Source organism: Phoenix dactylifera, chromosome 3 (genome assembly GCF_051530095.1).
Source record: "Phoenix dactylifera cultivar Ajwa chromosome 3, Ajwa_hap1_PhDact_Kaust_v1.1, whole genome shotgun sequence".
Taxonomy (NCBI): Eukaryota; Viridiplantae; Streptophyta; class Magnoliopsida; order Arecales; family Arecaceae; genus Phoenix; species Phoenix dactylifera.
The window spans coordinates 30344937-30416172 of NC_143192.1; the positions used below are offsets into that span (position 1 = coordinate 30344937).

General features: G+C 44.5%; 1 protein-coding gene and 1 non-coding gene across 2 annotated transcripts; both read right to left on the reverse strand.

Annotated features, from left to right (window-relative positions):
* Positions 1–2061: 2061 nt before the first annotated feature.
* EXPA13 (expansin A13) lies at positions 2062–6447 on the reverse strand. The gene is made up of 3 exons (XM_008776781.6): positions 5970–6447; positions 5525–5840; positions 2062–2512 (listed from the first exon to the last, which is right to left on the reverse strand). Exons 1-3 carry the CDS (start codon positions 6160–6162, stop codon positions 2203–2205), a joined length of 819 nt encoding a protein of 272 aa, XP_008775003.1. The 5' UTR covers positions 6163–6447; the 3' UTR covers positions 2062–2202.
* A 13700-nt stretch (positions 6448–20147) lies between these two features.
* On the reverse strand, positions 20148–20254 carry LOC120107695 (small nucleolar RNA R71). The gene has a single exon (XR_005509374.3). It is a non-coding gene; the product is annotated as a small nucleolar RNA R71 (small nucleolar RNA).
* Positions 20255–71236: the final 50982 nt, after the last annotated feature.

Here is a 71236-nt window from a genome sequence, read left to right on the forward strand (position 1 = left end):
CTGTAATCTGCTAGATTATAGTAAAGTCTCAAGCTTGGCTTGAAGAGTGGATGTAGGTGCTGAGAGTGCACCGAACCACTATAAATCTCTGTGTTTGTGTGTGGCTTCTCTCTCTCTACCGCATTCTTCTTACTGTTTTTATCACCTTACTTATTGCATTATTTGTGCTGCTTTAATTCCGCTGCTAGATCTCTGAGTTTGCAAAAGTATTTTAGTGGTTTCATAAGTCATTTAGTTTATTATTTTTTAAAAGACCCAATTCACCCCCCTTTGGGCTGCACCTCTGGACAACAAGTGGTATCAGAGCCTGGTACTCATTGCCACTTATTGATCTAACAATTAAGAGTTAAAGGTCATGGCAGCCTCTTTGGGATCTTCTATTGCCGAAGGGCAATCTACTAACAGACTACCTCTTTTTAATGGAACAAACTTTACTTATTGGAAAGCACGTATGCGTATTTTCATTCAAGCACTTGACTATGATTTATGGACTGTTATTGTCAATGGATCTCATACACCAACTAAGATTATTGATGGCATCACCTTATTCAAACCTGAAATTGAATGGGATGACCATGATAAAAGGATGGCTTAGCTGAATGCAAACGCCATGAATATTCTTTACTGTTCTTTAGATGCAAATGAATTTAATCATATATCTATTTGCATGACTGCTAAAGAAATCTGGGATAGGCTGGAAGTTACTCATGAAGGCACTAACCAGGTTAAAGAACCTAAAATCAGTATGCTTGTGCATAAGTATGAACTATTTAAAATGGAAAATAGTGATTCTATAACTGAAATGTTTACTAGATTCACTGATATTATAAACGGCTTGAAAAGCTTTGGTAGATCTAATTCTAACAGTGATCTTGTTCGAAAAATCCTTAGGTCTCTTCCTAAAGTATGGGAAGCAAAGGTCACTACCATCCAAGAAGCCAAAGATCTTAACTCTCTCTTACTGGAAGAACTAATGGGTTTTTTAATGACTCATGAGCTTTCAATAAGACAGAACCTTGAAGAATACAGTGCAAACATTAATATAAATGCAACTATGTATTCATACTAATTTATCAAACAAGAGCATCCTATTTCTTGCTATTCATATTATTCCATTGTGCAGCTTGTTAGACCATTCACATGTCCATCAATACTTGTGCCCTTTCATCTGATTTACCCAAATACTGAAATAATGATTAAATTAAAAATTCTAGTATCATTTTCATTTTTGACATAAATGATCTTTAAAAAAATCATTAATGTTGATTTTAGTATTGTGTAGTGGTAATCTTTTGGGTAGGAATGTTTTCATAGCAGGGCTAATATATCCGCAACAAAAGACAATTTAGAAGGTATGTATGCATGTAAATGGTAAGCTCTTAAGGATATACATGTGGGGGAAAGAAAAAAGATAAGACTATATATGCAAATAGATTTCTAGATGTCTGTATATTTTCATCTTTTGCAAAATGATAATAAATAATCCATGTAATTATTTCTTTGAAACCAATAAAATATGTGGAATCAATTATTACGTGTGAAATTAAGATATTGATGATGAATGAGTGATAGATTATCTTTCAAGTTAGCTTGTTCGTCATATCGTAGCTACAGAGCAGGCACTGACATCCAGTGGAAGGATTGGTTAGTTCCCCCCCTTCGAGTGGAGTGATCGTTTAGACTCATTATTTTGCATAATTGGATGATAGGGTCCACTGATTGGACAATAAAACCATCCCTGTTGGATGGCATTTTGCATCATTCGTCCAGCCTTATAAAATAGGAGATCCAGGAGATCATCATGCTATGACACCAAAATCAAACGCAGAAGTTTTCCTAATAACGAAAAAATACCATGTTTGAACAATGGAGTTCGGATGAACCAAAAAGAGTGACATCCTTGGACCTTAGCGGGTAGACAAAGGAAGTAAAGTAATTCCCACGTTAAAAGCAGCACCACCCATGCATCCACCATCAGGATTTGAAAAAGAGGGAGGGGAAAAAAGGTTGGGCCGGGAACTTTCACAAGCACCCAATCACCATCCGGACGAAGACAGAATATAAACTTTCCTCCACCCATTTTCTTTGGGCTTTTGGGGTTAATTTCCTGCTTTCATGGACACAATTTGCATGATAATAATACACAAATAGTAGCAAGCAACAAAATTGTTGTAAGCATAAAAGGGAGGGTAGTAATTATAATTAGAAGGGGAATTGTTTGCCAACATAGGTCTGGCCAAAGGCCCAGTCCTTGGGAGCGACGTTGTAGGAGGTGAGAGTGACGCTGTCGCTGGTGGTGAGCTCGAACGAGAGGGCCTGCCCCTTGAGGTCGGCGCTGATGTGCCAGTTCTGACCCCAGTTCCGGAACATGGGCAGCCATCCAATCATCGTCCCTTTCACCTTCACCGCCGTCACGTCTCCAGCACCGGCCACATTGCTGATCAGCACGTTGATGAAGAACCCCCGACCCTCCATCGCGAATCGGACGCCTCCTTCCCTGATGCACTTGACCCTGTAGTAACCCATTTTAGACTCATAAATAGAATTTTTTTTAAGGAAAAAATCAGGAGGGGATAATTGTACGCCTTGACTTCTGGATGCGAAGTTCGCATGTCAATCGGAAAGCTTTTTTTTTTTTTTTTTTTTTTTTATAATCACGGCTGTCCAAGACACGAGGGTCATGATTGGACGAACCTCACACGGCCATCACAGGTTCAGTTGATGAACCACTCCTCAGGTTCCCGAGCCGTCGCAATCCCAACCTGCCTTGGCAAGAGTCTATATCCCAGACGGACAAGGTCGAAATCGTGGATCCAATACTTTGCCACCAACGAATCAAAGCTAATGCCAGCAGGGTCCGAGCCCTCATTAAAAAATTCCATCCCCGATGGTGGAGTTAAAAAAGGTTCATCTTGAGAACCACTAGTTATGGTAAGTCCGCTAACATTATTAACTTCAACTAACTTTACCACCAGAAGTTATTCCCTACATTGTTTGCACCCACATAGCTTTGCACGCAACTAATCACAACTGCTCATTCCTATAGTAATGCACCGAGATATGCTTGATGAACGAGCACTGTGATTAATGAATAAGGCCCATGAATGGGTCTGATAGAAGCTAAAGCCAGTACGGCCATATAGTGCATGTAGTATAGAAAATAATTTCTCTTTTGCTAGAAGAGAAGGAAAAAAAAAGGACAAATTATACCCTGCACCATGTTAGCAGTGTGCCACATTAATGTGATTTTGCCACGTGGCCAGATGCACTGCGTAGTGAGCATGGAGAGGAAGTGGATTGCGCCTCTAGCGATCAGCTCCACCATCTCCCTCCAAATCCTGATAACTCTCTCCTACCCCAATGCCCTGCTCCCCCTCTTCCTCCTCCGTTCCTCCTTCCTCTCCTCCCCCTCAACCTCCAACCCCTTCGCTACATTCTACATGCAGCTTCGTCGAGTCCAAGCTCCGAACCTCCCCCAATCCTCCGTCCTCACCCCGTCGCCTTGCCTCACCTTCCTCGATTGCAGTTCCATTGGCAACGACCCCTCCCTTAAGTGCGCTTTGCGCTGCCTCACCTTCCTCGTCTCCGATTCCATTGGCAACGACCCCTCCCTCAAGTGCGCCCTCCTTGCGAGACCATTCCACCAACCGCTATGTCCTCCACTTCGACCTCGAGGCCCCCTTGCCAAGCGCTAAGACCTTAACTTCATTGCTTGCCACCTGAATTTTTCCGCCTTCGGCAATGTTAAGATGATCACAAAAGCCTATTTTATCACCTAGCTCAACCTTACCATGGTCGCTAACACCCTCCATACCACCACCATCCTCCTAAAAGAGGAGGGCGATTGGGACTAGCTCATCAATCTCAGTGGAGAAGGTAGAGGCAGCTAGGGTTTTCCCATTAGAGAAAAGAAAGCAGGCAGAGCGCTCGTCTCTCTTCTCCTTTTAACTTATATTGACGTAATGCATCTAACTATAAAGCAAAATTCTATTAGCGTGCTGGTGCATGGCCAATTTGGTGCACCTGCTGTAGGGCATAAGTTCTTAGAAAAGAGAGAAAGTGATATGGCTCGAATTTACTATCCCTAAGATGTTGCCTAACAGCTCAACCCATCAAATAGACAACAACACGTGTCTAGAAAAAATCAATTACCAATCAAATATCCAAACAATCAGCATGATTGATTACAACTCAGTACAATCTTAACGTACCCAAAAAGGAATATCGTAACAAACCAGCAAATAAGAAAAAATCCAATCACCATGCATCTAAAAAGAAATATCCTAACTGCTCCAATCAGCAGAGATAAAAATATTGCATCTGAAAAGAAATATCCTAACTGTCCGATCAGCAAAGATGGAAAGAGCTGAACTAGTCATCTGCGAATTGTGTGATCCTAACCATACAGATTCGCACCCTTTTCTCTATAAATACTAAACACAGGGACCCTTCATGTGTGAAAAAAAATTGAATATCATACTCTCATATTTATATCTCTCTTTCAACATTTTTATTCTCTCAAAACTCTACCTGATTTAAGCATCGAAGAATTTCAAACCGAACACATTCCAACGACCTCCTCATTTCCTATAGTTATAGATTAGTATCGTTTTTTATGCTATGCTCCTCTAATCTAACCGAGCAGAGTAGCTCATCCATCAGCTCATTCGTTTGTCGGATCGGATTTTAAGCGGCAACAAAAACCTCCAGAAGCTTGCCTGTGACTTCCCGTTTAACGGTAGGTAAACAGAACCCAATAGAGGTTTGATGGGCGACAATGGGCTGCCTTGCTCAACAGGTCAGCTGTCTTCCACTGGTTGGACAACCAGCAAACAGCTACACCAGAGGTCTGCAATGATTAATGAGTGCCCTATCCCCAGGCCCGGCAACAAGCAATTCTAATCCTAAGCCCACGAGTTCTGAGGAGCCACAAATTCCTGTGGTGGTGGGGCCTTCCAATTCAACCAATTAGGAGAGGACTAATCAGCAGACAGCATGTGTGCTATCGGACGCGAGACAGCTGAGCTGCATCCAACAATGTAACGAAGACGTCAAATCCTGCGGTGTTTCTACGAAGGCCGTGGTCCAGCTAAAACATCACTCCAAGCGATACATCTCTCCGTTTATATTTTCAAAATATCTAATGTTTAAAAGTACTAATAAGTCAGAGTTACTTTAGCAGTTCTCCTTTTTTTTCGTAAAGAATAATTTTTTTGCTTTAGAGATTTGTACCGTGGAGATTTGAACTTAATTCACCATCCTTCACCCTAATAGTCGTTTCTATGAGCGCATCCGGAACTGAGACTTATTACTATCTATACTCTCGGACTAGCAAAATGGCCGTTTCTGAGCCTTCCACCGTCCACCCATGCCGAGTCTCCACCCTAAAAACGCCCTTCCTATTTACCAAGATAACAAATTCACCCTCCGGTCGAATCGAATTCGAATCGGTAATCGAATTTGGAGCATAACTAAAAAAAATTAGCAGAAAGAGGAGAAAATGAGGTGGTTGCCGGCGACTTACCGGCGATATTGGATGGGCATGACGCCGGCCTTCCAGATGGCGATCTTCTCGAAGGCCTCGATGGGCATGAGGAAGTGATGGTTGGGGGGGTTGCAGATCCCGCCGGCGTCGGAGGGAAGGCCGTAGTTGGGGGCGCAGAAGTTGGTCGCCGTCACCACGATGGACGTCCCCGGGAGGCAATACCGCAGCTCCTCCACGCACCGCACCTCGTAGCACCCTCCGCACGCCTCCCCCTTGGCGAACAAAGCCTCGCCCAGCCCCGCCGTCGCCATCCCGTACCCGCTCTTCCCCAGATCCCCATATCCACAAGCACCTCCTGTGAAACACACATTCAGAAAGGAAAAGAAAACAAAAAAAAAATTGAAATGAGGGCGAGATTTATTCGATCGATCGGAACTTTGTTTGTAGATCTAGGGCATCGGAATTGTGGGATTTGGGGACGGACCGACGGTGTCGCGGGGGTCGAAGGCGGCGTAGTAGGAAGCGTGGGCGGATCGCCACTCTGTCAGGGCCGACGACGCGTAGGAGGAAGGGCTCCGGTGGGCTCCGGCGGGCGCTAACGCCTGCAATACTAGGAGTTGGAAGAATATAAAGGGGAATGGATGAGCGGGATTTCTTGATGATGCTATTGCCGGCATCTTGGGGTGATATCTCTCCCCTTCGGTTGGGGGAAGGAAGGCGTTTGAAGCGGAGCTGCTCAGTGAGTAGAAGAATGGAGAAGAGTGAACGAAAGAGATGCAGAAATTTGGCAAGTTTTCTTACCTTTACCTTTGTGTCGGATATTGGGGCTGGACTCCAAATCCTACAGGGCTCCCACGGTCCCGTGTAGAAGACTCTCATGCGAACGAGTCGTGGTCTCTTACTTGTCGGTGAGTCAGCGCCTGCGTTTCATTGTGGTGTGCTCGCCGCCTCGAAAGTATCATACTTACCCCTAGATGGAAGACGATTTATTGGGTAGTTTTCTAAATTAAAATACGAATTGCCGCGAATCAGTGGATTTCATTAACAGATTATTGAACGACGGAAGAATCAAATGGGAGAAGAAATTGGTCAATATACCACTTCCATGATATGGTCCAATCCGGGAGGTGCACAATTTAAATTATTTTGACTACTAAATGTAGGGATGGAAAGAATCCAAGAACAAAATTCACATATTAAAAAGTCAAGTCGTATTCAAATTTTCGAAGGCTATAACTTTATATAGATATCCGATTGATATGACTTTTTTTTTGAAATTAGGTAGTTTTCTGAGATCCAAAGAGTAGTGAGGTTTACAGGCCTGTGCCGGATTGTATGGAAGATTTTTTGGGATTATTGCTCTATGTCTGGTCAACGGGTCAATTCATCCAAGTCAGCAGTTTGCTTTAGCCCGAAGACCAAACCGGATGTGAAGACCTTCATTCTGGAGATTTTGGGGGTGGGAGAGCAGGAGGGTATGTTGAGGTATTTGGGAGTGCCGATCTCAGGGCAGCGTCTACGTAGCAGTGATTGCTCTTCCCTGGAGATCAGTATCAGGCACAGGTTGGAGGGGTGGCAGATACATTCACTTTCTATGATGGGCAGGATTATCTTGGTACGGTCAGTTCTCTCCTCGATCCCGATTTACCTATTATCTACCTCTTTTATTCCGGTGGCTACAGTGAGGAATATTGAGCAGATCTTCAGAAACTTTATTTGGGGGAGGAACGGAGGCGGAAGGGGCATCCATCTCATGGCATGGGAGGTGGTATGTCAGCCAACGAGATTTGGTGGTTTGGGGTTGCAGTCCTTGTTGGCGAGACGGGAGGTCTTAGCGGCACGGCACGCCGCTAGAGTTGTGCTAGAGCCTGATAGCATGTGGGCCTCATTGATGAGGGCCAAGTATGGTGGTCTGGTGCCTGGGGCCCGTACGGGGCGTCGCCACTCACCGATCTGGAGGGAGATTTGCGCTAGAGCAGAGTTGGTGCTTCCTGCGATTAGATGGGCTATTGGTGATGGGCGATCCGTTGATGTGTTAGAGGATCGTTGGGTGACGGAGCAGCCTATGAGTAGACTACCGGTCATGGTGGATTCGTCGAGGTTAGTCGGTCTCAGGGTCAGAGATTTGATGGAGCCCGGAGGGGGGCGCTGGAGGGTTGAGCTGATTAGAGAGGCTTTTGGGGAGCAGTTGGCAGAGATGATCTTGGCTCTATCTATTCCTGCTCAGGAGGGGTCGGATAGACTAGTCTGGATGCCGACAGGGCGATCGCAGGTGCGAGCCAGGGATATTTCCATGTTGTTGAGCCGAGAGCCAGCCCGACAGATAGATGGAGGATGGATCTGGAGGATGCGGATTCACCCGCATGTTGCGCTCTTCATATGGAAGGTGGCATGGGGTTGCCTACCGACCAGGAGTGTGTTAGCACGGCATGGGGTGAGGATTACTCAGTGTTGTGAGGAGTGCACGGAGACTGTGGAGACGATTGATCATGTGATCCTGCAGTGCCCCAGAGCTAGGGGAATCTGGAGCCGATCACCATCTTTGCTGCCATACTCAGTCGAGTCGACACAGGATTGGATTCATTGGCTGAGAGTTTTCATGCGGAGGCCTAGTACTGTTGAGGCCGGGATCCAGTGGGCTTATTTGGCCCATTCTATTTGGTTGGACAGGAATGCTGGTATCTTTGAGGGTAGACGGTTACCCCCGAGGGTGGTGGTGGACAGAGCTATGCGGCTTGCCAGAGAGGCTACCACTACTATCGTTAGGTCTCCTTCTGAGATGGCCAGGGACACCTGGGGTACTCTTTCCGCTGTCACAGCGCCCAGGTTCGCCCTAGTTTCTTGGGTACCCCCACCCCTTGGTCATCTCAAAGTGAATTTTGATGGTAGTATGTCGGTGGACGGGGTGTTTGGAGGAGTTGGTTTTATCATCAGAGACCATCTGGGTGGTCTGATAGCTGCTGGTGGCCGCTGTGCGCCGGGACTCACCGTTGTCGGTGCGGAGCTGCGGGCAGCCTGGGAGGGGATATCCTATGCGAGGCGAGTACTTCGTGCTGAGCATATATGCCTTGAGGGGGACTCCTCTGTGGTGATAGAGTGGATTCGGGGAGTGGACACATATGGTGATGGGCACCCTCTGATTAGTGAGATTCGGAGATTGGCGCAGGAGGCGAGTGATTTCCGGGCGTTACATGTTTTCCGAGAGGCAAACAGTGCAGCAGACTGGGTTGCCTCTTTTGTTGCCCGGCATTCTGGAGAGGTCACTTGGACATCTATAGGAGATATTCCTCCTTCCCTGTATGCTTTACTTTCCTTTGATATGGCTGGATGTACTCAAGTTAGAGCTATATGAAATGCCGTTTTTATCAAAAAAAAAAAGAGAGTAGTTCCTTTAATTTTATTTTTTGGGGCTTAAAATAAGCTGGTTAAATTAAAAGTTTTTTTTAGGTAAAACTTTGATTTGGCGTAACTTTCTATCCGAGATGAATCAGGCGGAGCGATAAAAGATAAAATTGATTTAGAAGTTGAGATCTACTTTCTCAAAAATTTTATTTTTCTTAGAATACTTCTAAATTTTAGCTTTTTCATATTTTTTTATATTAATCATTTTTTTTAGGATACTTAGACCTACTTAAGAGAGGAATTCAACTAAAATAGTGAAAGAGAGGACTTTACTAATATTATAAATAGGGTCACGAAATTCAGACTACCACGAAACTGGATTCGTTGGATTCGGAACGAAAAATGCTTCTAGATGATACTTTTCCACTTTGAACGAACTTCTGTAGAGTTTCCGAAATGCCCCTCAACGTGAGAACGCGTGGAACAGCGTTACAGCCACGTTTTCTAACCATACATCTTTCAGTTATGAAAATGTGTCCCTTGCCTTCTGGAGACATATGCCACGTACCTCCATTAGTGGCACACATTTTCATGCATCCCAATTTTCCAGATTCAGTCCATGTTTCGAGATAAAACCACAACACTGAATCAGACTCGTTGCAGCAGCTTTCCTCCTAATGATGAGCCAGCATGTATTCTTGCCATACATGCCTTGGAGCACGTGCCCCCCGCCCCATGCTCTTGGGTAGTACTCAGACCTCTAACCTATCCAGCGATTCGATCTGGTTTATACCTTGACCCGCGTCTGGTCCAGCCCCGATTTGAGGAGTCGTGACAAGAAGAAGGAGAAGAAGGAGGAGGAGGAGAAGACGAATAAGATGGAGAAGAAGAAGAAGGAACAGACCAGAGAGAAGGAGGAGGAGAGGGAGAAGGAGGAGGAGGAGGGGCAGAAGAAGAAGAAGAAGAAGGAGAAGAAGAAGATGGATGAGGAGGTGCAGGAGGAGGAGGGAAGAAAGAGAAGAAGAAGAAGAAGAGGTAGGAGAAGAAAAACAAGAAGCGAAGAAGAAGAAGAAGAGAAATAACAAGGGGAAGAAGATGGAGGAGAAGAAGATGATGAAGATGGTGGAGAAGAAGAAGAAGAGCAAGAAGAAGAACAAGAAGAGGGAGAAGAAGTTGGAGAAGAAGAAGAGGAAAGAGAAGAGGGAGAAGAAGAATGAGAAGAATGAGAAGAAGAAGAAGAGGAACAAGAAGAAGGAGAAGAAGAAGAAAAAGAAGGAGAAGAAGAAGAAGGAGAAGAACAAGAAGATGTTGGAGAAGAAGGGGAAGAAGAAAAACAAGAAGTCGAAGAAGAAGGAGAAGAGAAATAACAAGGGGAAGAAGATGGAGGAGAAGAAGAAGACGAAGATGGTGGAGAAGAAGAAGAAGAGCAAGAAGAAGAAGAAGAAGAAGAGGGAGAAGAAGTTGGAGAAGAAGAAGTGGAAGGAGAAGAGGGAGAAGAAGAAGAAGAAGAATGAGAAGAGTGAGAAGAAGAAGAAAAAGAAGGAGAAGAAGAAGAAAGAGAAGGAGAAGAAGATGAGGATGATGAGGAAGGATGAGAGGAAGAAGAAGATGATGAAGGAGAAGAATAAGAAGATTAGGATAGCAGAAGTAGGAGAAGAAGGAGAAGAAGAAGAAGAAGGAGAAGAAGATGAAGAGGAGGAAGAAGTTGTACAAGAAGAAGAAGAAGGAGAAGAAGAAAAAGATGATGATGATGGAGGAGAAGAAGAAGATGGAGAAGAAGAAGAAGGAACGGACCGGGGTGAAGGAGGAGGAGGAGGAGGAGAAGAAGCAGAAGAAGAAGAAGGAAAAGGAGGAGAAGAAGAAAAAGAAGGAGAAGAAGAAGGAGGAGGAGGAGAAGAGGGAGAAGAAGAAGAAGCATGAGGAGGTGGAGTAGGAGGAGGTGAAGAAAGAGAAGAAGAAGAAGAAGAGGGAGAAGAAGAAGAAGGAAAAGGAGGAGAAGAAGAAAAAGAAGGAGAAGAAGAAGGAGGGGGAGGAGAAGAGGGAGAGAAGAAGAAGCATCAGGAGGTGGAGTAGGAGGAGGTGAAGAAAGAGAAGAAGAAGAAGAGGGAAAAGAAGAAGAAGGAGAGGAAGAAGAGGAAGGAGGAGAAGAAGAAGATGTGGAAGAAGGAAAAGAAAAAAAGTGTGGAAGGAGAAGGAGAAGAAAAAGAATAAGTGGAAGGAGAAGAGAGAGAAGAAGTGGAAGAAGAAGGAGAAGAAGAAGGAAGAAGAAAAACAAGAAGTGGAAGAAGATGGGGATGCGAGAGAAGGAGCAGACTAGGGAGAAGGATGAGGAGGATGAGGAGGAGGAGGAGGTGAAGAAGAAGAGTAAGAAGAAGAAGAAGGAGAAGACGGAGAAGAAGGAGAAGAAGAGAAGAATAAGGAGTAGTAGTAGTAGTAGTAGAAAAAGAAGAGGTAGGGGAAGATGAAGGAGAAGAAGATGATGATGAAGGAGAAGAAAACCAAGAAGTCGAAGAAGGGGAAGAGAATGAACAAGGGGAAGAAGATGGAGGAGAAGAAGAAGATGAAGTGGGTGGCGAAGAAGAAGAAGAGCAAGAGAAGAGGGAGAAGAAGAAGAAGAAGGAGAAGAAGAAGGGGAGGAAGGAGAAGAGGGAGAAGTAGAAGTAGAAGAATGAGAATAATGAGAAGTGGAAGAAGAGGAATGAGAAGAAGGTGAAGAGGAAGAAAAAGGAGGACAAGAAGAAGTAGAAGTAGTAGAAGCTGAAGATGATGACGAAGGATGAGAAGAAGAAGAAGACGATGAAGGAGAAGAAAAGAAGAAGATTAAGACAGGAGAAGTAGAAGAAGAAGGAGAAGAAGGAGAAGAAGATGAAGAAGAGGTTGGAGTATTACAAGAAGAAGATGATGATGATGATGATGATGGAGGAGATGAAGAAGGAGAAGAAGAAGAAAAAGAAGAAGTTGGAGAAGCAGGAGAAGAAAAACAAGTAGTGGAAGAAGAAAGAGAAGAAAAAGAACAAGAGGAAGAAGGAGGAGGAGGCAAAGAAGAAGAAGAAGAAGATGGGGAAGAAGGAGAGGAAGGAGAAGATGAGGAATAGGAAGAAGTGGGAGGAGAGGAGGAGGTGAAAGAACAAGAAGAAGAAGAGGAAGAGGAAGTAGATGGAGAAGAAGAAGTAGAAGAAAAAGAATAGGAAAAAGAAGAAGAAGGAGAAGAGGGAGAATAAGAAGAAGTGGGAGAAGACGGAAAGGAAGAAGAAGGAGAAGAAAAAAAAGAAGTGGAAGAATTAGAGGAAAAGGAACAAGAGGAAGAAGAAGGAGAAGAAGAAGAGGAAGAAGAAGGAGAAGAAGAAGAGGAAGGAGGAGGAGGAGGAGGAGGAGGAGGAGGAGGAGAAGAAGAGGTAGGAGAAGAAGAAGAAGAAGATGATGATGAAGGTAAAGAAGAAGAAGAAGAAGAAGAAGGAGAAGAATAAGAAGAAGTCGGAGAAGAAGGGGAAGAGAAAAAAAGAAGTCGAAGAAGAAGGAGAAGAGAAAGAACAAGGGGAAGAAGATGGAGGAGAAGAAGAAGAAGCACAAGAAGAAGAAGAAGAAGAGCGAGAAGAAGGAGAAGAAGAAGAGGAAGGAGAAGTGGGTGAAGTAGAAGGAGAAGAAGAAGAGGAAGGAGAAGAGGGAGAAGAAGAAGACGAAGAATGAGAAGAATAATAAGAAGAAGAGGAATGAGAAGAAGGAGAAGAAGAAAGGGAAGGAGAAGAAGAAAAAGAATGTCATGTACGAAGGGATTTTAGAGCGAATCCCAACAACGTGCGGCTCGATCTACCGAAGATAACCGATCAGCCTTCCTGGCGTAGGAACCTAGTCTCTATGACTTAGGTCATGCCTAACAATAATAATGCAGCGAAGCATGACACCAGAAAATACCACGAAGGAGAGAGAGAGAGAAATACAGGGGAAGAGAACTTTATTGAATAACCACTCAACTGATTACAATAAGCTCTTCTGGTCTCTCGAGCTCTACCAGATACCAATCCCTCCCTTTTGAGGGTCTTTTTATAGAGGAGCAACTTCGAATTACAAGTCCCTTACGAACTCCACTTCCCATGTACAAGATAAGGTTGAATCCTAGATAAGATAGAAAAATCCCCATTCCAGCATGATTCTGTGCAATCAGATGAAACGGTCAAATTCGTGCCCCAACCAAACTCGAACTACCACGAAACTGGATTCGTTGGATTCGGAACGAAAAATCCTTCTAGATGATACTTTTCCACTTTGAACGGACTTTTGTAGAGTTTCCAAAATGCCCCTCAACGTGAGAACGCGTGGAACAGCGTTACAGCCACATTTTCTAACCACACATCTTTCAGTTATGAAAACGTGTCCCTTGCCTTTTGGAGACTTATGCCACGTACCTCCATTAGTGGCACACATTTCCATGCATCCCAATTTTTCGGATTCAGTCCATGCTTCGAGATAAAACCACAACACTGAATCAGACTCGTTGCAGTAGCTTTCCTCCTAATAATGAGCCAGCATGTATTCTTGCCAATACACACCTTGGAGCACGTGCCCTTAGCCCCATGCTCTTGGGTAGTACTCCTAGATCTTGCTGTCACGTACGAAAGGATTTCAGAGCGAATCCCAACACCGAGTGGCTTGGTCTACCAAAGATAACCGATCAGCCTTTCTGGCATGGGTACCTAGTCTCTATGACTTAGGTCACGCCTAACAACAATAATGCAGCGAAGCACAACACCAGAAAATACCACGAAGGAGAAGGAGAAGTATAGGGAAAGAGAACTTTATTGAATAACCACTCAACTGATTGCAATAAGCTCTCCTGGCCTCTCCAGCTCTACCGGATACCAATCCCTCCCCTTTGAGGGTCCTCTTATAGAGGAACAACCTCCAGTTACAAGTCCCTCCCGAACTCAACTTCCCATGCACAAGATAAGGATGAATTCTAGAAAAGATAGGAAAACTTCGATTCCCGCAGGATTCTGCGCAATCAGATAAAACAGCCAAGTTCATGCCCCAAACGAGCTTGGATTACCATGAAACTGGATTCGTTGGATTCGAGACGAAAAATTCTTTCAGATGGCACCTTTCCCACCTTAAACGGACTTCTGTAGAGTTTCCAAAATGCCCGTCAAAGTGAAGGCGCGTGGAAATAGCGTTACAGCCACGTCTTCTAACCATACATATTTTTAGTTATAAAAAGGTGTTAAAACGTGTCCCTTGCCTTCTGGAGACTTATGCCATGTTCCTCCATCAGTGGCACACATTTTCATGCATCCTAATTTCTCGGATTCAGTCCATGCTTCGAGATAAGCCCATAATGCTGAATCAGTCTCGTTGCAGCAGCTTTCCTCCTAATGATGAACCAGCATATATTCTCAACAATACACACCTTGGAGCACATGCCCACGGCCCCATGCTCTTGGGTATTCCTCCTAGATCTTGCACACGTTTCCCTAGGTGTTCCTAGGGTCCAGATTTGGTCTCCAAGTTGCCCAAATCTCTAGAGAGCACCGTCAGACTTGAACCCGTCCAGCGACCTGATTTGGTTTATACCTTGATCTGCGTCCGGTCCAGCCCCGATTCGAGAAGTCGTGACACCCTCCCCCACCTAAGCCTAAGTCGCTCCTGACGAGGCTAGGCGGTACTCGTTGATGATGTCCTCGAACTGCCATAGTTCGTCACCATATTTTCAGCTTGCTTCTGAGTCTGATAGTCCTTTCCATCGGACTAAGTATTGCACACGGTTACCCTTTTTCCTGTCTGCCTTGATTTCAGAAACCTTCTTGGTGTAATGAACTCGTACGGCTACTGGAGCTCGCCTGCTTTGAGCCAGAGAAGGGTCAGTTGTATCCTCTTTGAACGGTTTCAACAGGGACACGTGGAACACCGGGTGCACTTTCAGCTTGGAAGGCAGCGACAATCGGTATGCTGTTTCTCTAATTCGATGTGTGATGATGAAGGGACCTTCATACCTCCTCACAAGTGCTTTGTGGTAGCCCGACTTCAATTTCATGTGATGGTAAAGCTTCACTAATACTCGATCACCAACCTAAAATTTGGCTGCCCGCCGCTTTATGTCAGTCCACTTCTTCATCCGTTTGGTCGCCTTCCACAAGGAGACCTGAACCAAATCTGTATCCTCCTTCAGATCCCTCACGAACCTGTAGGCGGTCGAACTACGTCCCATGTAGTCTACTGCGATACTTTTCGGAGTGTCTGGTTGCAGCCCTGTAATCACCTCGAATGGTGATTAACCTGTCGACTCCGATCGCTGTAAGTTGTAGCTGAATTGGGCTTGGTCCAAGAGTCGCACCCAATCCCGCTGGTTGGCACTCACATAGTGCCTCAAATACATCTCCAATAATGCATTGGTTCGCTCAGTTTGGCCGTCGGTCTGAGGGTGGAAGGTCGTGGACATCTTCAGCTCCGTTCCGAGTATCCGAAATAACTCCGTCCAGAACCTCCCCATGAAGCGAGCATCGCGATCAGAAATGATACTCCACGGTATTTCCCAATATTTCACCACATATGTGAAGAACAACTGCGCCACGGCCTCCGCATGGCAATTAGTAGGTGCTGCAATGAAGACTCCGTACTTCGAGAAGGGATCCACCACTACCATGATAGAGCTGTTCCCATCCGCTAGAGGTAGTCCGATGATGAAGTCCATGGAGACACTCTCCCATGGACGTTCTGGTATAGGTAATGGCTCCAACAACCCCGCAGGCCGTCGATGTTCAACCTTGTCTTGTTGGCATAGTAGACAAGTGCGAACATACTCCTCGATGTCATCCCGCATCTTCGGCCAATAGTAGTTATGTTCTATGAGAGCTTGGGTCCGATGCACCCCTTGGTGTCCCGCCCACATAAAATCATGGTGTTCTCCTAGCACCTCGCGCCTCAGCCCTCCGCCTGAAGGCACATAGACACGTCGCCCTCATGTCAAAATCAGCCCTCCTTCGGTCCAGAAACAGCGCGCCTTGCCGTCTTTGATGAGTTCACCCATGGAAGTGGCCCATTGATCCTTCTCCATCTCGGTCTTGACACTCTCCATTAGGTTACTTGCTGGTCCGGAAAAGGAAGAGACTGCAGCCAGCTGTGCCTTTCTATTCAAAGCATCAGGGACTGAATTAGTTCGGCCCGGCTTGTACTCGATGTCAAAATCGAATTCAGCCAGAAACTGCTGCCATCTCGCCTGCTTGGGGGTGAGTTTTGGTTGGATCTGAAAGTAGCTTGTGGCCATGTTATCCGTGCACACCACAAACTTAGATCCGAGGAGGTAATGACGCCAGGTTCGAAGACAGTGCACAATCGCAGTCATCTCCTTTTCATGAACCGTATACCTGCGCTCGGTGTCATTCAACTTCCGACTCTCGTAGGCCACTGGAGAAGAAGAATGAGAAGAATGAGAAGAAGAAGAAGAAGAGGAACAAGAAGAAGGAGAAGAAGAAGAAAAAGAAGGAGAAGAAGAAGAAGGAGAAGAACAAGAAGATGTTGGAGAAGAAGGGGAAGAAGAAAAACAAGAAGTCGAAGAGGAGAAGAGAAATAACAAGGGGAAGAAGATGGACGAGAGGAAGAAGATGAAGATGGTGGAGAAGAAGAAGAAGAGCAAGAAGAAGAAGAAGTAGAAGAGGGAGAAGAAGTTGGAGAAGAAGAAGAGGAAGGAGAAGAGGGAGAAAGAAGAAGAAGAAAAATGAGAAGAGTGAGAAGAAGAAGAAAAAGTAGGAGAAGAAGAAGAAAGAGAAGGAGAAGAAGACGGGGATGATGAGGAAGGATGAGAAGAAGAAGAAGATGATGAAGGAGAAGAATAAGAAGATTAGGATAGCAGAAGTAGAAGAAGAAGGAGAAGAAGATGAAGAGGAGGAAGAAGTTGTACAGGAAGAAGAAGAAGGAGAAGAGTGTCACGTACGAAGGAATTTCAAAGCGAATCCCAACAACGTGCGGCTCGGTCTACCGAAGATAACCGATCAGCCTTCCTGGTGTGGGTACCTAGTCTCTATGACTTAGGTCACGCCTAACAACAATAATGCAGCGAAACACAACACCAGAAAATACCATGAAGGAGAAGGAGAAATATAGGGGAAGAGAACTTTATTGAATAACCACTCAACTGATTACAATAAGCTCTCCTGGCCTCTCTGATGAGAGTACAAAAGTGAATTTTTATATTATCTTAATTAGTATTATAGCTAATCTTTATTGATAAAATTAATTAATTAATGTTTTATTTGTGTTTAAGTGCAAGTAATTCAAAAGACCCAATGATGCTGGGTTTGAGCCCAAAGCCTGGCGTTCCGAGCTCAACAAATCCTTAGCATCTCATCTGAGCTTCACGTCGCCCGTCATGCGCATGCAATCCATATCACTGTGACCACATGTTTCAGCTAGCACAAATGCCCGCATCGTGGAGCTTCCTAGCATCATCAAAACCGTCCATGTGGCTCTCCAAGCATCATGGCATCTCCTCCATGGGACCTAAATCAAACCCAAGGGACCTAAGCCAAACCGGCTCTTCAATTCAAGCCACATTTCATTCATGGTTTCGGATTCCCCTGTTTCAAGAACATTCAGCTGCTATACTCAAACATCAAAACAAATTCCCTACGGCAGCAAAGGGAAGAAGCCAAACCGTTTGCATCCCATTTCAGCAACCCCCCATCCGCTCGAGCACGCATCCGTGACCGACCGTGGACCTCCATGCACATGCAACCGGATTGAGAAGATCTTCCAGCGCCCTTTCCGTCTCCCCTGTTTCAAGAACAAAATCCAACGGTTTCGGTAACATTTCAAGCAACCGAGACGTCTCCCAACCGGATCATTCCAAGCTGCATTCAAATCCATGCGTTTCAGCTGCGTTCCACGCTTCCCATCCAAGCATCGTGGCATCTCATCCGCCAAGGAACGAAAACCAAACCGTCCGCAAGCCATCTGCCTGTGTCGCTTCCATGTTCAACGCTCCCCATCCATTCGGGTGGTCCCAGCAGCGTTCCAGCTTCTCCAATCCGGTGAAGGTGTCTATAAAAGGGGATTGAGCTTGCATCAGCGAGGGAGAGCCATCCGGTGGAGGTAGAACCAGCCGACGGGAGAAGAAGAGGAGGATCTATCGGCATTTTTCCCAGCCGGACTGAATAAAACAGAAAGGGAGAAGGCCGGATCCATCCAAGTTCGGGCGAGAGAGGGAGAGAGGAAGAGGCCAAGGGAACCAGAAAGCTCCCTCTTCCGATCTATCTTCTCAGCCGAACAAGAGAAGGAGGAGAAGCAACGGGAGGAGAAAAGCCAAAGAAAGAAAACAGAGCACCCTGTTTTCTTAAGAGGAGAAAGAAAAAAAAAAGGGGATTTATGTTTATTTTATTTACTCTATGCTAATCCCTTTTATAAAATTGCTTGCATCTCATATGGATAGCTAAATATCCTTTAGCTAAGGCTAAGGAAAAGCCTAGCATTTTCTTCATGTATTTCATTTAATCATCAATGGGATTTTAATGTTTTTGATTTAATTTATGGTGCAGTAAATTTATAGAAATTATTTCAAACTTAAATATTTTTTTTGATTTGTTATTTCCTTCGGGTATAACAGATGCTTAGAAATTCCTATAGTTTAAAATAGAATTATTGTAATGCTGCCCATAAAACTAAATCTATTTTATTATGATTAATAGATGATTTTAAGAAAAGCATGATTAAGTGCTAGGCTGAATCCTAATACCTTAGTTATATTTTTAAATCTGAATATTATTTAGCCTTAAGTTTTTTTGTTCACTGTCAAATCCCTGTGGATTCGATCTCGGACTCACCGAGAATATTACTTTGCTACACCCTATACTTGGGGTATTCTACATTTAATTTTCCTTTTTAAAAGAGCAAGATTAAAATTGTAGAAAGTTTTTGGCGCCGTTGCCGGGGATTTGCAACATGCGAACGAGAACAAGGCTGAAAATTTCAATTCTTTATTTCTAGTTCTTCAATTTTTCTTTATTTTTAACACAGCTGAAATTTCAAATCTTTTTAGATTCAAGGACGATACAAGCAGGACCAATAACGAGGAAGATCAAGATCACATTTTTGGATTCCCGGAGTGAACGAACTCCGGCCGTGAGTATTTAAATTAATTTTTCTGTTTTGTTCATAATAGTCCTATTTTTCCTAGATTAGAATTTTATTTTTGTTTAAAAAAAATTAGCTAGTTTGCTTGATCAACTATTCAAATGCAATTTAATGTCATGACATAAAATGTTAAAAATCTTCTTGATTGTTGCATATAGTATAAAGCATTTGCATAAAATAATCTAATGGCTGAACCCATTAAAAAGATAAGATCGGGATTTCATCACTCGTCCTTAGCCCAAAAATCATCCAAATGCATAAATATCCTAAGCCTAATTAAAATCAACTAGACGTTGGCCCCTAAGGATATTCGAGCTCAATAGGACGAAGACCACCGAAAGTTGCACCAATTTCGCTCTGTTATCTGGTCGATGTCTAGGCAAGCTTTGTCCCTTTAAGTGATTAAAGGGAGACAGTTTCTGTTCGAGGAAAGTGGGTTTTAAGTGGGACCTTTGCTACATGCATCGTGACCCCTCCACTTACCTGGTCGACTAAGGTTAATAGACCGGATTGGAGGCTTAGGTGTCCTCTTCAACCCAGTTAGGAGCTGTCTAGAATTTTTAGGAAAACCTTAGAAATTGTTGGGTGATGTTTTAATGCATGTTCTAATTAAACTTTTGTTTTACTGTATTAGGGTGTTTGTGTAAAAAAAAATAATATAAAAAAATAAAAATAAAAATAATAATAAAATTAAAAAAAACTTAGTATATGCTGTTGTGGGAGAGAGATAAAACGAATAGATTATTTCGAGTTGAATCAAAAGATAAAAATTTAATTGTTCAAAATTCAAATAATCAAATGGAAGATAATGGTAGTAATCAGGGAGATAATGAATTTCAAGATGACTTACCTATTAGAACGCTTCGTGATTATTTACAACCCACTAGGACCAGTACCCCATCCTGTATGGTTATTCCTACTGCTGCGGGAGCTTTTGACATGAAATCAGGAATAATCCAATTACTTCCAAAGTTTCACGGACTTGATTCTGAAAGTCCCTATTTGCATCTGAAAGAATTTGATGAAGTATGTTCAACACTTCATTTCAATGATGTCACTGAAGAGGTAGTTAAGCTTATTATTTCCTTTTTTAAAGGAAAAAGCTAAGTCATGGTTACACTCCTTAAGGCCTAGGACCATAGCTACCTGGCAAGAAATGACAAGAGAATTTTTAAAGAAATTCTTCCCAACACATAAAACGAACACACTTAGAAGAAATATCATGAACTTTGCACAAAAAGATGGAGAAACATTTTTTCATTGTTGGGAAAGATTTAAGGACCTTCTACTTGCTTGCCCACATCATGGATATGAAATTTGGAGGGTCATTAGTTTTTTTTATGATGGTTTGTCCTCCAATATGAGACAATTTGTAGAAATGATGTGTAATGGTGAATTCATGAGTAAGAAACCAAATGAAGCCTGGGATTATTTTGATCTTTTAGCAGAAAATGCACAAGCTTGGGATACAACAGATAAAAATGAAAAATCAAAAATAACACCTAATGCAAAAGGAGGAATTTATCTTATTAAAGATGATAATGATGTCAATGTAAAAATTGCTAATCTGACTAGGAAGGTTGAAGCCATGGAATTAAGCAAAGCCAATATAGGAAAAGCACAAACTATTGTTGAAAGTATATGTGGAATTTGCGAGAGTAATGCACATGTAACCAAGGATTGTCCTACAATCCCTGCTTTTCAAGAAGTGTTGCATGATCAAGCAAATTTCACCAATACTTATAAAAGACCATTTCCAGAAACATATAATCCTAGTTGGCGAAACCATCCTAACTTTAGCTGGAGACATGGACCCACTGCCAATGAATCTCAAGGAAATTCTGTTCCTACTCCTTATGTGCCACCACATAGGAAATCCCTTGAAGATACTTTGCAAACCTTCATGCAAGGACAGACTCAAATAAATCAGAATACAATGCAATCACTCCAAGAACTTAAAAATTCTGTAGGTAGAATTGAGGCTCAACTTAATGTTAGGGAAAGAGGGACATTTCCAGCCCAACCTCAATCTAACCCAAAGAGTCAACATGAGGTCCATGTAGCAAGTTCATCCCAACCTAAATTTGAGCAAGTTAAGTCTGTCACAACCCTTCGGAGTGGAAAAATAATTAATAAAGAAATTCCGACAAAAGATGACAAACCTGAGAAATCTATTGAAAAGAATGATGAAGATGATAATGAACAAAATGATCCAATACTGCATCACAAGATAGTTGCTCCATTTCCTCAGCGCTTGTTTGCAGCTAAAAAGGGAATACCAGACCAAGAAATTTTGGAAATCTTTAAACAAGTAAAGATTAACATTCCTTTATTAGATGCCATTAAGCAGATCCCATCTTATGCCAAATTTTTAAAAGATCTTTGTACCATAAAGCGAAAACTTTACGTACAAAAGAAAGCTTTTCTAACTGAACAGGTGAGTGCTATTCTCAAACACAACACCCCACCTAAGTATAAAGATCCTGGTTGTCCTACTATATCTTGCATCATAGGAAACTTCAGGATACAACGAGCCCTTCTTGATTTAGGTGCAAGTGTTAACTTATTGCCCTATTCAGTTTATGAACAGTTAGAACTTGGTGAATTAAAACCCACCAAGGTTACTCTCCAACTTGCCGATCGATCTATAAAGATACCAAGAGGAATAGTCGAGGATGTACTTGTCCAAATTGATAAATTCTATTTTTCAGTCGACTTCATAGTATTAGATATCCAGCCTGTCATGAATTGTACCACTCCAATACCTGTCATTCTAGGCCGCCCATTTCTAGCTACTTCCAATGCTTTGATCAACTGTCGAAATGGAATTATGAAAATATCATTCGGAAATATGACTATAGATTTTAATATATTTAACATTTGTAAACAACCCGATAATGATAACGAAAATGATGAAATTCATGGAGTTAATTTGATCGACTCCATTGTAGAGGATGCTCCTGTCCCATCTCTTTCTTCTGATCCTTTAGAAACATGCCTAACTCATTTCGGAAATACGGATATCAACCAAAACTTTAGAGAAATCAGTGCTATATTAGATTCAGCTCCTTTGTTGGATACAGATAGGTGGAAATCTCGTTTTGAAGAATTGCCCACACGCAACAATAGTCCTCTACCATCTAGTGCTCAAGCACCTAAACTTGAGCTAAAGCCTTTGCCATCTGAGCTCAAGTACGCATACCTTGGTCAAGAAGAGACTTTTCCTGTGATCATATCATCCCAACTCGAACAAAGTCAAGAACTAAAATTATTAGAAATTCTCAAAGAGCATAAGGGAGCAATAGGGTGGACAATTGCTGATATCAAGGGAATTAGTCCCTCAATTTGCACTCATAAAATCCACTTAGAAGCTGATGCCAAACCTTCTCGTCAACCTCAACGTCGATTAAACCCAAACATGAAGGATGTGGTTAGAGCAGAAGTTCTGAAACTTCTGGATGCGGGTATGATCTACCCAATTTCAGATAGTAAATGGGTAAGTCCAACCCAAGTGGTCCCAAAAAAATCTGGTGTTACTGTAGTCAAAAATGCCAATAATGAATTAGTTCCAACTAGGGTCCCCACTAGTTGGCGTGTATGCATTGACTATAGGAAACTTAATTCTGTCACTAGGAAGGATCATTTTCCTCTACCTTTTATTGATCAAATTTTAGAAAGGTTAGCAGGTCATAAATATTATTGCTTCCTAGATGGCTATTCAGGTTACAACCAAATTGCAATTGATCCTGAAGATCAGGAAAAGACCACTTTTACATGTCCTTTTGGCACATTTGCTTACAAGAGAATGCCTTTTGGATTATGTAATGCTCCTGTAACCTTCCAAAGATGCATGCTCAGTATTTTCTCCGACATGGTTGAGCGCTTTTTGGAAGTTTTCATGAATGATTTTTCTGTTTTTGGCTCCTCTTTTGAAAACTGTGTGGACCATTTAAGACTAGTCTTAATTCGGTGTGAGGAGAAGAATCTAATCTTAAACTGGAAAAAGTGCCATTTCATGGTAACTAGGGGAATTGTTCTCGGGCATGTCATTTCATCTGAAGGAATTGAAGTAGACAAGGCTAAAATTGACTTAATTGCTAACTTACCCAACCCAAAAACTATCTAAGATATACGCTCATTTTTGGGTCATGCAGGATTTTATAGGAGATTCATTAAAGATTTTAGCTCAATATCTAAACCCTTATGTAATCTCCTTCAAAAGGAAACCATATTTGTGTGGTCTGAAGAATGTCAAAAAGCTTTTGATAAACTTAAAAGTTTGCTGACCTCTGCTCCCATCATGCAACCACCTGACTGGTCGCTTCCTTTTGAAATTATGTGTGATGCTAGTGAATATGCAGTTGGGGTAGTTCTAGGGCAAAGAAAAGAAAGAAAGCTTTATGTTATCTACTATGCAAGTAAGACTTTAAATAGTGCACAAAAGAATTACACCACTACGGAAAAGGAACTACTTGCCGTAGTATTTGCACTAGACAAATTTAGGTCTTACTTGATTGGATCCAAAATCATTATCTACACTGACCATGCTGCCCTTAAGTACCTTCTTTCAAAAAAGGATGCTAAGGCGCGTTTGCTTAGGTGGATCCTTCTGCTCCAAGAATTTTTTCTAGAAATAAGAGATAAAAAGGGGGTAGAGAACGTAGTAGCTGATCACTTGTCCCGTCTGACTCTTCCAGATTCCTTAGAGAATTCACCCATAAAAGATACTTTCCCTGATGAGCAACTGTTTGAGATCACATCTTCACCCTGGTTTGCAGACATTGCAAATTTTCTAGTCACAGGTGAACTACCAAGTCATTGGAATAAACAAGACAAAAGAAAATTTTTGACTGAAATAAAAAATTTTTTCTGGGATGATCCTTATCTTTTCAAATACTGCCCAGACCAAATTATTAGGAGATGTGTACCTAATGACGAATTTATTAGTGTCATTTCCTTTTGTCATTCTGAAGCTTGCGGTGGTCATTTCTCTGCTAAGAAAACGGCTGCAAAAATTTTACAGTGCGGTTTCTATTGGCCCACCTTATTTAAAGATTCCCATAACTTTTGCAAAGCTTGTGAGCGTTGTCAAAAGTTAGGTGGGATAACTCGTAGGAATATGATGCCCCTCACACCCAATTTTAATTATCGAAATATTTGATTGTTGGGGAATAGATTTCATGGGTCCATTTCCTCCTTCATTCGGAAATTTGTACATCTTAGTAGCTGTAGATTATGTCTCCAAATGGATTGAGGCAATTCCTTGCAAACATAATGACCACAAAACTGTTCTAAAATTTTTAAAGGAAAACATTCTTTCTAGATTTGGAACGCCTCGAGCCATCATCAGTGATGGGGATTCACACTTCTGTAATAAGCCTTTTGAGGCTTTAATGCGAAAATATGGGATCACCTATAAAGTTGCCACCCCTTATCATCCACAAACAAGTGGACAAGTTGAAGTATCAAATCGATCAATTAAGAATATTCTGGAAAAAACGGTTAACCCAAATCGCAAAGACTGGTCTTTGCGTTTAACTGATGCACTTTGGGCTTATCGTACTTGTTGCTGGTGGTCCAAACCGAGAACGATTGGCACAGCGGTGTGAACGGGGTTCCGTCTGAGTCGCCTTGGTTGGTGTCGATTACGCTCCACTTTCCACCAGAAAACCTGCAAGCAAGCCTCGCACCACCACTGGGGTAGTGGGGGCCCTCCGACGATCAAGTCAGAGGAGATTGGAGGAGAAGGAGAGATAATTGCACTGGAAGTTCTTGCTTACCTCCCCCCTTCTCCCCCCAGCCGCATATATACCAGGCTGGGGGGTCCTTCTGGGGGGTTGATCATCGTGTGGCACGATGGAGTTGCCACTGACATGGCCGTTACTGGGCGTCATGGGGTAGCGCTGGGTACGGCCATGACAGGGCGTAGTGGAGCTCCGCTTTGTACGGCTGTTACAGGAGATCGTGGAGCAGCGCCGGATACGACCGTTGTAGGGAGTAGTGGAGCAGAGGGTCGCGGCGTGCTTCAGGGGAACAGCCTGTCGTTGTCGAGAGATTGCCGACTCGGGGTCGGATTGCTGGATCCAGGGGGCAGCCGACTCGGGGTCGGGCTGCGAGGCCGAAGATATCCGACTCGGGGTCGGGTTACTGGATCAAGGGGCAGCCGACTCGGGGTCGGGCTGCGAGGCCGAAGATATCCGACTCGGGGTCGGGTTACTGGATCAAGGGGCAGCCGACTCGGAGTCGGGCTGCGAGGCCGAAGATATCCGACTCGGGGTCGGGTTACTGGATCAAGGGGCAGCCGACTCGGGGTCGGGCTGCGAGGCCGAAGATATCCGACTCGGGGTCGGGTTACTGGATCAAGGGGCAGCCGACTCGGGGTCGGGCTGCGAGGCCGAAGATATCCGACTCGGGGTCGGATTACTGGATCAAGGGGCAGCTGTAATCTTCTAGGGCGCGCGTGCCGGTCACGTGGGGCATGGTGGCTGAGTTCCCCCGTAACAGTACTGCTTTTAAAAGTCCGATTGGTATGTCTCCGTACCGTCTTATTTTTGGCAAACCTTGTCATTTGCCTGTGGAATTGGAGCATAGGGCATACTGGGCTATTAAGAGATTTAATTTTGATATGGATAAGGCTAGTTCACTACGCAAACTTCAACTTAATGAACTAGAGGAAATCAGGAATGAAGTATATGAGAATGCTCGAATTTATAAGAACAAAATGAAAGTCTTTCATGATAGAAATATTATGAGAAAAACATTTGAGCCTTTCCAGAAAGTTCTATTGTATAATTCAAGACTTCATTTATTTCCAGGAAAATTGAGATCTAGGTGGACCGGCCCATTTATAGTTAAAACTGTTTATTCGTATGGAACTGTTGAGATAGAGAATCCAAACACCGGTAATATTTTTAAAGTAAATGGCCAACGTTTGAAGTTATTTTTGGACAACTTTACCCCGGAGGTTGAATCGACCAATCTGGGAGATCCTGTTTATCAGGATTGATCTCTATATCTGCTAGAGATCCTCTGTTTGTACATAATTTTTCTTTCTTTCATATGGCAATTGGTGAGCAACAACAGTGTGCAGTCATTCTATCAGGTAAATTCTAACCTTTAGCCTTATTATCCTTCATACAATCATATTTAATGCATTCATGTTGAAACATTGGAGACAATGTTGAATTTAAGTTGGGGGGAGAGATTACTATATTTTTCTATATATACCAATTGTCATATATTTCAAAAAAAAAAATCTATTTAAATATATATATATTTATATATATATAAATAAAAAATAATACAAAAATATAATAATAATAACAAACATATATTTTGTTGCATTTAGTTACCACTATATTTTTCAAAGAAATAAACATGTGCAGCTATTAAGGCAAGGAGCATATTATGACTTATTAGAGACCTATTATTAGATCCCCACACAAGTATTCAATGACAATAGGAAAGCCTCAGGAGTTCACTTGTGTTACCTATTTATTTGTTGACCTTATTCGCAAAAGAAGTACGAGTGTCCTTGTCTTAAAGTCCATGTTTTGGTTTTCACATAAAGATAGAGTTTGAAATTTCCGGCTAGATCACCTGGGTGCCTTATGTTCTGACCTTGGTTGACCTATAGTCACAATACAGTCATGTTACAAAAAAAAAAAGGGAAATAATACAGTTTGTCTTCACTGAGTAACCAGACCTCTTGCCTACAAAGCAGCGAGTGTTCGCGTAAAAAGGTAAAAAATAACTGAATAAGTGACTAGTCTGGCCTCGTAGCGTAGTCTGGTTCGAGTAATTAAGTCCGAGGGGTGTTTCACCTAATGCCTTGAGCCAACTGGATCAAGAGTCATTGACCCAAAGCTCGTTACATGGACCTTACTAGAGCCTAATGGAGTTGGACTGTTGTAGTCATTATGTAAAAAATAATAATAATAATAAAAAAAAATATAATAAAAATGAGTAAGTTAGTTAAACTTAAACCAAGTGATATGTGGATGACTGGTTTGACTCCATTGTTTTAGAACTCTGTGTACCTGGGATGTCTAGTTGGGATTGATAGCTTCATTTTTATATGCGAACCATTCTGGATAAATAACATGTGATATTCAGAAAATTTAGTGGATCGGGAGCTAACAAATAGTAGTTAACATTTGTGAATTTGAGTAGTGCACCTAGAATTCAAAGGGTACCCAATTGTGGTGGAGGTATAGGTATTCTGAGACGTCACATTTACATTTGCCTTAAGGGTTGCTATGATTTAAAGTATCTTCTAACTTAAAAACGATGTTTGTGGGTAACATCACTGCAAACCCTCACGAGACAACACTCATCCACTAGGGTAACCTAGGGGTTTAACAGCTTGTTGCACGTGCTAAGTACAATCGTAATACTCTACGAAAGTGAGTATTTATTTTAATTCATGCATATTAATAAACAATACTTTTGCACCCTCATTTTATCATTTTCACACTAAATTGCTAGAGACTAGCAATAAGCTAGTTGGGGGGTGTGATGAGAGTACAAAAGTAAAATTTTCATATTATCTTAATTAGTATTATAGCTAATTTTTATTGATAAAATTAATTAATTAATGTTTTATTTGTGTTTAAGTGCAAGTAATTCAAAAGACCCAATGACGCTGGGTTTGAGCCCAAAGCCTGGCGTTCCGAGCTCAACAAATCCTTAGCGTCTCATCTGAGTTTCACGTCGCCCGTCATGCGTATGCAATCCATATCACTGTAACCACATGTTTCAGCTAGCACAAATGCCCGCATCGTGGAGCTTCCTAGCATCATCAAAACCGTCCATGTGGCTCTCCAAGCATCATGGCATCTCTCCATGGGACCTAAATCAAACCCAAGGGACCTAAGCCAAACCGGCTCTTCAATTCAAGCCACATTTCATTCATGGTTTCGGATTCCCCTGTTTCAAGAACATTCAGCTGCTATACTCAAACATCAAAACAAATTCCCAACGGCAGCAAAGGGAAGAAGCCAAACCGTTTGCATCCCATTTCAGCAACCCCCCATCCGCTCGAGCACGCATCCGTGACCGACCGTGGACCTCCATGCACATGCAACCGGATTGAGAAGATCTTCCAGCGCCCTTTCCGTCTCCCCTGTTTCAAGAACAAAATCCAACGGTTTCGGTAACATTTCAAGCAACCGAGACGTCTCCCAACCGGATCATTCCAAGCTGCATTCAAATCCATGCGTTTCAGCTGCGTTCCACGCTTCCCATCCAAGCATCGTGGCATCTCATCCGCCAAGGAACGAAACCAAACCGTCCGCAAGCCATCTCGCTTCCATGTTCAACGCTCCCCATCCATTCGGGTGGTCCCAGCAGCGTTCCAGTTTCTCCAATCCGATGAAGGTGTCTATAAAAGGGGATTGAGCTTGCATCAGCGAGGGAGAGCCATCCAGTGGAGGTAGAACCAGCCGACGGGAGAAGAAGAGGAGGATCTATCGGCATTTTTCCCAGCCGGACGGAATAAAACAGAAAGGGAGAAGGCCAGATCCATCCAAGTTCGGGCGAGAGAGGGAGAGAGGAAGAGGCCAAGGGAACCAGGAAGCTCCCTCTTCCGATCTATCTTCTCAGCCGAACAAGAGAAGGAGGAGAAGCAACGGGAGGAGAAAAGCCAACGAAAGAAAACAGAGCACCCTGTTTTCTTAAGAGGAGAAAGAAAAAAAAAAGAGAATTTATGTTTATTTTATTTACTCTATGCTAATCCCTTTTATAAAATTGCTTGCATCTCATATGGATAGCTAAATATCTTTTAGCTAAGGCTAAGGAAAAGCCTAGCATTTTCTTCATGTATTTCATTTAATCATCAATGGGATTTTAATGTTTTTGATTTAATTTATGGTGCAGTAAATTTATAGAAATTATTTCAAACTTAAATATTTTCTTTGATTTGTTATTTCCTCCGGGTATAACAGATGCTTAAAAATCCCTATAGTTTAAAATAGAATTATTGTAATGCTGCCCATAAAACTAAATCTATTTTATTATGATTAATAGATGATTTTAAGAAAAGCATGATTAAGTGCTAGGCTGAATCCTAATGCCTTAGTTATATTTTTAAATCTGAATATTATTTAGCCTTAAGTTTTTTTGTTCACTGTCAAATCCCTATGGATTCGATCTCGGACTCACCGAGAATATTACTTTGCTACACCCTATACTTGGGGTATTCTACATTTAATTTTCCTTTTTAAAAGAGCAAGATTAAAATTGCAGCACTCTCCAGCTCTACCGGATACCAATCCCTCCCCTTTGAGGGTCCTCTTATAGAGGAGCAACCTCCAGTTACAAGTCCCTCACGAACTCAACTTTCCATGCACAAGATAAGGATGAATTCTAGATAAGATAGGAAAACCCCGATTCCCACAGGATTCTGCGCAAGCAGATAAAACAGCCAAGTTCGTGCCCCAAATGAACTCGGATTATCATGAAACTGGATTCGTTGGATTTGGAACGAAAAATCCTTCCAGATGGCACCTTTCCACTTTAAACAGACTTCTGTAGAATTTCCAAAATGCCCTCAAAGTGAAAGCGCGTGGAAACAGCATTACAGCCACGTCTTCTAACCATACACGTTTTCAGTTATAAAAACGTGTTAAAACGTGTTCCTTGCCTTCTGGAGACTTATACCACGTTCCTCCATTAGTGGCACACATTTTCATGCATCCCAATTTCTCGGATTCAGTCCATGCTTCGAGATAAGCCCACAACGCTGAATCAGTCTCGTTGCAGCAGCTTTCCTCCTAATGATGAACCAGCATGTACTCTCAACAATACACGCCTTGGAGCACGTGCCCACGGCCCCATGCTCTTGGGTATTCCTCCTAGATCTTGTACACGTTTTCCTAGGTGATCCTAGGGCCCAGATTTGGTCTTCAAGTTATCCAAATCTCTAGAGAGCACGGTCAGACCTCGAACCCGTCTAGCGACCTGATCTTGTTTATACCTTGATCCGCGTCCGGTCCAGCCCCGATTCGAGGAGCCGTGACAAGAAGAAAAACATGATGATGATGGAGGAGAAGAAGAAGGAGAAGAAGAAGAAGGAACGGACCGGGGTGAAGGAGGAGGAGTAGAAGAAGAAGCAGAAGAAGAAGGAAAAGGAGGAGAAGAAGAAAAAGAAGGAGAAGAAGAAAGAGGAGGAGGAGAACAGGGAGAAGAAGAAGAAGCATGAGGAGGTGGAGTAGGAGGAGGTGAAGAAAGAGAAGAAGAAGAAGAGGGAGAAGAATAAGAAGGAGAAGAAGAAGAGGAAGGAGAAGAAGAAGAAGATGTGGAAGAAGGAGAAGAAAAAAAGTGCGGTAGGAGAAGGAGAAGAAAAGGAATAAGTGGAAGGAGAAGAGAGAGAAGAAGTGGAAGAAGAAGGAGAAGAAGGAGAAGAAGAAGGAAGAAGAAAAACAAGAAGTGGAAGAAGATGGGGAAGCGAGAGAAGGAGCAGACTAGGGAGAAGGATGAGGAGGACGAGGAGGAGGAGGAGGTGAAGAAGAAGAGTAAGAAGAAGAAGAAGTAGAAGACGGAGAAGTAGGAGAAGAAAGAGAAGAATAAGAAGGAGAAGAAGTAGTAGTAGTAGAAAAAGAAGAGGTAGGGGAATATGAAGGAGAAGAAGATGATGATGAAGGAGAAGAAGGAGAAGAAAACCAAGAAGTCGAAGAAGAAGGGCAAGAGAATGAAGAAGGGGAAGAAGATGAAGGAGAAGAAGAAGATGAAGAGGGTGGCGAAGAAGAAGAAGAGCAAGAGAAGAGGGAGAAGAAGAAGAAGAAGGAGAAGAAGAAGAGGAGGAAGGAGAAGAGGGAGAAGTAGAAGTAGAAGAATGAGAATAATGAGAAGTGGAAGAAGAGGAATGAGAAGAAGGTGAAGAGGAAGAAAAAGGAGGAGGACAAGAAGAAGTAGAAGAAGTAGAAGCTGAAGATGATGACGAAGGATGAGAAGAAGAAGAAGACGATGAAGGAGAAGAAAAGAAGAATATTAAGACAAGAGAAGCAGAAGAAGAAGGAGAAGAAGGAGAAGAAGATGAAGAAGAGGTTGGAGTATTACAAGAAGAAGAAGATGATGATGATGGTGATGGAGGAGAAGAAGTTGGAGAAGCAGGAGAAGAAAAACAAGTAGTGGAAGAAGAAAGAGAAGAAAAAGAACAAGAGGAAGAAGGAGGAGGAGGCGAAGAAGAAGAAGAAGAGGAAGATGATGAAGAAGGAGAGGAAGGAGAAGATGAGGAATAGGAAGAAGTGGGAGGAGAAGGAGGAGGTGAAAGAACAAGAAGAAGAAGAGGAAGAGGAAGTAGATGGAGAAGAAGAAGTAGAAGAAAAAGAATAGGAAAAAGAAGAAGAAGGAGAAGAGGGAGAATAAGAAGAAGTGGGAGAAGACGGAAAGGAAGAAGAAGGAGAAGAAAAAGAAGAAGTGGAAGAAGTAGAGTAAAAGGAACAAGAGGAAGAAGAAGGAGAAGAAGAAGAGGAAGAAGAAGAAGAAGAAGAAGAAGAAGGTGGAGAGCAAAAAGTTGAAGAAGAAGAAGAAGGAGAAGACGAAGAAGATGGAGAAGAAGAAGAAGAAGAAAGAGAAGAAGTAGTAGACGTAGAAAAAGAAGAGGTAGGAGACGAAGAAGAAGATGATGATGATGAAGGAGAAGAAGAAGAAGAAGAAGAACAAGAAGAAGGGGAAGAGAAAGAACAAGGGGAAGAAGAAGGAGAAGAGAAAGAACAAGGGGAAGAAGATGGAGGAGAAGAAGAAAATGAAGTTGGTGGATAAGAAGAAGAAGCGCAAGAAGAAGAAGAAGAAGAGCGAGAAGAAGGAGAAGAAGAAGAGGAAGGAGAAGTGGGAGAAGTAGAAGGAGAAGAAGAAGAGGAAGGAGAAGAGGGAGAAGAAGAAGACGAAGAATGAGAAGAATAATAAGAAGAAGAGGAATGAGAAGAAGAAGAAGAAGAAGAAAGAGAAGGGAGAAAAAGAAGAAGAATGTCACCTACGAAGGGATTTCAGAGCGAATCCCAAGAACGTGCGGCTCGGTCTACCGAAGATAACCGATCAGCCTTTCTGGCTTAGGAACCTAGTCTGTATGACTTAGGTCATGCCTAACAATAATAATGCAGCGAAGCATGACACCAGAAAATACCACGAAGGAGAGAGAGAGAAATACAGGGGAAGAGAACTTTATTGAATAACCACTCAACTGATTATAATAAGCTCTTCTGGTCTCTTGAGCTCTACCGGATACCAATCCCTCCCTTTTGAGGGTCCTCTTATAGAGGAGCAACCTCAAATTACAAGTCCCTCACGAACTCCACTTCCCATGTACAAGATAAGGTTGAATCCTAGATAAGATAGGAAAACCCCCATTTCTGCAGGATTCTGCGCAATTAGATGAAACGGTTAAATTCGTGCACCAACCGAACTCGGACTACCACGAAACTGGATTCGTTGGATTCGGGACGAAAAATCCTTCTAGATTATACTTTTCTACTTTGAACGGACTTCTGTAGAGTTTTCAAAATGCCCCTCAACGTGAGAACGTGTGGAACAGCGTTACAGCCACGTTTTCTAACCATACATCTTTCAGTTATGAAAACGTGTCCCTTGCCTTCTGGAGAGTTATGCCACGTACCTCCATTAGTGGCACACATTTTCATGCATCCCAATTTTTCAGATTCAGTGCATGCTTCGAGATAAAACCACAACAGCGAATCAGACTCGTTACAGCAGCTTTCCTCCTAATGATGAGTCAGCATGTATTTTTGCCAATACACGCCCTGGAGGACGTGCCCCCAGCCCCATGCTCTTGGGTAGTACTCCTAGATCTTGCACATGTTTCCCTAGGTGATCCTAGGGCCCAGATTTGGTCTCCAAGTTGCCCAAATCTCCAGAAAGCACGGTCAGACCTCTAACCTATCCATCGATTCGATCTGGTTTATACCTTGACCCGCGTCTGGTCCAGCCCCGATTCAAGGAGTCGTGACAAGAAGAAGGAAAAGAAGAAGGAGGAGGAGAAGACGAAGAAGATGGAGAAGAAGAAGAAGGAACAGACCAGGGAGAAGGAGGAGGAGAGGGAGAAGGAGGAGGAGGGGCAGAAGAAGAAGAAGAAGAAGGAGAAGAAGAAGAAGTAGAAGAAGGAGAAGAAGAAGATGGATGAGGAGGTGCAGGAGGAGGAGGGAAGAAAGAGAAGAAGAAGAAGAAGAAGAGGGAGAAGAAGAAGGAAAAGAAGAAGAGGTAGGAGAAGAAAAACAAGAAGCGAAGAAGAAGAAGAAGAGAAATAACAAGGGGAAGAAGATGATGAAGATGGTGGAGAAGAAGAAGAAGAGCAAGAAGAAGAACAAGAAGAGGGAGAAGAAGAAGAGGAAGGAGAAGAGCGAGAAGAAGAATGAGAAGAATGAGAAGAAGAAGAAGAGGAACAAGAAGAAGGAGAAGAAGAAGAAAAAGAAGGAGAAGAAGAAGAAGGAGAAGAACAAGAAGATGTTGGAGAAGAAGGGGAAGAAGAAAAACAAGAAGTCGAAGAAGAAGGAGAAGAGAAATAACAAGGGGAAGAAGATGGAGGAGAGGAAGAAGATGAAGATGGTGGAGAAGAAGAAGAAGAGCAAGAAGAAGAAGAAGTAGAAGAGGGAGAAGAAGTTGGAGAAGAAGAAGAGGAAGGAGAAGAGGGAGAAGAAGAAGAAGAAAAATGAGAAGAGTGAGAAGAAGAAGAAAAAGTAGGAGAAGAAGAAGAAAGAGAAGGAGAAGAAGATGGGGATGATGAGGAAGGATGAGAAGAAGAAGAAGATGATGAAGGAGAAGAATAAGAAGATTAGGATAGCAGAAGTAGAAGAAGAAGGAGAAGAAGATGAAGAGGAGGAAGAAGTTGTACAGGAAGAAGAAGAAGGAGAAGAGTGTCACGTACGAAGGGATTTCAAAGCGAATCCCAACAACATGCGGCTCGGTCTACCGAAGATAACCGATCAGCCTTTCTGGCGTGGGTACCGAGTCTCTATGACTTAGGTCACACCTAACAACAATAATGCAGCGAAACACAACACCAGAAAATACCATGAAGGAGAAGGAGAAATATAGGGGAAGAGAACTTTATTGAATAACCACTCAACTGATTACAATAAGCTCTCCTGGCCTCGCCAGGTCTACTGGATACCAATTCCTCTCCTTTGAGGGTCCTCTTATAGAGGAGCAACCTCCAGTTACAAGTCCCTCACGAACTCAACTTCCCATGCACAAGATAAGGATGAATTCTAGATAAGATAGGAAAACCCCGATTCCCGCAGGATTCTACGCAATCAGATAAAACAGCCAAGTTCGTGCCCCAAACGAACTCGGATTACCATGAAACTGGATTCGTTGGATTTGGAACGAAAACTACTTCCAAATGGCACCTTCCCACTTTGAACGGACTTCTGTAGAGTTTCCGAAATGCCCTCAAAGTGAAAGCGCGTGGAAACAACATTACAGCCACGTCTTCTAACCATGCACGTTTTCAGTTATAAAAACATGTTAAAACGTGTTCCTTGCCTTCTGGAGACTTATGCCACGTTCCTCCATTAGTGGCACACATTTTCATGCATCCCAATTTCTCGGATTCAGTCCATGCTTCGAGATAAGCCCACAACGCTGAATCAGTCTCGTTGCAGCAGCTTTCCTCCTAATGATGAACCAGCATGTACTCTCAACAATACACGCCTTGGAGATCGTGCCCACGGCCCCATGCTCTTGGGTATTCCTCCTAGATCTTGTACATGTTTTTCTAGGTGATCCTAGGGCCCAGATTTGGTGTCCGAGTTACCCAAATCTCTAGAGAGCACGGTCAGACCTCGAACCCATCCAGCGACCTGATCTGGTTTATACCTTGATCCGCGTTCGGTCCAGCTCCGATTCGAGGAGCCGTGACAAGAAGAAAAACATGATGATGATGGAGGAGAAGAAGAAGGAGAAGAAGAAGAAGGAACGGACCGGGGTGAAGGAGGAGGAGGAGTAGAAGAAGAAGCAGAAGAAGAAGGAAAAGGAGGAGAAGAAGAAAAAGAAGGAGAAGAAGAAAGAGGAGGAGGAGAAGAGCGAGAAGAAGAAGAAGCATGAGGAGGTGGAGTAGGAGGAGGTGAAGAAAGAGAAGAAGAAGAAGAGGGAGAAGAAGAAGAAGGAGAAGAAGAAGAGGAAGGAGAAGAAGAAGAAGAAGATGTGGAAGAAGGAGAAGAAAAAAAGTGCGGTAGGAGAAGGAGAAGAAAAGGAATAAGTGGAAGGAGAAGAGAGAGAAGAAGTGGAAGAAGAAGGAGAAGAAGGCGAAGAAGAAGGAAGAAGAAAAACAAGAAGTGGAAGAAGATGGGGAAGCGAGAGGAGCAGCAGACTAGGGAGAAGGATGAGGAGGACGAGGAGGAGGAGGAGGTGAAGAAGAAGAGTAAGAAGAAGAAGAAGGAGAAGACGGAGAAGTAGGAGAAGAAAGAGAAGAATAAGAAGGAGAAGTTGTAGTAGTAGTAGAAAAAGAAGAGGTAGGGGAATATGAAGGAGAAGATGATGATGATGAAGGAGAAGAAGGAGAAGAAAACCAAGAAGTCGAAGAAGAAGGGCAAGAGAATGAAGAAGGGGAAGAAGATGAAGGAGAAGAAGAAGATGAAGAGGGTGGCGAAGAAGAAGAAGAGCAAGAGAAGAGGGAGAAGAAGAAGAAGAAGGAGAAGAAGAAGAGGAGGAAGGAGAAGAGGGAGAAGGAGAAGTAGAAGAATGAGAATAATGAGAAGTGGAAGAAGAGGAATGAGAAGAAGGTGAAGAGGAAGAAAAAGGAGGAGGACAAGAAGAAGTAGAAGAAGTAGAAGCTGAAGATGATGACGAAGGATGAGAAGAAGAAGAAGACGATGAAGGAGAAGAAAAGAAGAATATTAAGACAAGAGAAGCAGAAGAAGAAGGAGAAGAAGGAGAAGAAGATGAAGAAGAGGTTGGAGTATTACAAGAAGAAGAAGATGATGATGATGGTGATGGAGGAGAAGAAGAAGTTGGAGAAGCAGGAGAAGAAAAACAAGTAGCGGAAGAAGAAAGATAAGAAAAAGAACAAGAGGAAGAAGGAGGAGGAGGCGAAGAAGAAGAAGAAGAGGAAGATGATGAAGAAGGAGAGGAAGGAGAAGATGAGGAATAGGAAGAAGTGGGAGGAGAAGGAGGAGGTGAAAGAACAAGAAGAAGAAGAGGAAGAGGAAGTAGATGGAGAAGAAGAAGTAGAAGGAAAAGAATAGGAAAAAGAAGAAGAAGGAGAAGAGGGAGAATACGGAAAGGAAGAAGAAGGAGAAGAAAAAGAAGAAGTGGAAGAAGTGGAGGAAAAGGAACAAGAGGAAGAAGAAGGAGAAGAAGAAGAGGAAGAAGAAGAAGAAGAAGAAGAAGAAGAAGGTGGAGAGCAAAAAGATGATGATGAAGAAGAAGGAGAAGACGAAGATGATGGAGAAGAAGAAGAAGAAGAAAGAGAAGAAGTAGTAGACGTAGAAAAAGAAGACGTAGGAGACGAAGAAGAAGATGATGATGATGAAGGAGAAGAAGAAGAAGAAGAAGAACAAGAAGAAGGGGAAGAGAAAGAACAAGGGGAAGAAGAAGGAGAAGAGAAAGAACAAGGGGAAGAAGATGGAGGAGAAGAAGAAAATGAAGTTGGTGGATAAGAAGAAGAAGCGCAAGAAGAAGAAGAAGCAGAGCGAGAAGAAGGAGAAGAAGAAGAGGAAGGAGAAGTGGGAGAAGTAGAAGGAGAAGAAGAAGAGGAAGGAGAAGAGGGAGAAGAAGAAGACGAAGAATGAGAAGAATAACAAGAAGAAGAGGAATGAGAAGAAGAAGAAGAAGAAGAAAGAGAAGGGAGAAAAAGAAGAAGAATGTCACCTACGAAGGGATTTCAGAGCGAATTAAGAACGTGCGGCTCGGTCTACCGAAGATAACCGATCAGCCTTTCTGGCTTAGGAACCTAGTCCCTATGACTTAGGTCATGCCTAACAATAATAATGCAGCGAAGCATGACACCAGAAAATACCACGAAGGAGAGAGAGAGAAATACAGGGGAAGAGAACTTTATTGAATAACCACTCAACTGATTATAATAAGCTCTTCTGGTCTCTTGAGCTCTACCGGATACCAATCCCCCCCTTTTGAGGGTTCTCTTATGGAGGAGCAACCTCAAATTACAAGTCCCTCATGAACTCCACTTTCCATGTACAAGATAAGGTTGAATCCTAGATAAGATAGGAAAACCCCCATTTCTGCATGATTCTGCGCAATCAGATGAAACGGTTAAATTCGTGCACCAACCGAACTCAGACTACCACGAAACTGGATTCGTTGGATTCGGGACGAAAAATCCTTCTAGATGATACTTTTCTACTTTGAACGGACTTCTGTAGAGTTTCCAAAATGCCCCTCAACGTGAGAACGTGTGGAACAGTGTTACAGCCACGTTTTCTAACCATACATCTTTCAGTTATGAAAACGTGTCCCTTGCCTTCTGGAGACTTATGCCACGTACCTCCATTAGTGGCACACATTTTCATGCATCCCAATTTTCCAGATTCAGTGCATGCTTCGAGATAAAACCACAACAGCGAATCAGACTCGTTACAGTAGCTTTCCTCCTAATGATGAGTCAGCATGTATTTTTGCCAATACACGCCCTGGAGGACGTGCCCCCAGCCCCATGCTCTTGGGTAGTACTCCTAGATCTTGCACATGTTTCCCTAGGTGATCCTAGGGCCCAGATTTGGTCTCCAAGTTGTCCAAATCTCCAGAAAGCACGGTCAGACCTCTAACCTATCCATCGATTCGATCTGGTTTATACCTTGACCTGCATCTGGTCCAGCCCCGATTCAAGGAGTCGTGACAAGAAGAAGGAAAAGAAGAAGCAGGAGGAGAAGACGAAGAAGATGGAGAAGAAGAAGAAGGAACAGACCAGGGAGAAGGAGGAGGAGAGGGAGAAGGAGGAGGAGGGGCAAAAGAAGAAGAAGAAGAAGGAGAAGAAGAAGAAGTAGAAGAAGGAGAAGAAGAAGATGGATGAGAAGGTGCAGGAGAAGGAGGGAAGAAAGAGAAGAAGAAGAAGAAGAGGGAGAAGAAGAAGGAAAAGAAGAAGAGGTAGGAGAAGAAAAACAAGAAGCGAAGAAGAAGAAGAAGAGAAATAACAAGGGGAAGAAGATGATGATGATGAAGGAGGAGAAGAAGAAGAAGAAGAACAAGAAGAAGGGGAAGAGAAAGAACAAGGGGAAGAAGAAGGAGAAGAGAAAGAACAAGGGGAAGAAGATGGAGGAGAAGAAGAAAATGAAGTTGGTGGATAAGAAGAAGAAGCGCAAGAAGAAGAAGAAGAAGAGCGAGAAGAAGGAGAAGAAGAAGAGGAAGGAGAAGTGGGAGAAGTAGAAGGAGAAGAAGAAGAGGAAGGAGAAGAGGGAGAAGAAGAAGGCGAAGAATGAGAAGAATAATAAGAAGAAGAGGAATGAGAAGAAGAAGAAGAAGAAGAAAGAGAAGGGAGAAAAAGAAGAAGAATGTCACCTACGAAGGGATTTCAGAGCGAATCCCATGAACGTGCGGCTCGGTCTACCGAAGATAACCGATCAGCCTTTCTGGCTTAGGAACCTAGTCTCTATGACTCAGGTCATACCTAACAATAATAATGCAGCGAAGCATGACACCAGAAAATACCACGAAGGAGAGAGAGAGAAATACAGGGGAAGAGAACTTTATTGAATAACCACTCAACTGATTATAATAAGCTCTTCTGGTCTCTTGAGCTCTATCGGATACCAATCCCTCCCTTTTGAGGGTCCTCTTATAGAGGAGCAACTTCAAATTACAAGTCCCTCACGAACTCCACTTCCCATGTACAAGATAAGGTTGAATCCTAGATAAGATAGGAAAACCCCCATTTCTGCAGGATTCTGCGCAATCAGATGAAACGGTTAAATTCGTGCACCAACCGAACTCGGACTACCACGAAACTGGATTCGTTGGATTCGGGACGAAAAATCCTTCTAGATGATACTTTTCTACTTTGAACGGATTTCTGTAGAGTTTCCAAAATGCCCCTCAACGTGAGAACGTGTGGAACAGCGTTACAGCCGCGTTTTCTAACCATACATCTTTTAGTTATGAAAACGTGTCCCTTGCCTTCTGGAGACTTATGCCACGTACCTCCATTAGTGGCACACATTTTCATGCATCCCAATTTTCCAGATTCAGTGCATGCTTCGAGATAAAACCACAACAGCGAATCAGACTCGTTACAGCAGCTTTCCTCCTAATGATGAGTCAGCATGTATTTTTGCCAATATACGCCCTGGAGGACGTGCCCCCTGCCCCATGCTCTTGGGTAGTACTCCTAGATCTTGCACATGTTTCCCTAGGTGATCCTAGGGCCCAGATTTGGTCTCCAAGTTGCCCAAATCTCCAGAAAGCACGGTCAGACCTCTAACCTATCCATCGATTCGATCTGGTTTATACCTTGACCAGCGTCTGGTCCAACCCCGATTCATGGAGTCGTGACAAGAAGAAGGAAAAGAAGAAGGAGGAGGAGAAGACGAAGAAGATGGAGAAGAAGAAGAAGGAACAGACCAGGGAGAAGGAGGAGGAGAGGGAGAAGGAGGAGGAGGGGCAGAAGAAGAAGAAGAAGAAGGAGAAGAAGAAGAAGTAGAAGAAGGAGAAGAAGAAGATGGATGAGGAGGTGCAGGAGGAGGAGGGAAGAAAGAGAAGAAGAAGAAGAAGAGGGAGAAGAAGAAGGAAAAGAAGAAGAGGTAGGAGAAGAAAAACAAGAAGCGAAGAAGAAGAAGAAGAGAAATAACAAGGGGAAGAAGAAGAAGAAGAGAAATAACAAGGGGAAGAAGAAGATGAAGATGGTGGAGAAGAAGAAGAAGAGCAAGAAGAAGAACAAGAAGAGGGAGAAGAAGAAGAGGAAGGAGAAGAGCGAGAAGAAGAATGAGAAGAAGAAAAAGTGGAACAAGAAGAAGGAGAAGAAGAAGAAAAAGAAGGAGAAGAAGAAGAAGGAGAAGAACAAGAAGATGTTGGAGAAGAAAGGGAAGAAGAAAAACAGGAAGTCGAAGAAGAAGGAGAAGAGAAATAACAAGGGGAAGAAGATGGAGGAGAGGAAGAAGATGAAGATGGTGGAGAAGAAGAAGAAGAGCAAGAAGAAGAAGAAGTAGAAGAGGAAGAAGAAGTTGGAGAAGAAGAAGAGGAAGGAGAAGAGGGAGAAGAAGAAGAAGAAAAATGAGAAGAGTGAGAAGAAGAAGGAAAAGTAGGAGAAGAGGAAGAAAGAGAAGGAGAAGAAGATGGGGATGATGAGGAAGGATGAGAAGAAGAAGGAGATGATGAAGGAGAAGAACAAGAAGATTAGGATAGCAGAAGTAGAAGAAGAAGGAGAAGAAGATGAAGAGGAGGAAGAAGTTGTACAGGAAGAAGAAGAAGAAGGAGAAGAGTGTCACGTACGAAGGGATTTCAAAGCGAATCCCAACAACATGCGGCTCGGTCTACCGAAGATAACCGATCAGCCTTCCTGGCGTGGGTACCAAGTCTCTATGACTTAGGTCACACCTAACAACAATAATGCAGCGAAACACAACACCAGAAAATACCATGAAAGAGAAGGAGAAATATAGGGGAAGAGAACTTTATTGAATAACCACTCAACTGATTACAATAAGCTCTCCTGGCCTCTCCAGCTCTACCGGATACCAATTCCTCTCCTTTGAGGGTTCTCTTATAGAGGAGCAACCTCCAGTTACAAGTTCCTCACGAACTCAACTTCCCACGCACAAGATAAGGATGAATTCTAGATAAGATAGGAAAACCCCGATTCCCGCAGGATTCTGCGCAATCAGATAAAACAGCCAAGTTCGTGCCCCAAACGAACTCGGATTACCATGAAACTGGATTCGTTGGATTTGGAACGAAAAATCCTTCCAGATGGCACCTTCCCACTTTGAACGGACTTCTGTAGAGTTTCCGAAATGCCCTCAAAGTGAAAGCGCGTGGAAACAGCATTACAGCCACGTCTTCTAACCATACACGTTTTCAGTTATAAAAACGTATTAAAACGTGCTCCATGCCTTCTGGAGACTTATGCCACGTTCCTCCATTAGTGGCACACATTTTGATGCAACCCAATTTCTCGGATTCAGTCCATGCTTCGAGATAAGCCCACAACGCTGAATCAGTCTCGTTGGAGCAGCTTTCCTCCTAATGATGAACCAACATGTACTCTCAACAATACACGCCTTGGAGCACGTGCCCACGGCCCCATGCTCTTGGGTATTCCACCTAGATCTTGTGCACGTTTTCCTAGGTGATCCTAGGGCCCAGATTTGGTCTCCGAGTTACCCAAATCTCTAGAGAGCACGGTCAGACCTCGAACCCATCCAGCGACCTGATCTGGTTTATACCTTGATCCGCATCCGGTCCAGCCCCGATTCGAGGAGCCGTGACAAGAAGAAAAACATGATGATGATGGAGGAGAAGAAGAAGGAGAAGAAGAAGAAGGAACGGGCCGGGGTGAAGGAGGAGGAGGAGTAGAAGAGGAAGCAGAAGAAGAAGGAAAAGGAGGAGAAGAAGAAAAGGAAGGAGAAGAAGAAAGAGGAGGAGGAGAAGAGCGAGAAGAAGAAGAAGCATGAGGAGGTGGAGTAGGAGGAGGTGAAGAAAGAGAATAAGAAGAAGAGGGAGAAGAAGAAGAAGGAGAAGAAGAAGAGGAAGGAGAAGAAGAAGAAGAAGATGTGGAAGAAGGAGAAGAAAAAAAGTGTGGTAGGAGAAGGAGAAGAAAAGGAATAAGTGGAAGGAGAAGAGAGAGAAGAAGTGGAAGAAGAAGGAGAAGAAGGAGAAGAAGAAGGAAGAAGAAAAACAAGAAGTGGAAGAGGATGGGGAAGCGAGAGGAGCAGCAGACTAGGGAGAAGGATGAGGAGGACGAGGAGGAGGAGGAGGTGAAGAAGAAGAGTAAGAAGAAGAAGAAGGAGAAGACGGAGAAGTAGGAGAAGAAAGAGAAGAATAAGATGGAGAAGTAGTAGTAGTAGTAGAAAAAGAAGAGGTAGGGGAATATGAAGGAGAAGATGATGATGATGAAGGAGAAGAAGGAGAAGAAAACCAAGAAGTCGAAGAAGAAGGGCAAGAGAATGAAGAAGGGGAAGAAGATGAAGAGGGTGGCGAAGAAGAAGAAGAGCAAGAGAAGAGGGAGAAGAAGAAGAAGAAGGTGAAGAAGAAGAGGAGGAAGGAGAAGAGGGAAAAGGAGAAGTAGAAGAATGAGAATAATGAGAAGTGGAAGAAGAGGAATGAGAAGAAGGTGAAGAGGAAGAAAAAGGAGGAGGACAAGAAGAAGTAGAAGAAGTAGAAGCTGAAGATGATGATGAAGGATGAGAAGAAGAAGAAGACGATGAAGGAGAAGAAAAGAAGAATATTAAGACAAGAGAAGCAGAAGAAGAAGGAGAAGAAGGAGAAGAAGATGAAGAAGAGGTTGGAGTATTACAAGAAGAAGATGATGATGATGATGGTGATGGAGGAGAAGAAGAAGTTGGAGAAGCAGGAGAAGAAAAACAAGTAGTGGAAGAAGAAAGAGAAGAAAAAGAACAAGAAGGAGGAGGAGGCGAAGAAGAAGAAGAAGAGGAAGATGATGAAGAAGGAGAGGAAGGAGAAGATGAGGAATAGGAAGAAGTGGGAGGAGAAGGAGGAGGTGAAAGAACAAGAAGAAGAAGAGGAAGAGGAAGTAGATGGAGAAGAAGAAGTAGAAGGAAGAGAATAGGAAAAAGAAGAAGGAGAAGAGGGAGAATACGAAAGGAAGAAGAAGGAGAAGAAAAAGAAGAAGTGGAAGAAGTAGAGGAAAAGGAACAAGAGGAAGAAGAAGGAGAAGAAGAAGAGGAAGAAGAAGAAGAAGAAGAAGAAGAAGGTGGAGAGCAAAAAGATGATGAAGAAGAAGAAGGAGAAGACGAAGAAGATGGAGAAGAAGAAGAAGAAGAAAGAGAAGAAGTAGTAGACGTAGAAAAAGAAGAGGTAGGAGACGAAGAAGAAGATGATGATGATGAAGGAGAAGAAGAAGAAGAAGAAGAACAAGAAGAAGGGGAAGAGAAAGAACAAGGGGAAGAAGAAGGAGAAGAGAAAGAACAAGGGGAAGAAGATGGAGGAGAAGAAGAAAATGAAGTTGGTGGATAAGAAGAAGAAGCGCAAGAAGAAGAAGAAGAAGAGCGAGAAGAAGGAGAAGAAGAAGAGGAAGGAGAAGTGGGAGAAGTAGAAGGAGAAGAAGAAGAGGAAGGAGAAGAGGGAGAAGAAGAAGATGAAGAATGAGAAGAATAACAAGAAGAAGAGGAATGAGAAGAAGAAGAAGAAGAAAGAGAAGGGAGAAAAAGAAGAAGAATGTCACCTACGAAGGGATTTCAAAGCGAATCAAGAACGTGCGGCTCGGTCTACCGAAGATAACCGATCAGCCTTTCTGGCTTAGGAACCTAGTCTCTATGACTTAGGTCATGCCTAACAATAATAATGCAGCGAAGCATGACACCAGAAAATACCATGAAGGAGAGAGAGAGAAATACAGGGGAAGAGAACTTTATTGAATAACCACTCAACTGATTATAATAAGCTCTTCTGGTCTCTTGAGCTCTACCGGATACCAATCCCTCCCTTTTGAGGGTCCTCTTACAGAGGAGCAACCTCAAATTACAAGTCCCTCACGAACTCCACTTCCCATGTACAAGATAAGGTTGAATCCTAGATAAGATAGGAAAACCCCCATTTCTGCATGATTCTGCGCAATCAGATGAAACGGTTAAATTCGTGCACCAACTGAACTCGGGCTACCACGAAAATGGATTCGTTGGATTCGGGACGAAAAATCCTTCTAGATGATACTTTTCTACTTTGAACGGACTTTTGTAGAGTTTCCAAAATGCCCCTCAACGTGAGAACGTGTGGAACAGCGTTACAGCCATGTTTTCTAACCATACATCTTTCAGTTATGAAAACGTGTCCCTTGCCTTCTGGAGACTTATGCCACGTACCTCCATTAGTGGCACACATTTTCATGCATCCCAATTTTCCAGATTCAGTACATGTTTCGAGATAAAACCACAACAGCGAATCAGACTCGTTACAGCAGCTTTCCTCCTAATGATGAGTCAGCATGTATTTTTGCCAATACACGCCCTGAAGGACGTGCCCCGAGCCCCATGCTCTTGGGTAGTACTCCTAGATCTTGCACATGTTTCCCTAGGTGATCCTAGGGCCCAGATTTGGTCTCCAAGTTGCCCAAATCTCCAGAAAGCACGGTCAGACCTCTAACCTATCCATCGATTCGATCTGGTTTATACCTTGACCTGCGTCTGGTCCAGCCCCGATTCAAGGAGTCGTGACAAGAAGAAGGAAAAGAAGAAGGAGGAGGAGAAGACGAAGAAGATGGGGAAGAAGAAGAAGGAACAGACCAGGAAGAAGGAGGAGGAGAGGGAGAAGGAGGAGGAGGGGCAGAAGAAGAAGATGAAGGAGAAGAAGGAGAAGTAGAAGAAGGAGAAGAAGAAGATGGATGAGGAGGTGCAGGAGGAGGAGGGAAGAAAGAGAAGAAGAAGAAGAAGAGGGAGAAGAAGAAGGAAAAGAAGAAGAGGTAGGAGAAGAAAAACAAGAAGCGAAGAAGAAGAAGAAGAGAAATAACAAGGGGAAGAAGATGATGATGATGAAGGAGAAGAAGAAGAAGAACAAGAACAAGAACAAGAAGAGGGAGAAGAAGAAGAGGAAGGAGAAGAGTGAGAAGAAGAATGAGAAGAATGAGAAGAAGAAGAAGAGGAACAAGAAGAAGGGTAAGAAGAAGAAAAAGAAGGAGAAGAACAAGAAGATGTTGGAGAAGAAGGGGAAGAAGAAAAACAAGAAGTCGAAGAAGAAGGAGAAGAGAAATAACAAAGGGAAGAAGATGGAGGAGAGGAAGAAGATGAAGATGGTGGAGAAGAAGAAGAAGTAGAAGAGGGAGAAGAAGTTGGAGAAGAGGAAGAGGAAGGAGAAGAGGGAGAAGAAGAAGAAGAAAAATGAGAAGAGTGAGAAGAAGAAGAAAAAGTAGGAGACGAAGAAGAAAGAGAAGGAGAAGAAGATGGGGATGATGAGGAAGGATGAAAAGAAGAAGAAGATGATGAAGGAGAAGAATAAGAAGATTAGGATAGCAGAAGTAGAAGAAGAAGGAGAAGAAGATGAAGAGGAGGAAGAAGTTGTACAGGAAGAAGAAGAAGGAGAAGAGTGTCACGTACGAAGGTATTTCAAAGCGAATCCCAACAATGTGCGGCTCGGTCTACCGAAGATAACCGATCAGCCTTCCTGGCGTGGGTACCTAGTCTCTATGACTTAGGTCACGCCTAACAACAATAATGCAGCGAAACACAACACCAGAAAATATCACGAAGGAGAAGGAGAAATATAGGGGAAGAGAACTTTATTGAATAACCACTCAACTGATTACAATAAGCTCTCCTGGCCTCTCCAGCTCTACCGGATACCAATCCCTCCCCTTTGGGGGTCCTTTTATAGAGGAGCAACCTCCAGTTACAAGTCCCTCACGAACTCAACTTTCCATGCATATGATAAGGATGAATTCTAGATAAGATAGGAAAACCCCGATTCCCGCAGGATTCTACGCAATCAGATAAAACAGCCAAGTTCATACCCCAAACGAACTCGGATTACCATGAAACTGGATTCGTTGGATTCGGGACGAAAAACTCTTCCAGAGGGCACCTTCCCACTTTGAGCGGACTTCTGTAGAGTTTCCGAAATGCCCCTTAAATTGAAAGCGTGTGGAAACAGCGTTACAGCCACGTCTTCTAACCATACACGTTTACAGTTATAAAAACGTGTTAAAACGTGTTCCTTTCCTTCTGGAGACTTATGCCACGTTCCTCCATCAGTGGCACACATTTTCATGCATCCCAATTTTCCGGATTTAGTCCATGCTTCGAGATAAGCCCACAATGCTGAATCAGTCTCGTTGCAGCAGCTTTCCTCCTAATGATGAACCAGCATGTACTCTCAACAATACACGCCTTGGAGCACGTGCCCATGGCCCCATGCTCTTGGGTCTTGCACATGTTTCCCTAGGTGATCCTAGGGCCCAGATTTGGTCTCCAAGTTACCCAAATCTCTAGAGAGCACGATCAGACCTCGAACCTGTCCAGCGACCTGATCTGGTTTATACCTTGATCCGCGTCCGGTCCAGCCCCGATTCGAGGAGCCGTGACAAGAAGAAAAACATGATGATGATGGAGGAGAAGAAGAAGGAGGAGAAGAAGAAGAAACGGACCGGGGTGAAGGAGGAGGAGGAGTAGAAGAAGTAGGAGAAGAAGAAGGAAAAGGAAGAGAAGAAGAAAAAGAAGGAGAAGACGAAGGAGGAGGAGGAGAAGAGGGAGAAGAAGAAGAAGCATGAGGAGGTGGAGTAGGAGGAGGTGAAGAAAGAGAAGAAGAAGAAGAGGGAGAAGAAGAGGAAGGAGGAGAAGAAGAAGATGTGGAAGAAGGAGAAGAAAAAAAGTGCGGTAGGAGAAGGAGAAGAAAAGGAATAAGTGGAAGGAGAAGAGAGAGAAGAAGTGGAAGAAGAAGAGGAAGAAGGAGAAGAAGAAAAACAAGAAGTGGAAGAAGATGGGGAAGCGAGAGAAGGAGCAGACTAGGGAGAAGGATGAGGAGGACGAGGAGGAGGATGAGGTGAAGAAGAAGAGTAAGAAGAAGAAGCAGGAGAAGACGGAGAGTAGGAGAAGAAAGAGAAGAATAAGAAGGAGAAGAAGTAGTAGTAGTAGAAAAAGAAGAGGTAGGGGAATATGGAGGAGAAGAAGATGATGATGAAGGGGAAGGAGAAGAAAACCAAGAAGTCGAAGAAGAAGGGCAAGAGAATGAAGAAGGGGAAGAAGATGAAGGAGAAGAAGAAGATGAAGATGAAGAGGGTGGCGAAGAAGAAGAAGAGCAAGAGAAGAGGGAGAAGAAGAAGAAGAAGGAGAAGAAGAAGAGGAGGAAGGAGAAGAGGGAGAAGTAGAAGTAGAAGAATGAGAATAATGAGAAGTGGAAGAAGAGGAATGAGAAGAAGGTGAAGAGGAAGAAAAAGGAGGAGGACAAGAAGAAGAAGGAGAAGAAGGAGAAGAAGATGAAGAAGATGAAGATGATGAAGAAGATGTTGGAGTATTACAAGAAGAAGAAGATGATGATGATGGTGATGGAGGAGAAGAAGGAGAAGAAAAAGAACAGGAAAAAGAAGAAGGAGAAGAGGGAGAATAAGAAGAAGCGGGAGAATTCTTCGACTACTTTTTTTCTCTTCCCCTTCTTCTCCAACTTCTTCTTGTTCTTCTCCTTCTTCTTCTTCTTCTTCTGCTTCTCCTCACATGGACGACAGATAAAAGAATGACACGACATAAAGAAAAGGAAAAGAAAGACCGAAAGGACTCAACAGTAAAAGAAAGCAGTGAACAGTACTGCTTTTACAAAAGTGCTTTATTGCACAGTGTCCTTGGCCGCCGAAAGTGAATTCCTTCGTACGTCCTTTTCTTGTCCTCTGCTGGTGGAGATGCCATCCGTCAGAGTGACGTGACATTGGTCGGTGTAGCTTTCTGCCGAAAGCAATTTCTTCGCTGCCAAGAAAGCATCTTTCCTGCCAAAAGTGATTTCTTCCTAGCTAAGAAAGCATCTTTCCTCGGATGGAGGTATTCCTTCCGCCTGAAGGAAAGCAATGATGCGATATAAAGTGGCCTCGGGCTAAGCCACTCTGCAAAGGCGATTCCTCCTGTTGGATGGAGGACGTCCTTCCTCGTGCTGGCTTCACGGGCGAGCACTGCTGATCTAATTTGATTCAGCTTCGTTCAGAGCATCTTCTCTGGACTTGTCCTTGTGATTGGTGAGAAGTCATTTCTTCCACCGAAAGCATTGCTGATAAAGTCACAAGGCTTGGTTTTTCTGCCGAAAGTATATTCTCTCGGTCATGGAACAATCTCGTTCTTCTTTGTTTAGTCAGAGGCAGGTTCTTTGCCCTTGGTTTGGTGTAACTTCACCGGCTTGAACCTGGGATCATCAAGAATTAATTGATGTTGGGTCTTGATTGCCCCCTTCCTTGGATGAATTTCCAAGATACTTTGCCACATGTGCTCCGTGGCTTATGCATTTGATTATGCACAGAAGTAGACTGGTCTTCTTCTTTCTCAGGAGAGAGAGTTTCCTCTGCATAAGGATCTTGAGCTTCTCCTGCAAGACATGATGAAGAATAGCTATAGCGCTTATTAACGTCTTTTATAGCTATAGAGCTTATTAGCTTCTTTTAACCAGAATTGGCTATTACCAATCTGTTGCCAATGAGTTAACTTAATTTTTAACTCAATGAACCATGAATCACTCAGAATAACTTCATTATGACACTGGTTCATACTACCTCTCAGAATACTTCTCTGAGGACGAGTAATAATACTCCCTTTGTTCCTGGCCAAGAACAAAGTTGGCTGCAACACATTTATTGCAATATAGCAATTTGCTATGAAGGCTATTCTTCCAATCAGAAGGCCAAATGTGGGAAGTGCTTCCTCACTGCGTCCCGTAGGATTATTCCCATTATTTCGGGAAGTGCATCAGCACTGCTTCTCAATATGAGAAGTGCTTCCTCACTGCGTCCCTTAGGGATAATTCCCAGTATTTCGGGAAGTGCATCAGCACTGCGTCCCCTAACTATTCAAACAGATGAAATTTTCTGCTTGGGTGCTGCTCCTGCATTGCAAACGAGTTAGGGAGGACTATTTTCAAATCCAGTATTATAATATTTATAATACTCTATAGCATCTATTATTGATGCATAATCAGGTGAATAGCTTACCTCAGGAAATTTTCCCTGCTTACTTACCAGAGCATGTTGCTGTGGTTGGTTGCCATCTTCATGGAAGATTATACCTGCATCAAGGTTATGCTGGAGACCTTTTAATTTAAAGTCTGATTGGGATAATTTCACCTTCTCATTTAGGTGTGGTATCTGATCAAAAACCTGCAATTTTGGTTTTAAAGGAAACGTGATTTGCTTACCTTTTCTTTGAACAAGTATTCCTGTTCGATCTATCTTATGGATAGGCATGATTTATCCTTGAAGGAATTCTCTGGTTAAAAAATCAGGAAGAGAATTTTCTTCCGATTTTAGAAATTCTATTTCAAAATCAAAAACACTTAATTGTGCTTGCCATTAAGCAAATATTTGCTTTAACACAAGATTTTTAACATCTTGCTCTATGATTTGTTTTACTGCTGTGCAATAAACTCTTAACAAAAACTGTTAGTTTAAAAGATCATCTTGAAACTTAGAGATGGTTTTTACAATTGCACACATCTCTTTTTTAATTGTCGGATACTGCCTCTGAGTAGGATTCCACTTGCTAGAGACATATCTTACTAACATTTCTTTACCAACATTCGGATCCTTTTGTTTTAAGATACCTCCATAACCGATGTCAGATGCATCAGTTTCAACTATCTTAAACCAATTTGGATTTGGTAAAGTTAAACATGGTAAATTCTTTACCTTAGACTTTATTAGTCTAACCTGTTTAGTATGGGTTTGACTCCATGGACCAGGGTTTTTATTTAACCTGTCATAAAGGATAGCAGTATCTTGAGCTAAATCCTTATGATAGTTAGACACATAATTTAAACTACCCAAAAATCTTTGGAGTTGTTTGGTGTCTAATATTTCATCCGGAAATTTGGATGCAAACTCAATGCTTCTCTCTATGGGAACTATTTTTCCGAAGCTTATATAATGACCCAAAAATCTTATTTGGGTTTGGAACAAATCCATTTTAGAAGCAGATACTACTAAGCCATTTTCTATGGCTATCATTTCGAAGGTTTTTAAATCCTTGAAGTGTTGTTCTAATGATTTAGAAAACACCAAAATATCATCTATATAGACGATGATAAAATCGAATGAATTAAAAATTTCATTCATAATACTCTGAAATTCAGAGGGTGCATTCTTTAGGCCAAAGGGCATTACGTTCCATTCATAATGTCCAAATTGTGTAGTAAATGCTGTTTTATATCGGTCAGATTCCTCTATTTGAATCTGCCAATACCCTGATTTCAGGTCGAACTTAGAAAAGATTAGGGATTCTCCCAATCTATCTAAGAGATTCTTTTTATTAGGTAATGGATATCTTATCCATTTTAGAACCTTATTTAGAGGCTCGTAATTAATAACCAATCTTGGTTTACCTCTTTCTTTTTCTGCGTTCTTATTAACGTAAAGAAGTAGAAGAAGGAGAAGAACAAGAAGAAGTTGGAGAAGAAGGGGAAGAGAAAAAAAGTAGTCGAAGAAGAAGGAGAAGAGAAAGAACAAGGGGAAGAAGATGGAGGAGAAGAAGAAGAAGCGCAAGAAGAAGAAGAAGAAGAAGAGCGAGAAGAAGGAAAAGAAGAAGAAGAAGGAGAAGTGGGAGAAGTAGAAGGAGAAGAAGAAGAGGAAGGAGAAGAGGGAGAAGAAGAAGACGAAGAATGACAAGAATAATAAGAAGAAGAGGAAGGAGAAGAGGGAGAAGAAGAAGACGAAGAATGAGAAGAATAAGAAGAAGAAGAGGAATGAGAAGAAGAAGAAGAATGTCACGCACGAAGAAATTTCAGAGCGAATCCCAACAACGTGTGGCTCGGTCTACCGAAGATAACCGATCAGCCTTTCTGGCGTAGGAACCTAGTCTCCATGACTTAGGTCATGCCTAACAACAATAATGCAGCGAAGCATGACACCAGAAAATACCACGAAGGAGAGAGAGAGAAATACAGGAAAAGAGAACTTTATTGAATAACCACTCAACTGATTCCAATAAGCTCTCCTGGTCTCTCGAGCTCTACTCGATACCAATCACTCCCTTTTGAGGGTCCTCTTATAGAGGAGCAACCTCGAATTACAAGTCCCTCACGAACTCCACTTTCCATATACAAGATAAGGTTGAATCCTAGATAAGATAGGAAAACCTCCATTCCAGCAAGATTCTGCATAATCAGATTAAACGGTCAAATTCGTGCCCCAATCGAACTCGGACTACTACAAAACTGGATTCGTTGGATTCGGGATGAAAAATCCTTCTAGATGATACTTTTTCACTCTGAACGGACTTCTGTAGAGTTCCCAAAATGCCGCTCAACGTGAGAACGCGTGGAAGAGTGTTACAGCCACGTTTTCTAACCATACGTCTTTTAGTTATGAAAACGTGTCCCTTGCCTTCGGGAGACTTATGCCACGTACCTCCATTAGTGGAACACATTTTCATGCATCTCAATTTTTTGGATTCAGTCCATGGTTCGAGATAAAACCACAACACTGAATCAGACTCATTGCAGCAGCTTTCCTCCTAATGATGAGCCAGTATATATTCTTGCCAATACACGCCTTGGAGCACGTGATCCTAGGGCCCAGATTTGGTCTCCAAGTTGCCCAAATCTCCAGAAAGCACGGTCGGACCTCTAACCTGTCCTGCGATTCGATATGGTTTATACCTTGACCCGCGTCTGGTCCAGCCCCGATTCGAGGAGCTGTGTCAAGAAGAAGGAGAAGAAGAAGGGGGAGGAGAAGACGAAGAAGATGGAGAAGAAGAAGAAGGAGAATGAGAAGGTTGAGAAGAAAAAGAAGAAGAAGGAGAAGAAGAAGAAAGAGAAGGAGAAGAAGATTAGGATGGTGAGGAAGGATGAGAAGAAGAAGAAGATGATGAAGGAGAGGAATAAGAAGATTCGGATAGCAGAAGTAGAAGAAGAAGGAGAAGAAGGGGAAGAAGATGAAGAGGCGGAAGCAGTTGTACAAGAAGAAGAAGAAGGAGAAGAAGAAAAAGATGATGATGATGGAGGAGAAGAAGAAGGAGAAGAAGAAGAAGATGGAGAAGAAGAAGAAGGTACGGACCGGGGTGAAGGAGGAGGAGGAGGAGGAGAAGAAGAAGAAGGAAAAGGAGGAGAAGAAGAAAAAGAAGGGGAAGAAGAAGGAGGGGGAGGAGAAGAGGGAGAAGAAGAAGAAGCATGAGGAGGTGGAGTAGGAGGAGGTGAAGAAAGGGAAGAAGAAGAAGAGGGAGAAGAAGAAGAAGCATGAGGAGGTGGAGTAGGAGGAGGTGAAGAAAGGGAAGAAGAAGAAGAGGGAGAAGAAGAAGAAGGAGAAGAAGAAGATGTGAAGAAGAAGGAGAAGAAAAAAACTATGGTAGGAGAGGGAGAAGAAAAAGAATAAGTGGAAGGAGAAGAGAGAGAAGAAGTGGAAGAAGAAGGAGAAGCAGGAGAAGAAGAAGGTAGAAGAAAAACAAGAAGTGGAAGAAGATGCGGAAGCGAGAGAAGGAGCAGACTAGGGAGAAGGATGAGGAGGACGAGAAGGAGGAGGATGTGAAGAAGAAGAGTAGAAGAAGAAGAAGGAGAAGACGGAGAAGTAGGAGAAGAAAAGAGAAGAATGAGAAGGAGAAGTAGTAGCAGTAGAAAAAGAAGAGGTAGGGGAAGATGAAGGAGAAGAAGATGATGATGAAGGAGAAGAAAACCAAGAAGTCGAAGAAGAATGGGAAGAGAATGAACAAGGGGAAGAAGATGGAGGAGAAGAAGAAGATGAAGAGGGTGGCGAAGAAGAAGAAGAGCAAGAGAAGATGGAGAAGAAGAAGAAGAAGAAGAAGGAGAAGAAGATGAGGAAGGGGAAGAGGGAGAAGTAGAAGTAGAAGAATGAGAATAATGAGAAGTGGAAGAAGAGGAATGAGAAGATGTTGAAGAGGAAGAAAAAGAAGGAGGACAAGAAGAAGTAGAAGAAGTAGAAGCTGTAGATGATGACGAAGGATGAGAAGAAGAAGAAAACGATGAAGGAGAAGAAAAGAAGAAGATTAAGACAGGAGAAGTAGAAGAAGAAGGAGAAGAAGAGGTTGGAGTATTACAAGAAGAAGATGATTGTCACGGCTCCTCGAATCGGGGCTGGACCGGACATGGATCAAGGTATAAACCAGATCAGGTTGCTGGACGGGTTCGAGGTCTGACGGTGCTCTCTAGAGATTTGGACAACTTGGAGACCAAATCTGGGCCCTAGGATCACCTAGGGAAACGTGTGCAAGATGGAGGAATACCCAAGAGCATGGGGCCGTGGGCACGTGCTTCAAGCCGTGTATTGTTGAGAATACATGCTGGTTCATCATTAGGAGGAAAGCTGCTACAACGAGACTGATTCAGCGTTGTGGGCTTATCTCGAAGCATGGACTGAATCTAGGAAATTGGAATACATGGAAATGTGTGCCACTGATGGAGGAACGTGGCATAAGTCTCCAGAAGGCAAGGGACACGTTTTAACATGTTTTTATAACTGAAAACGTGTATGGTTAGAAGACGTGGCTGTAACGCTGTTTCCACGCGCTTTCACTTTGAGGGGCATTTTGGAAACTCTACAGAAGTCCGTTCAAAGTGGGAAAGGTGCCATCTAGAAATATTTTTCGTCCCGAATCCAACGAATCCAGTTTTATGGTAATCCGAGTTCGTTTGGGGCACGAACTTGGCTATTTTATCTGATTGCGCAGAATCCTACGGGAATCGGGGTTTTCCTATCTTATCTAGAATTCATCCTTATCTTGTGCATGGGAAGTTGAGTTCGTGAGAGACTTGTAACTGGAGGTTGCTCCAATATAAGAGGACCCTCAAAGGGGAGGGATTGGTATCCGGTAGAGCTGGAGAGGCCAGGGGAGCTTATTGTAATCAGTTGAGTGGTTATTTAATAAAGTTCTCTTCCCCTATATTTCTACTTCTCCTTCGTGGTATTTTCTGGTGTTGTGTTTTGCTGCATTATTGTTGTTAGGCGTGACCTAAGTCATAGAGACTAGGTACCCATGTCTTCGGTAGATCGAGCCGCACGTTGTTGGGATTCGCTTTGAAATCCTTTCGTATGTGACACTTGGTATCAAAGCCATACCAGAAACGAAGGAGACGCCTCTACGGTAACTTCCATGGTGGGAATGGCGGACGCATCATCCTCGACCGTGGATCCCAATCCAGCCTCAGGAGGAGGTACGGCGATGGGTGGGGCACATCCAATTGATGATTCCCTGTATGGGTTACGTATTGCATCTCTGGTTATCTCCGCCGACAATCGGTTACGGAGGTGCAAGGCCCAAATAGCTGAGGTTGAAGGACGGATGGAGGACTTTGAGGGTAGGGACGCAACCCTCCGAGGTGAAATCGCCGCTCAGCTGAACCTGATTTCCTTCGATATGGAGCGGCGCTATAAGGAAGTGCTGCGGCGTAACGAGGAGTTGGAGATCATGGTGAAGGCTCTCCAAAATCAGGTGGTTGACCTTTCAAAGGAGAGTACCACCACAGGCGTATCCTCTTCTCCATTGACAATGGAAGTTGCAAGAGAGGCTACGCGCCCCCTGCACAAGCTTGATGTTCGCAAGCCACAGGAGTTTTGCGGACGACGGTCCGCGAAGGAGGTGGATAACTTTCTTTTCGCCGTGGAACAATACCTGCAGGTTACCGGCGTGAGGGAGGAAGCCATGAAGGTGAGCACGGCAGCCATGTTCTTGAGGGACGTGGCGATGCTTTGGTGGCGACGTCGGGCCGACGATGTGAAGCGAGGGGCTGTTCCAATCACCACTTGGGTACAGCTCCAATCTGAACTTCGAAAGCAATTCTTCCCCGCGTTTGCTAAGGATGATGCTCGAGCATGACTACGGCGACTCATGCAAAAGGGCGATGTGCGTGAGTATGTGCGAGAGTTCAGCGAATTGTTGTTGGAGGTACCAGACCTCAGCAACGAGGACTCTCTCTTTACTTTCCTTGACGGGCTCAAACCGTGGGCCAAGATGGAATTGCAGCGAAGAGGAGTCCAGAGTTTGAACGAGGCGATAGCTTAAACGGAGGCTCTCATCGAGTTCAAGACTCAACCCACAGCTCCCAAAACCCAAGCATCGAAACAGGGCAAAGGTGGGGGAGCGAAATCAGGTCACAAAGGAGGTACAAAAGGCTCGAATCCGAGCTCCTCGAGTGGAGGGGCTTCCCAAGCGAAGGGCAAAGGGGTGGCGCGGTACCAGCACTATCTCATACTATATTTGCAATGGACCGCACAAGGTGAAGGACTGTCCATTGAGGGGCAAGAGACCGACCAAAGGATGGGTTCACTCAGTCTCAATGCCCTGAAGGCCAAGGGGCCACGAGGTCGGCTCTATGCACCTAGCATTGGTGGTCACATCTTCCAGGCACTCATTGATACAGGTGCCACTGATTTCTTCGTGGAGCTAGCTACGGCAAAGATGTTAAATCTGAAGATTGAACATGATGAACACACGTTCAAGGCGGTCAACTCCGCAGAAGTGGCTACCCGCGGAACGTCGAAGGATGTTGAGATCCAATTCGGCGCATGGACCGGACGGGTGACAGCGGTGGTTGCCCCGATCGATGACTACAAGTTGGTCATCGGCATGTCTTTGCTTACCGAGCTACAATCCATGATAAAGCCGGATTCAGATGTGGTGGTGGTCTTGAATCCGAGTGGAGCTTGCGTAGTTCCAGGGAAGCGAGTTAAAGGGACTCCGCAGCTAGTCCTATCGGCGATACAAGTTGCTAAGGGGCTGAGAAGGGGACTTCCAACATATATTGCGTCCCTTCAGGAGGAAGAACAACTGGAAGGAGAGGAGATTCCACCGCCCATCAAAGGTGTTCTTACTGAATTTGGGGATGTGATGCCTCCCGAGTTACCCAAGCAATTGCCGCCAAAAAGAGAAATCGATCATCGGATTGATTTGGTGCATGGAGCATGTCCACCAGCCCAAGCACCATATAGGATGGCCCCACCTAAACTCCAGGAGCTGAGGAGGCAGCTAACGGAGTTAGTGGACAACGGATTCATTCGACCTTCGAAGAGTCCGTATGGAGCATCGGTACTTTTTCAGAAGAAGCACGATTGTTCGTTGAGACTTTGCATCGACTGCAGGGCCCTCAACAAGCTCACGGTGAAGAACAAGTACCCCATTCCTCGGATTGATGATTTGTTCAATCAACTTGGCAAGGCACGATGGATTTTCAAGTTGGATCTTCGTAGCGGATACTATCAGGTTCGCGTGGTGGAGGAGGACATTGAGAAGACCGCATGTGTGACAAGGTACGGGAGCTTCGAGTACCTTGTCATGCCTTTCGGCCTCACCAACGCGCCAGCAACTTTCTGTGCTTTGATGCAGCGTGTACTCCACGACTTCATCGATAAATTCGTGGTAGTATACTTGGATGACATTGTTGTGTACAGCCGGACGTTGGATGAGCATGTAGCACACCTGAGGCAAGTCTTCTCTACCCTACGGCAGCACCAACTCTTTGTGAAGAGGGAGAAGTGTATGTTTGCGCAGCACAGGGTGCCGTTCCTTGGGCATATCATTGGGGATGGAAGGCTCATGATGGGTTCCTCAAAAATTTCAGCCATAGCGGAGTGGGAGGTACCTACACGGGTTACACACTTACACTCTTTTCTTGGCTTGGCAAATTACTATTGGAGGTTCATCACCGGATATTCGAAGTTATGCGCCCTACTGACGGATTTGTTGAAGAAGGATCGACCATGGCGGTGGTCAAACCAATGTCAGGAGGCGTTTGATCGTCTCAAGCAGGCGATAATGGTGGAGCCGGTCCTCGTGCTATCGGACTTTTCCACTTCTTTTGAAGTCCACACCGACGCATCGGATTTTGCCATTGGAGGGGTGGGAGGGTGTCACGGCTCCTCGAATCGGGGCTGGACCGGACGCGGATCAAGGTATAAACCAGATCAGGTCGCTGGACGGGTTCGAGGTCTGACGGTGCTCTCTAGAGATTTGGGCAACTTGGAGACCAAATCTAGGCCCTAGGATCACCTAGGGAAACGTGTGCAAGATGTAGGTGGAATACCCAAGAGCATGGGGCCGTGGGACGTGCTCCAAGGCGTGTATTGTTGAGAATACATGTTGGTTCATCATTAGGAGAAAAGCTGCTGCAACGAGACTGATTCAGCGTTGTGGGCTTATCTCGAAGCATGGACTGAATCCGAAAAATTGGGATGCATGGAAATGTGTGCCACTGATGGAGGAACGTGGCATAAGTCTTCAGAAGGCAAGGGACACGTTTTAACACGTTTTTTAGTGACACGAACGAAGGGATTACAAAGCGAATCCCAACAACGTGCGGCTCGGTCTATCGAAGATAACCGATCAGCCTTCCTGGCATGGGTACCTAGTCTCTATGACTTAGGTCACGCCTAACAACAATAATGCAGCGAAACACAACACCAGAAAATACCACGAAGGAGAAGAAGAAATGTAGGGGAAGAGAACTTTATTGAATAACCACTCAACTGATTACAATAAGCTCTCTTGGCCTCTCCAGCTCTACCGGATACCAATCCCTCCCCTTTGAGGGTCCTCTTATAGAGGAGCAACCTCCAGTTACAAGTCCCTCACGAACTCAACTTCCCATGCACAAGATAAGGATGAATTCTAGATAAGATAAGAAAACCCCCCATTCCCGCAGGATTCTGCGCAATCAGATAAAACCGCCAAATTCATGCCTCAAACGAACTCCGATTACCATGAAACTAGATTCGTTGGATTCAGAACGAAACATGCTTCCAGATGGCACCTTTTTTACTTTGAACGGACTTCTTTAGAGTTCCCGAAATGCCCCTCAAAGTGAAAACGCGTGGAAACAGCGTTACAGCCACGTCCTCTAACCATACACGTTTTCAGTTATGAAAACGTGTTAAAACGTGTCCCTTGCCTTCTGGAGACTTATGCCACGTTCCTCCATCAGTGGCACACATTTCCATGCATCCCAATTTTCCGGATTCAGTCCATGCTTCGAGATAAGCCCACAACGCTGAATCAGTCTCGTTGCAGCAGCTTTTCTCCTAATGATGAACCAACATGTATTCTCAACAATACACGCCTTGGAGCACGTCCCACGGCCCCATGCTCTTGGGTATTCCACCTACATCTTGCACACGTTTCCCTAGGTGATCCTATGGCCCAGATTTGGTCTCCAAGTTGCCCAAATCTCTAGAGAGCACCGTCAGACCTCGAACCCGTCCAGCGACCTGATCTGGTTTATACCTTGATCCGCGTCCGGTCCAGCCCCGATTCGAGGAGCCGTGACACCCTCCCCCACCTAAGCCGAAGTCGCCCCTGACGAGGCTAGGCGGTACTCGTTGATGATGTCTTCGAACTGCCATAGTTCGTCACCATATTCCCAGCTTGCTTCTGAATCTGATAATCCTTTCCATCGGACTAAGTATTGCACACGGTTACCCTTTTTCCTGTCCGCCTTGATTTCAGAAACCTTCTTGGTGTAATGAACTCGTACGGCCACTGGAGCTCGCCCGCTTCGAGCCCGGGAAGGGTCAGTTGTGTCCTCTTTGAATGGTTTCAACAAGGACACGTGAAACACCGGGTGCACTTTCAGCTTGGAAGGCAGCGACAATCGGTATGCTGTCTCTCCAATTCGATGTGTGATGATGAAGGGACCTTCATACCTCCTCACAAGTGCTTTGTGGTAGCCCGACTTCAATTTCATGTGATGATAAAGCTTCACCAATACCCGATCACCAACCTGAAATTCAGCTGCCCGCCGCTTTATGTCAGCCCACTTCTTCATCCGTTTGGTCGCCTTCCACAAGGAGACGTGAACCAAATCTGTATCCTCCTTCAGATCCCTCACGAACCTGTAGGCGGTCGGACTACGTCCCATGTAGTCCGCTGCGATACTTCCCAGAGTGTCTGGTTGCAGCCCTGTAATCACCTCGAATGGTGATTTACCTGTCGACTCCGATCGCTGTAAGTTGTAGCTGAATTGGGCTTGGTCCAAGAGTCGCACCCAATCCCGCTGGTTGGCACTCACATAGTGCCTCATATAAATCTCCAATAATGCATTGGTTCGCTCTGTTTGGCCATCGGTCTGAGGGTGGAAGGCCGTGGACATCTTCAACTCCGTTCCGAGTATCCGAAATAACTCCGTCCAGAACCTCCCCGTGAAGCGAGCATCAAGATCAAAAACGATACTCCGCGGTATCCCCCAATATTTCACCACATATGTAAAGAACAACCGCGCCACGTCCTCCGCATGGCAAGTAGTAGGTGCTGCAATGAAGACTCCGTACTTCGAGAAGCGATCCACCACTACCATGATAGAGCTGTTCCCATCCGCCAGAGGTAGTCCTATGATGAAGTCCATGGAGACACTCTCCCACGGACGCTCTGGTATAGGTAATGGCTCCAACAACCCCGCAGGCCGTCGATGTTCAATCTTGTCTTGTTGGCATAGTAGACAAGTGCGAACATACTCCTCGATGTCATCCCGCATCTTCGGCCAATAGTAGTTATGTTCTATGAGAGCTTGGGTCCGATGCACCCCCTGGTGTCCCGCCCACATAGAATCATGGTGTTCTCGCAACACCTCGCGCCTCAGCCCTCCACCTGAAGGCACATAGACACGTCGCCCTCGTGTCAAAATCAGCCCTCCTTCGGTCCAGAAACGGCGCGCCTTGCCGTCTTTGATGAGTTCACCCATGGAAGTGGCCCATTGATCCTTCTCCATCTCGGTCTTGACCCTCTCCATTAGGTTACTTGCTGGTCCGAAAAAGGAAGAGACTGCAGCCAGCTGTGCCTTTCTACTCAAAGCATCAGGGACTGAATTAGTTCGGCCCGGCTTGTACTCGATGTCGAAATCGAATTCAGCCAGAAACTGCTGCCATCTCGCCTGCTTGGGGGTGAGTTTTGGTTGGGTCTGAAAGTAGCTTGTGGCCACGTTATCCGTGCGCACCACAAACTTAGATCCGAGGAGGTAATGACGCCAGGTTCGAAGACAGTGCACAATTGCAGTCATCTCCTTTTCATGAACCGTATACCTGCGCTCGGTGTCGTTCAACTTCCGACTCTCGTAGGCCACTGGGTGCCCTTCCTGCATGAGCACCCCTCCAATGGCAAAATCTGATGCGTCGGTGTGGACTTCAAAAGAAATAGAAAAGTTCGGTAGCACGAGGACCGGCTCCGCCGTGACCGCCTGCTTGAGACGATCAAACGCCTCCTGACATTGGTTTGACCACCGCCATGGTCGATCCTTCTTTAACAAATCCGTCAGTGGGGCGCATAACTTCGAATATCCGGTGATGAACCTCCTATAGTAATTTGCCAAGCCAAGAAAAGAGCGTAAGTGTGTAACACGTGTAGGTACCTCCCACTCGGCTATGGCTGAAATTTTTAAGGGATCCATCATGAGCCTTCCATCCGCAATGATGTGCCCGAGGAACGGCACCCTCTGCTGCGCAAACACACACTTCTCCTTCTTCACAAAGAGTTGGTGCTGCCGTAGGGTAGAGAAGACTTGCCTCAGGTGTGCCACATGCTCATCCAATGCCCGGCTGTATACAACAATGTCATCCAAGTATACTACCACGAATTTATCGATGAAGTCGTGGAGTACACGCTGCATCAAAGCACAGAAAGTTGCTGGTGCGTTGGTGAGGCCAAAAGGCATGACAAGGTACTCAAAGCTCCCGTACCTTGTCACACATGCAGTCTTCTCAATGTCCTTCTCCGCCACGCGAACCTGATAGTACCCGCTGCGAAGATCCAACTTGGAAATCCATCGTGCCTTGCCAAGTTGATCGAACAAATCATCAATCCGAGGAATGGGGTACTTGTTCTTCACCGTGAGCTTGTTGAGGGCCCTGTAGTCGATGCAGAGTCTCAACGAACCATCGTGTTTCTTCTGAAAAAGTACCGGTGCTCCATACGGACTCTTCGAAGGTCGAATGAACCCGCTGTCCACCAACTCCGTTAGCTGCCTCCTCAGCTCCTGGAGTTCAGGTGGGGCCATCCTATATGGTGCTTGAGCTGGTGGACGTGCTCCATGCACCAAATCAATCCGATGATCGATTTCTCTTTCTGGCGGCAATTGCTTGGGTAACTCGGGGGGCATCACATCCCCGAATTCAGTGAGAACACCCTCGATGGGCGCTGGAATCTCCTCTCCTTCCAGTAGTTCTTCCTCCTGAAGGGACGCAATATATGTTGGAAGTCCCCTTCTCAGCCCCTTAGCAAGTTGCATCGCCGATAGGACTCGCTGCGGAGTCCCTTTAACTCGCTTCCCTGGAACTACGCAAGCTCCACTCGGATTCAGGACCACCACCACATCTGAATCCGGCTTTATCATGGCTTGTAGCTGGGTAAGCAAAGACATGCCGATGACCACCTCGTAGTCGTCGATCGGGGCGACCACCGCTGTCACCCGTCCGGTCCATGCGCCGAATTGAATCTCAACATCCTTCGACGTTCCACTGGTAGCCACTTCTGTGGAGTTGACCGCCTTGAACGTGTGTTCATCATGTTCAATCTTCAGATTTAACCTCTTTGCCGTAGCTAGGTCCACGAAGAAGTCAGTGGCACCCGTATCAATGAGTGCCTGGAAGATGTGACCACCAATGCAGATAGGTGCATAGAGCAGACCTCGTGGCCCCTTGGCCTTCAGGGCATTGAGACTGAGTGAGCCCATCCTTTGGTCGGTCTCTTGCTTCTCCTCCACCGCCATAGATGCTATCTTGCCCCTCAATGGACAGTCCTTCACCTTGTGCGGTCCATTGCAAATATAGCATGAGATGGTGCTGGTACCTTGCGCCACCCCTTTGCCCTTCGCTTGGGAAGCCCCTCCACTCGAGGAGCTCAGATTCGAGCCTTTTGTACCTCCTTTGTGACCTGATTTCACTCCCCCACCTTTGCCCTGTTTCGATGCTTGGGCTTTGGGAGATGTAGGTTGAGTCTTGAACTCGATGAGAGCCTCCGCTTGAGCTATCGCCTCGTTCAAACTCTGGACTCCTCTTCGCTGCAATTCCATCTTTGCCCACGGTTTGAGCCCGTCAAGGAAAGTGAAGAGAGAGTCCTCGTTGCTGAGGTCTGGTACCTCCAACAACAATTCGCTGAACTCTCGCACATACTCACGCACATCGCCCTTTTGCGTGAGTCGCCGTAGTCGTGCTCGAGCATCATCCTTAGCGAACGCGGGGAAGAATTGCTTTCGAAGTTCAGTTTGGAACTGTACCCAAGTGGTGATTGGAACAGCCCCTCGCTTCACATCGTCGGCCCGACGTCGCCACCAAAGCATCGCCACATCCCTCAAGAACATGGCCGCCGTGCTCACCTTCATGGCTTCCTCCCTCACGCCGGTAACCTGCAAGTATTGCTCCACGGCGAAAAGAAAGTTATCCACCTCCTTCGCGGACCGTCGTCCGCAGAACTCTTGTGGCTTGGGAACATCAAGCTTATGCAGGGGGCGCGTAGCCTCTCTTGCGACCTCCATTGTCAATGGAGAAGAGGATACGCCTGTGGTGGTACTCTCCTTTAAAAGGTCAACCACCTGATTTTGGAGAGCCTTCACCATGATCTCCAACTCCTCGTTACGCCGCAGCACTTCCTTATAGCGTCGCTCCATATCGAAGGAAATCTGGTTCAGCTGAGCGGCGATTTCACCTCGGAGGGTTGCGTCCCTACCCTCAAGGTCCTCCATCCGTCCTTCAACCTCAGCTATTTGGGCCTCGCACCTCCGTAATCGATTGTCGGCGGAGATAACCGGAGATGCAATACGTAACCCATACAGAGAATCATCAACTGGATGCGCTCCACCCATCGCCGTGCCTCCTCCTGAGGCTGGATTGGGATCCATGGTCGAGGATGATGCGTCCGCCATTCCCACCTTGGAAGTTACCGTAGAGATCGTCTCCTTCATTTCTGGTATGGCTCTGATACCAAGTGACACGAACGAAGGGTTTACAAAGCAAATCCCAACAACGTGCGGCTCGGTCTATCGAAGATAACCGATCAGCCTTCCTGGCGTGGGTACCTAGTCTCTATGACTTAGGTCATGCCTAACAACAATAATGCAGCGAAACACAACACCAGAAAATACCACGAAGGAGAAGAAGAAATGTAGGGGAAGAGAACTTTATTGAATAACCACTCAACTGATTACAATAAGCTCTCTTGGCCTCTCCAGCTCTACCGGATACCAATCCCTCCCCTTTGAGGGTCCTCTTATAGAGGAGCAACCTCCAGTTACAAGTCCCTCACGAACTCAACTTCCCATGCACAAGATAAGGATGAATTCTAGATAAGATAGGAAAACCCCCCATTCCCGCAGGATTCTGCGCAATCAGATAAAACCGCCAAGTTCATGCCTCAAACGAACTCCGATTACCATGAAACTAGATTCGTTGGATTCAGAACGAAACATGCTTCCAGATGGCACCTTTTTCACTTTGAACGGACTTCTGTAGAGTTCCCGAAATGCCCCTCAAAGTGAAAACGCGTGGAAACAGCGTTACAGCCACGTCCTCTAACCATACACGTTTTCAGTTATAAAAACGTGTTAAAACGTGTCCCTTGCCTTCTGGAGACTTATGCCACGTTCCTCCATCAGTGGCACACATTTCCATGCATCCCAATTTTTCGGATTCAGTCCATGCTTCGAGATAAGCCCACAACGCTGAATCAGTCTCGTTGCAGCAGCTTTTCTCCTAATGATGAACCAACATGTATTCTCAATAATACACGCCTTGGAGCACGTCCCACGGCCCCATGCTCTTGGGTATTCCACCTACATCTTGCACACGTTTCCCTAGGTGATCCTAGGGCCCAGATTTGGTCTCCAAGTTGCCCAAATCTCTAGAGAGCACCGTCAGACCTCGAACCCGTCCAGCGACCTGATCTGGTTTATACCTTGATCCGCGTCTGGTCCAGCCCCGATTCGAGGAGCCGTGACAGGGTGCTCATGCAGGAAGGGCACCCAGTGGCCTACGAGAGTCGGAAGTTGAACGACACCGAGCGCAGGTATACGGTTCATGAAAAGGAGATGACAGCGATTGTGCACTGTCTTCGAACCTGGCGTCATTACCTCCTCGAATCTAAGTTTGTGGTGTGCACGGATAATGTGGCCACAAGCACTTTCAGACCCAACCAAAACTCACCCCCAAGCTGGCGAGATGGCAGCAGTTTCTGGCTGAATTCGATTTCGACATCGAGTACAAGCCGGGCCGAACTAATTCAGTCCCTGATGCATTAAGTAGGAAGGCACAGCTAGCTGCAGTCTCTTCCTTTTTCGGACCAGCAAGTAACCTAATGGAGAGGGTCAAGACCAAGATGGAGAAGGATCAATGGGCCACTTCCATTGGTCAACTCATCAAAGACGGCAAGGCGCGCCGTTTCTGGACCGAAGAAGGGCTAATTTTGACACGAGGGCGACGTGTCTATGTGCCTTCACGTGGAGGGGTGAGGCACGAGGTGTTGCGAGAACACCATGATTCTATGTGGGCGGGACATCAGGGGGGGCATCGGACCAAAACTCTCATGGAACATAACTACTATTGGCCAAAGATGCGGGATGACATTGAGGAGTATGTTCGCACTTGTCTGCTATGCCAACAAGACAAGGTTGAACATCGACGGCCTGCGGGGTTGTTGGAGCCATTACCTATACCAGAGCGTCCGTGGGAGAGTGTCTCCATGGACTTCATCATCGGGCTACCTCTGGTGGATGGGAACAGCTCTAACATAGTTGTGGTGGATCGCTTCTCGAAGTACGGAGTCTTCATTGCAGCACCTACAACTTGCCATGCGGAGGACGTGGCACGGTTGTTCTTCACATATGTGGTGAAATATTGGGGAATACCGCGGAGTATCGTTTCTGATCGCGATGCTCGCTTCATGGGAAGGTTCTAGACGGAGTTATTTCGGATACTCGGATCGGAGCTGAAGAAGTCCACGACCTTCCACCCTCAGACCGACGGCCAAACAGAGCGAACCAATGCATTATTGGAGATGTATTTGAGGCACATGTGAGTGCCAACCAGCAGGATTGGGTGCGACTCTTGGACCAAGCCCAATTCAGCTACAACTTACAGCGATCGGAGTCGACAGGTAAATCACCATTCGAGGTGATTACAAGGCTGCAACTAGACACTCCGGGAAGTATCGCAGCGCACTACATTGGACGTAGTCCGACCGCCTACAGGTTCATGAGGGATCTGAAGGAGGATACAGATTTGGTTCAGGTCTCCTTGTTGAAGGCGACCAAACGGATGAAGAAGTGGGCTGACATACAGCAGCGGGCTGTTGAATTCAGGTTGGTGATCAGGTTTTGGTGAAGCTTTATTAACATCACATAAAATTGAAGTCGGGCTACCACAAAGCACTCGTGAGGAGGTATGAAGGTCCCTTCATCATCACACATCGAATTGGAGAGACAGCACACCGATTGTCGCTGCCTTCCAAGCTAAAAGTGCACCCGGTGTTCCACGTGTCCCTATTGAAACCGTTCAAAGAGGACACAACTGACCCTTCTCGGGCTCAAAGCAGGCGAGCTCCAGTAGCCGTACGAGTTCATTACACCAAGAAGGTTTCTGAAATCAAGGCAGATACGAAAAAGGGTAACCGTGTGCAATACTTAGTCCGATGGAAAGGACTATCAGATTCAGAAGCAAGCTGGGAATATGGTGACGAACTATGGCAGTTCAAGGACATCATCAACGAGTACCGCCTAGCCTCGTCAGGGGCGACTTCGGCTTAGGTGGGGCAGGGTGTCACGGCTCCTCGAATCGGGGCTGGACCGGACGCGGATGAAGGTATAAACCAGATCAGGTCGCTGGACGGGTTCGAGGTCTGACAATGCTCTCTAGAGATTTGGGCAACTTGGAGATCAAATCTGGGCCCTAGGATCACCTAGGAAAACGTGTGCAAGATGTAGGAGGGATACCCAAGAGCATGGGGCCGTGGGCATATGCTCCAAGGCGTGTATTGTTGAGAATACATGCTGGTTCATCATTAGGAGGAAAGCTGCTGCAACAGGACTGATTCAGCATTGAGGGCTTATCTCGAAGCATGGACTGAATCTGGGAAATTGGGATGCATGAAAATGTGTGCCACTGATGGAAGAATGTGGCATAAGTCTCCAGAAGGCAAGGGACACGTTTTAACACATTTTTATAACTGAAAACGTGTATGGTTAGAAGACGTGGCTGTAATGCTGTTTCCACGCGCTTTCACTTTGAGGGGCATTTTGGAAACTCTACAGAAGTCCGTTCAAAGTGGGAAATATGCCATTTGAAAAGGTTTTTCCTCCCAAATCCAACGAATCCAGTTTTATGGTAATCCGAGTTCGTTTGGGGCACGAACTTGGCTGTTTTATCTGATTGCGCAGAATCTTGCGGGAATTGGGGTTTTTTTATCTTATCTAGAATTCATTCTTATCTTGTGCATGGGAAATTGAGTTCCTGAGGGAGTTGTAACTGGAGGTTGCTCCTTTATAAGAGGACCCTCAAAGGGGAGGGATTGGTATCCAGTAGAGCTGGAGAGGCCAGGAGAGCTTATTGTAATCAGTTGAGTGGTTATTCAATAAAGTTCTCCTCCCCTATATTTCTCCTTCTCCTTCGTGGTATTTTCTGGTGTTGTGTTTCGCTGCATTATTGTTGTTAGGCGCGACCTAAGTCATAGAGACTAGGTACCCACGCCAGGAAGGCTGATCGGTTATCTTCGGTAGACCGAGCCGCACGTTGTTGGGATTCGCTTTGAAATCCCTTTGTACGTGACATGATGATGATGATGATGATGATGGAGGAGAAGAAGAAGGAGAAGAAGAAGAAAAAGAAGAAGTTGGAGAAGCAGGAGAAGAATAACAAGTAGTGGAAGAAGAAAGAGAAGAAAAAGAACAAGAGGAAGAAGGAGGAGGAGGCGAAGAAGAAGAAGAAGAAGAAGATGGGGAAGAAGGAGAGGAAGGAGAAGACGAGGAATAGGAAGAAGTGGGAGGAGAAGGAGGAGGTGGAAGAACAAGAAGAAGAAGAAGAAGAGGAAGTAGATGGAGAAGAAGAAGTAGAAGAAAAAGAATAGGAAAAAGAAGAAGAAGGAGAAGAGGGAGAATAAGAAGAAGTGGGAGAAGACGGAAAGGAAGAAGAAGAAGAAGAAGAAGAAGAAGTGGAAGAGGTAGAGGAAAAGGAACAGGAGGAAGAAGAAAGAGGAGAAGAAGAAGCATGAGGAGGTGGAGTAGGAGGAGGTGAAGAAAGAGAAGAAGAAGAAGAGGGAGAAGAAGAAGAAGGAGAAGAAGAAGAAGATGTGGAAGAAGGAGAAGAAAAAAAGTGCGGTAGGAGAAGGAGAAGAAAATAAGTGCGGTAGGAGAAGGAGAAGAAAAGGAATAAGTGGAAGGAGAAGAGAGAGAAGAAGTGGAAGACGAAGGAGAAGAAGGAAGAAGAAAAACAAGAAGTGGAAGAAGATGGGGAAGCGAGAGAAGGAGCAGACTAGGAAGAAGGATGAGGAGGACGAGGAGGAGGATGAGGTGAAGAAGAAGAAGCAGGAGAAGACGGAGAAGTAGGAGAAGAAAGAGAAGAATAAGAAGGAGAAGAAGTAGTAGTAGTGGAAAAAGAAGAGGTAGGGGAATATGAAGGAGAAGAAGATGATGATGAAGGAGAAGAAGGAGAAGAAAACCAAGAAGTCGAAGAAGAAGGGCAAGAGAATGAAGAAGGGGAAGAAGATGAAGGAGAAGAAGAAGATGAAGAGGGTGGCGAAGAAGAAGAAGAGCAAGAGAAGAGGGAGAAGAAGAAGAGGAGGAAGGAGAAGAGGGAGAAGTAGAAGTAGAAGAATGAGAATAATGAGAAGTGGAAGAAGAGGAATGAGAAGAAGGTGAAGAGGAAGAAAAGGAGGAGGACAAGAAGAAGTAGAAGAAGTAGAAGCTGAAGATGATGACGAAGGATGAGAAGAAAAAGAAGACGATGAAGGAGAAGAAAAGAAGAATATTAAGACAAGAGAAGTAGAAGAAGAAGGAGAAGAAGATGAAGAAGATGTTGGAGTATTACAAGAAGAAGAAGATGATGATGATGGTGATGGAGGAGAAGAAGAAGGAGAAGAAAAAGAATAGGAAAAAGAAGAAGAAGGAGAAGAGGGAGAATAAGAAGAAGTGGGAGAAGACGGAAAGGAGGAAGAAGTAGAAGAAAAAGAAGAAGTGGAAGAAGTAGAGGAAAAGGAACAAGAGGAAGAAGAAGGAGAACAAGAAGAGGAAGAAGAAGAAGAAGAAGAAGAAGGTGGAGAGCAGAAAGATGAAAAAGAAGAAGAAGGAGAAGACGAAGAAGTTGGAGAAGAAGAAGAAGAAGAAAGAGAAGAAGTAGTAGACGTAGAAAAAGAAGAGGTAGGAGAAGAAGAAGATGATGATAATGATGAAGGAGAAGAAGAACAAGAACAAGAAGGGGAAGAGAAGAAAAGAAGTCGAAGATGAAGGAGAAGAGAAAGAACAAGGGGAAGAAGATGGAGGAGAAGAAGAAGAAGCGCAAGAAGAAGAAGAAGAAGAGCGAGAAGAAGGAGAAGAAGAAGAAGAAGGAGAAGTGGGAGAAGTAGAAGGAGAAGAAGAAGAGGAAGGAGAAGAGGGAGAAGAAGAGGACGAAGAATGAGAAGAATAATAAGAAGAAGAGGAAGGAGAAGAGGGAGAAGAAGAAGACGAAGAATGAGAAGAATAAGAAGAAGAGGAGGAATGAGAAGAAGAAGAAGAATGTCACGCACGAAGGAATTTCAGGGCGAATCCCAACAACGTGCAGCTTGGTCTACCGAAGATCACCGATCTGCCTTCCTGGTGTAGGAACCTAGTCTCCATGACTTAGGTCATGCCTAACAACAATAATGCAGCGAAGCATGACACCAGAAAATACCATGAAGGAGAGAGAGAGAAATACAAGGAAAGAGAACTTTATTGAATAACCACTCAACTGATTTCAATAAGCTCTCCTGGTCTCTCGAGCTCTATCCAATACCAATCCCTCCCTTTTGAGGGTCCTCTTATAGAGGAGCAACCTCGAATTACAAGGCCCTCACGAACTCCACTTCCCATATACAAGATAAGGTTGAATCCTTGATAAGATAGGAAAACCCCCATTCCAGCAAGATTCTACATAATCAGATGAAACGGTCAAATTCGTGCCCCAACCGAACTCGGACTACCACGAAACTGGATTCGTTGGATTCGGGACGAAAAATCCTTCTAGCTGATACTTTTCCACTTTGAACGGACTTCTGTAGAGTTCCCGAAATGCCGCTCAATGTGAGAACACGTGGAACCGTGTTACAGCCACGTTTTCTAACCATACGTCTTTTAGTTATGAAAACGTGTCCCTTGCCTTCGGGAGACTTACGCCCCGTACCTCCATTAGTGGCACACATTTTCATGCATCTCAATTTTCTGGATTCAGTCCATGCTTCGAGATAAAACCACAACACTGAATCAGACTCATTGCAGTAGCTTTCCTCCTAATGATGAGCCAGCATGTATTCTTGCCAATACACGCCTTGGAGCACGTGCCCCTAGCCCCATGCTCTTGGGTAGTACTCTTAGATCTTTCAGACGTTTCCCTTGGTGATCCTAGAGCCCAGATTTGGTCTCCAAGTTTCCCAAATCTCCAGAAAGCACGGTCAGACCTCTAACCTGTCCAGCAATTCGATCTGGTTTATACCTTGACCTGCGTCTGGTCCAGCCCCGATTCAAGGAGCCGTGACAAGAAGAAGGAGAAGAAGAAGGAGGAGGAGAAGACGAAGAAGATGGAGAAGAAGAAGAAGGAGAATGAGAAGGTTGAGAAGAAAAAGAAGAAGAAGGAGAAGAAGAAGAAAGAGAAGGAGAAGAAGATTAGGACGGTGAGGAAGGATGAGAAGAAGAAGAAGATGATGAAGGAGAGGAATAAGAAGATTAGGATAGCAGAAGTAGAAGAAGAAGGAGAAGAAGGGGAAGAAGATGAAGAGGCGGAAGAAGTTGTACAAGAAGAAGAAGAAGGAGAAGAAGAAGAAGATGATGATGATGGAGGAGAAGAAGAAGGAGAAGAAGAAGAAGATGGAGAAGAAGAAGAAGGTACGGACCGGGGTGAAGGAGGAGGAGGAGGAGGAGGAGGAGAAGAAGAAAAAGAAGGGAAGAAGAAGGAGGGGGAGGAGAAGAGGGAGAAGAAGAAGAAGCACGAGGAGGTGGAGTAGGAGGAGGTGAAGAAAGGGAAGAAGAAGAAGAGGGAGAAGAAGAAGAAGGAGAAGAAGAAGAAGATGTGGAAGAAGAAGGAGAAGAAAAAGAATAAGTGGAAGGAGAAGAGAGAGAAGAAGTGGAAGAAGAAGGAGAAGCAGGAAAAGAAGAAGGTAGAAGAAAAACAAGAAGTGGAAGAAGATGCGGAAGCGAGAGAAGGCAGACTAGGGAGAAGGATGAGGAGGATGAGAAGTAGGAGGACGTGAAGAAGAAGAGTAGAAGAAGGAGAAGGAGAAGACGGAGAAGTAGGAGAAGAAAGAGAAGAATGAGAAGGAGAAGTAGTAGCAGTAGAAAAAGAAGAGGTAGGGGAAGATGAAGGAGAAGAAGATGATGATGAAGGAGAAGAAAACCAAGAAGTCGAAGAAGTATGGGAAGAGAATGAACAAGGGGAAGAAGATGGAGGGGAAGAAGAAGATGAAGAGGGTGGCGAAGAAGAAGAAGAGCAAGAGAAGAGGGAGAAGAAGAAGAAGAAGAAGAGGAAGGAGAAGAAGAAGAGGAAGGGGAAGAGGGAGAAGTAGAAGTAGAAGAATGAGAATAATGAGAAGTGGAAGAAGAGGAATGAGAAGAAGTTGAAGAGGAAGAAAAAGAAGGAGGACAAGAAGAAGTAGAAGAAGTAGAAGCTGTAGATGATGACGAAGGATGAGAAGAAGAAGAAAACGATGAAGGAGAAGAAAAGAAGAAGATTAAGACAGGAGAAGTAGAAGAAGAAGGAGAAGAAGAGGTTGGAGTATTACAAGAAGAAGAAGATTGTCACGGCTCCTCGAATCGGGGCTGGACCGGACATGGATCAAGGTATAAACCAGATCAGGTCGCTGGACGGGTTCGAGGTCTGACGGTGCTCTCTAGAGATTTAGGCAACTTGGAGACCAAATCTGGGCCCTAGGATCACCTAGGGAAACGTGTGCAAGATGTAGGAGGAATACCTAAGAGCATGGGGCCGTGGGCACGTGCTCCAAGGCATGTATTGTTGAGAATACATGCTGGTTCATCATTAGGAGGAAAGCTGCTCAACGAGACTGATTCAGCATGGACTGAATCCGGAAAATTGGGATGCATGAAAATATTTGCCACTGATGGAGGAACATGGTATAAGTCTCCAGAAGGCAAGGGACACGTTTTAACACGTTTTTAAAACTAAAAATGTGTATGGTTAGAAGACGTGGCTGTAACGCTATTTCCATGCGCTTTCACTTTGAGGGGCATTTCGGAAACTCTACAGAAGTCCGTTCAAAGTGGAAAAGGTGCCATCTGGAAAGGTTTTTCATCCCGAATCCAACGAATCTAGTTTTATGGAAATTCGAGTTCGTTTGGGGCACGAACTTGGCTATTTTATCTGATTGCGCAGAATCCTAC

Coding starts and splice junctions, on each gene's coding strand:
- EXPA13 (XM_008776781.6), bottom strand. CDS start 6,162: ATGCCGGCAATAGCATCATCAAGAAATCCCGCTCATCCATTCCCCTTT. Junction 5,841..5,969: donor CGACCCCCGCGACACCGTCG/GTCCGTCCCCAA, acceptor TGTGTTTCACAG/GAGGTGCTTGTGGATATGGG. Junction 2,513..5,524: donor ATGCCCATCCAATATCGCCG/GTAAGTCGCCGG, acceptor GGGTTACTACAG/GGTCAAGTGCATCAGGGAAG.